General features: G+C 41.4%; 1 protein-coding gene across 1 annotated transcript; it reads left to right on the top strand.

The window, feature by feature from the left end:
* The first annotated feature begins 45,048 nt into the window (after positions 1-45,048).
* On the top strand, positions 45,049-63,610 carry LOC117554491. Its single transcript, XM_034228952.1, has 3 exons — positions 45,049-46,274; positions 57,200-57,397; positions 63,471-63,610. Exons 1-3 carry the CDS (start codon positions 45,446-45,448, stop codon positions 63,608-63,610), a joined length of 1,167 nt encoding a protein of 388 aa, XP_034084843.1. The 5' UTR covers positions 45,049-45,445.
* Positions 63,611-72,089: the final 8,479 nt, after the last annotated feature.

The following is a 72,089-nucleotide window of genomic DNA, read 5'->3' as shown; positions in this document are numbered from 1 at the left end:
CCGTATAAAGCATATTCATTACTCGTTATTCTCTAATCGTTCATTAAAGACTGTATATAATTGATATTTTGCACATCCCTTTCAAGATTTCAAGATTTTCAAAGGTTTATTGACATATCATATACACAACTACGGTGTAGTTATGCAATGAATGCAAAACTTGGGTCACAGGTTCCTCAACAGTGCATTACAAGACATCTATCAATATGTGTGTACCTCCACCATTAAACTGTCATATTCTGCACATGTATTATTCTATCTAACATCTTATAAGAGTATAATAAAGATGTATAATATCGGTTAAAATAAGTGCTTCAACATAGTTAACATTGCAGGAAAGTTGATTGTCAAGTTCCAAAACAAACCATACAATATATTAGACGTTAAGTACTTTGTCAGGCTTAATATGTATCTGTAGATAGATACCCCCAAAGCTTTTTTCTTATTTAAAAGAAGACCTTAGCCTAAAGTATTCTTTAATGTTTAAATAAAGCCTTATTAGTTAGCACATCCTCCTATCAGGCACTAAACTGTTTTATTGTAGATATTATTTACAGTATCTTCTTGATATTTTCTATTCTATATTTATATCATTGACCTTCTACTTTCCCACTATTTTGTATGTATTCTTAATATTTAAATGTTTTCATCAAACACATTCAAAAGTGCTTTACAAAAATGAAAGACATTAAGAAAAAGGCATTTTAAACAGTCCTTAAAAAGCAACATCATCTACCTGCATTGCAATTACTCTAAACGTGTAATAACGTGCTTTAACCAGTAGGTGGTTTGGGTTAAAAAGCTGTCAAGTTTACAGTGTTAACAAAATAAAATATACTGCTGTTTTTGGTTTAGTTGACAACGGATATATTTTGTTATTGTTTTGATATTTGTAACATAAAAGCGATGGAAAAAACCCACAGCAACACAGAAAAGATGGTCTTAACAGTCTGACCCAGCGGTCTAGTTAAAAAACAATAATATCAAAACAAATTATTACTACTAACTTTATTGTGAAATTAAAACAGAACGGTAAAATAATAGTTTCCGGTCTATTTTGAGGCCAGATCTCTGTAGATAAATAAAGAACTACGACAGATGTGTAATATTGAATGCAGCCAAACCATTTATTACAATGCATTCATGTGATGACTTTCAAAGAGTAAAGCAAGCACTGCTGAATAAAGTATGATTTGATCTTTTACGAAACGTGTTTTTTTCATATGGAATGCAGTTGGAGGTCAACCAATCACAGAGCTTGAGGACTGATCACGGGGTTTGTCAAGCTAAGCACATGGTGTAGTCCCAAACGATAGCTGAGGATTCTGGGTAGTGTAGTGTCTTCTGCCATCCAAAAACTCCGAACAAATATTCGTTTCTCCGAATCGAAGGGGAAAAATACAAAAGCATTGTACACAATTTAAACCAATCAATGTTGTGTAATTAACAAGGATAATCTGGTGTTTTTGAGTTGATGAGTAGTTCAGATATCACTGTAAAATCAATCGACAGTAAGGAGAATACTTACTTCCAGGTGTAAAATGCTCCGTTATCCAATGGGAATGGACGCTCGTAATACAATAAAGGGGACATGATCATTATCTTTTAAGTAACGTTAACTAAAGGGAACAATCTATTTGACACAGCTGAAGCTCTGGCCTTCCTTAAAAACTAACTAATTTAATAAAAATCACAGTTGTATTACACACAATGCACTGTTTTTTGAGAACAAAAATTCGTAACTAATGTAATTTTTACATTCTGACGAAAAATAAAGATGATTATGAATAAAAATAAAATAAAATAAGCCTCCCGTGAGTTACTACAAGCTATAAAGTAGATTTTAAAAACGTTTTATAGAATAAAAGCTCACTGTGGGACGTTGTAGAAATGCGTGTGTGCACCACGACAAAAGAGCCTCATTCACTTTACATTGGTTTTTTTTTGCGTGGTGCTGACACGCAAATGTAGCAGAATGCGTGACTCCACCACGCAATACGGTGTTAAGGAGTCGTGGTGGAGTCACGCATTCTGGTGAGATCAGGTTGCATAAGATTGTCCTGTGTGAACATTCAGCTGTTCTTGACGTAAAAAAGATTGTATGTCCAAAACATAATGTATGTGTTCCCTGTGTAGATCGCTGGTCCGCAAGACAAACCCAGCTGTTGGGAGATGGGCATGCGACAGCATGGATCATCCCAAACAGCAGGTGGTGTGTTGATTTGCAAGGTAACATTTATGAATGTGTGTATTGTAGAGTTATATTTGTATTTATTCATGTTAGCAAACTATGGATAAGCTTAAAATGAGAATAATTTGGGTAAAACTGTGAGCTGCATTTGGGGCCTGTTGACATGTGTTTTTGAGGACAAAGGAAGATGGGGGAAGGTGATAGCATGTCCTGATTTGCATTCAACTTAGATCTAGCTGCAGTGTTTGTGATGTTAAGAGAGGTCCCTTGGGTTTCTCTGGTGCTTATCAACAGTAGCAGTTAAGTGAATACTGTTCAAACAATACCTGTGTTTGTGTTTTATATTGATTTCTCTGTTTTATCCTTTCATAAATGTAAGGACTACAAATGGCTATAAACATTCTGGGCTGGTTGGAGTAAACAGGGTTTTATGGCTCTGTGGGGGAGGTGTAGGTATGCAGGCCTTGAGACCTTTTGTTGGAAAGTGAGCCTGTTTGGTTTCCTGCTGCGTTTCCTGCTGCGTTGCGTCTCCCAATGAGATGACCTGAAAAGATGACCAGCTGACCTAACACCAAACCCCTCCTTCTTACTCTGGTATATATCCGGTGGATCCCTGGCGTTCGGCCTCTTCTTCACATGCTGCGCTCGGGTGAAAGTAGCTCTGCAGTATGCGGACTAGAGCAGGAGTAAGCCGGCATTACTCCTTAAGCATTGCAATATAACTGTAATATATCATGTTGTATTGTAATGATTGTATTGCATTGTCATATTGCCATTAAAGTAGATTATTGTTAACGGTTACTTTGTAGATATGGATTCCTTCCTGTATTATAACCAGCTTCATAGGAACGCGCGGAGATTTGAAAAGCGGATCAGATATCCCTTCAAATCTCCAACAAAATGGTGACCCGACGTCTAGAGATAACGAAGCGGAGGAAGAATTCAGACGCTTTCAAACATCTCAGACAATCAGCAGGACTCTGCAACTTTGCAAATAAGGTAAGCAGACGATGAAAGTCGCCTGTCTGTAATTGGATACGCTAAAACTTTAGGATTGTCTGTAGGCGTTTCACAGTGTTTTTATAGTTTAAATGGAATATACAATGCATATTTTACTATGTTAGGAAAGTTATATACAAAACGTAAACGTGGATCGACAGGTAGACGAAAGTCCTGCGTGACGTGAAATAGAGCAGTTTGGCGCGGATCTGCAGGTGTTTATTCCTGAGTGGCGTAGAAATGGTGCAGTTTGTGTGAATGCGAGGTTTGAATCCTGCACGGCAAAACCTGAAAACTCGATATATCAGATCGAGTCGCCGTTTAAAAACTGGGGTTTAAATAACAGACCAATGCTAAAAGCTTAAAGCCAGAGGTCTGTTATATATTAAACCAAGGTAGAGCGTTTCCCTTTGTCTGGAAACTTCTGCTGCTGCCATCTAGTGGCTGAAAGGGGGTATCACACCCTTGAAACTTCTGCTGCTGCCATCTAGTGGCTGAAAGGGGGTATCACACCCTTGAAACTTATGCGAGCTTAGAGTTTAATCATTACATTGCTGGCCGGTATTGTTTGGTAAACTGGTACAAAACAATAAGGGATTGAACATTTTTTACAACGACAGCACCAGGAGATGAGTAAACTCAAGAATCTGTAGAGTGTAAATACATTGTGCAAAACACATTTTACACTCGAACTGTTTGCAAATGTAGACAATATAAATAAATGTTCAGAAAGAAGACATAGGCCTACACTTGATTCAAATTTCATTACTGTGATCCGATTGGTGTGCTCTGCAGGTTTACTATTGTTCGAAGTAACAGTGGGATTTAAAATGAGAGAAGATATGGAGATGTTCTTTCATAGTGTGTGGAATATGTGATGCTGGAAACATGTAAGTATTTCAGAGTTGTGTTGGGTAAATATGTAGCAATGGATGAAACAATTTTTGGAGTTAGTTTTTGTAATATCATAAGTAGACATTAATTATGTTGTTTAGATGGCATTTAACAACTAAGACAGATAGTATGATTAGAAAGAGACAGAGTGGAAAGGGTTGCATTTATTTAACATCAGTGTGCTAGACTTCTTATAGGTAATGTGTACCGGGACCTGGACTCCCCCTCTGAGTTAGAAAGGCTTTGATCCCGACCCTCCAAGCAGACAACGAGACCTAACCCAACAGGAGACTCCTCCTTCTCCATCGTACAGACAGAGAACCAGAGCTGAACCAACAACGACCTGAGGCATCCAGAACCAAACCAGTATGCTGACAAAGAGGCAAACTCTCATCGGTCCCTCAAACAGGACATGAAGTTCCAAACTGCGCCGCGAGATTTGGCACAATAGACATGAGAGCAGAATCCGCCCTCCATAAAAACAGCAGAGAGACTGTAAAGGAGGAGTGCAACAACAGTGGGATGATGGGGCTGCAGATGTGACTGGGCCAATGGCGGCCTACAAAAGTTACAGTGGATGGATTCAACAGCTGATGGACTGAAGAGAAGACAGAATCAGAGGAGTTGGCATGGTCGATTAGAAGTGCGGAGGCCGGGGTCACGGCTTGAGAAAACCAGGGGAGGAGGAAAGGAGAACGGGAATGAGTGAGTTTACACATAAACACACTTATTCACGAAACGCACATTTAAATAACTTGAATTAACTTCATAAAGACAGAAAGATTTATTAATCATTTGGTAAATTAAAAATAGCAGTAAAGAGGAAACTATTAAAGTAAAATGATAATCATCCTAAAACACACTGACAGAGTAGAACCATATTCTTCAATATTTTCATCATGTTAACAATTCATTCTTTAAGACATTTTTATTCACGAGTGAATAAAGTAGTGATCTCATTGGTTACAATATTGATCACCATTAAAAGGATAGTTTTAGGAACCACTCTATAGGACAAATCTTTGTTTGTATTAATGGCTAGTGCCAAGCCACATATTAAATTCCAATCTAAAGTGTTGATTTCACCATTGTGGCATAGTTATTACCAGACTTCGGTTTTAAATCCTTGATAAAGGAGGGAGTAATTGTTGCATGTTCGGACACCCAAGGTTCCACACACTGCTAAAGAGTTTATCATTGTTTTTTAAGTAGACCAGAATTATAATGAGCTATGAAATGCAGAGCGACACAGATCCTAGTAATGTTTTGACTCAAGATAATAGTTATTGTACAAAAGTTTCTGAAATAGATCATTAGACATTTTAATTAGTAGTGGTACTCGAAGGAAGTGAGTTTTGTACCAAGTTTCAGGAAAAGTGGGAGGCGGAAGTCCCAATGACAAGTGAGAATCATCTTGAAAATTATAGTTGAAATCGTGACATATTTTTGTAGACAAAGGATACTGGCCTATGCTGAAATGTCAAAGTCTCTGCAGAGCACGACACATGGCCAAAAAAGACGGAGACCAACTGACCTTTGACCCTGACCGACAGTGTAACTTGACAAGGCACTGTGGATGACTGACTCTGGGGTGAACCTGACCAAACCTGACATGACAACCAGACAGTGTGAGTGTGAATGTATGCCGACATGTGATCAGTGTAACTGCATGATTCTAAAACAATAACTAACCAAGCATGTTTTTGGACTAACATATTATTTTGGAGCTCCAAGGGAAACGAGAGGTTTCCTAAAAATTCCACAAAAAGGGGAAACCGCACATGTGATATTTTCCTCTCACATGAGTTGGCGGTTTGCAAATGTAAAATCTGAAGATTCTGTTTCTTTTAGGCCTGAAGGACGGAGAGGAACACTTCTTTTCACTGAAGTGTTCACTGTGGAAATAATGATAATAATGTTCGTTATGTCCCTAACCAATTACCTGACAGTTTTTGTTCCCCTCCCATTACAGGCTTTTGTTACACATGATTTCATGTGTAAAAGGGGGAGTGAGTATAATGTATAAATGTCAACATGGCTGTAAAATTCACAATTTACATTTTTCTTTTAAGGATTGAGCATTGAATGTAATTAACCTGCTCCATATCTGGGGATAAGATACTGTTTGATGAAGGTTGAGATGTTTCTAAATATTGATTTGAATTATAACAGGTAACAAAGAAGCAGTGGCCAAGGGGCTACTGTGAAACCGAAGAAGTTGACCTGTGATGGTGAAACAATTTTGTAATATTTTAACAGACATTAGAGTAACTGAGGTTTGAAATGTAGAAAGAACATATTACAGTTAAAGCTAAAACATAGTAGTGTATTGAGACAGAATTTAATTTAGACAACATCATGTAACTAGCCTGGTAAAGAAGTAAAAGCCATAGACTTTATTGCTTAGGTCATTATGGGGATATACATTTCATCTAAATTTATAATAGAAAGACATTTGATGACAGTTTGTTGGAATTCTGTATTCATTTTTTCAGCGTGATAATATCTAAGCACTGACAGGTAGAAGCAGTATCACCAGGAAATCATTCACTTTGTTAGCATCGTGATTTTGGTTGTTTTTGAATCCATAACATTAGTGTGTTTCTTTACCAGAAACATTAGCAGTTCATATTATATTTGGATTTTAAATAGGATTTCATTTAAAAATAAACACGGATGTTTGTCAGAAATTCAGAGCTATTGAAATATGTTATTTAGTTTACCTAAAGATGTTGAGGTTCTTATTTAGTTGGCACAATCCAAGTATTAAGATTCTGAAGCTGCACTGGCAGATAGGAGGTCTACAATTAATTTAGAAAACCTGTTCACAGACGGCTGTTGTTTCAAGACACCCCACCAAGAGGCTCCAAGTGGGGCAAAACAGCTGAGCGTAGGCTTGAGGGAGTTGTATCAGATTTCTCCACACAGGTCACTGGCGCCAAAAGGGGGACCCGAGAAGCACGAGGACAAAGTGGCTCAACCCCAGGCTCTCCGACCCCGACCGAGTGACCCAGCGGACCTCTTATGCCGTCTGCCTGGGAGAAAAGGGGGACAGCTCGTACCACGGGAGCCAGTGTGCGGCGGGGAAACCACCTACTAGGACCAGGGGACGACATCAGGACGGACGTGGCCCTGGCAGACGTGGACTACTCGGAAGCAGCAGACTGGAGCAGCAGGACCCTGGAGACATCCTTACAGCAGACGACCCGGGAGGCATCATCAGCGGGCCGGAGAAGGAGGACCCTGGAGACATCTCTACAGCATCGACCCGGAAGCCGCCATCAGCAGGCCGGAAGACGAGGAGGAGGAAGACATCTCTCTAGCAGGCAGCCCAGAAGCTGCTGTCAGCGGATTTGGGGGGACAAAGACACGGCAAGCCGGGACGGCGCAGCAGAGGAGTCTACTTTGCTCTGATCAGTTCTACCCGTGAAGGGAAAGCTGCATCTCCCCCTCCCTATTAGCTGTCCTTGTGGGCTATTCCTCCGAGGGGGGGGGGGGGTGATGATTCTAGCACTCAGCTACCCCCTCATGGTTCCTTCACTGCCATGGAAAGTGGTGTTCTGTCTCCATGAAGGTTTCAAGTACTCTGAATACCAGCTTCGGATGGATTTATGGACACAGTAGAAAAGAATGACCGTGGGTATATTTCAAAATGCCTTGTCTAAGTTTATCTCTGGAGAAGGAGATAAAAAGGGGGATTTGTAGAGTTATATTTGTATTTATTCATGTTAGCAAACTATGGATAAGCTTAAAATGAGAATAATTTGGGTAAAACTGTGAGCTGCATTTGGGGCCTGTTGACATGTGTTTTTGAGGACAAAGGAAGATGGGGGAAGGTGAGAGCATGTCCTGATTTGCATTCAACTTAGAACGAGCTACAGTGGTTGTGATGTTAAGAGAGGTCCCTTGGGTTTCTCTGGTGCTTATCAACAGTAGCAGTTAAGTGAATACTGTTCAAACAATACCTGTGTTTGTGTTTTATATTGATTTCTCTGTTTTATCCTTTCATAAATGTAAGGACTACAAATGGCTATAAACATTCTGGGCTGGTTGGAGTAAACAGGGTTTTATGGCTCTGTGGGGGAGGTGTAGGTATGCAGGCCTTGAGACCTTTTGTTGGAAAGTGAGCCTGTTTGGTTTCCTGCTGCGTTTCCTGCTGCGTTGCGTCTCCCAATGAGATGACCTGAAAAGATGACCAGCTGACCTAACACCAAACCCCTCCTTCTTACTCTGGTATATATCCGGTGGATCCCTGGCGTTCGGCCTCTTCTTCACATGCTGCCCTCGGGTGAAAGTAGCTCTGCAGTATGCGGACCAGGGCAGGAGTAAGCCGGCATTACTCCTTAAGCATTGCAATATAACTGTAATATATCATGTTGTATTGTAATGATTGTATTGCATTGTCATATTGCCATTAAAGTAGATTATTGTTAACGGTTACTTTGTAGATATGGATTCCTTCCTGTATTATAACCAGCTTCATAGGAACGCGCGGAGATTTGAAAAGCGGATCAGATATCCCTTCAAATCTCCAACAGTATATATAACCATCTGTCATCAAACCATAATACGAAGATACTTATCTCAGACTTTGTTAGCTTGCAGAGCAAATACTATTGGACCAGAAGGTCCAGTACCCTGTTGACCAGGCGGGTGTGGCCTCAATGAGGTTCGACATGGCAATGTCCCTGGTGAAAAATTCCGGTATACAGGACTAAACCAGAGAAACCGAAATATTCTGTATTTTTTCCATTTCACTACATTTATGCCGGTATTTGTTTTTTTACAGATGACCTATCCCAGCTGTGTCGGGCCTGTGGGGAACTTAGTTCAGAGTTCACCAAGGTTGACCAATGGGTAAGACGTTGTATTAATTTCCTGACCACCATTTGGCTGGAAGACTGGGATACACCCTGGATAGGTTACCTCAACATCACCGGGTGAACACTATAACAGATATTGAACATTTTTACTTTAATTCACCAAACTTGCATGTCTTTGCACTATGGGAGAACACTGGTGCAGTGGAAGGAACCTCTGAGCACGGACTCTACACAGAAAGGACCACAGATAAGATCCCAACCTATACATTGCTTATTTAGTTAAATGTTAACAGAGTGATTGTAAAGCGTACTCTGGATGAGTGATGTTAATCTAAAAAAAAATTGGCCATGTTCTAACATGTATTATTTCTGTTTCTTTTCAGATTGAGTGCACCGGCTGTACCAAATGGTACCACACAACATGTGTTGGGCAGCCCTCTATCTCACTGGACTATTACTGCAAAAGCTGCACTTTATAAACACAAAAACACACACACACATTCCTTGTTTATGTTCACATGTGGTCCAGGCTGTTGTCATTGCACACTTAAAGCTAAAGTATTACGTTTTTCAAAGGCAACTTAGAAATGTACATAGATTTTGCGGAAGTTTATGAAGAGTATTGTGCAGAAGATGTGATGCAGCATATTTTTGGTATATTCATTTTAATCTCACCAATATATAAGAGGTGTATTGCATCATGTTATCCCTAAATATATGTGTGGGTATATACATTCCTGTGTATTAATAGTTGAAGGAACAAAATACATTTTTCCTCTTAAATATAGAGAGGTTTTTTATAGATTCCTGAAACAATGTTCCCTTTTTCTTTAAAGTAGATTAGCGCAATAGTCTTTTTCTTTCACTTATACCCTTTTCATCAAAAGGCTATTTTTGAGGGGTAAAATGCAGAATTACTTGTGAGTTCTGTTTTGAGTGAAAAGATTACCCTTTTGAGTGTTTTTCTTGGTTAACCATTAGATATAGTGGCTAAATTCGTTCTAAGTTAATTATGCGCATCCTGCAGGCCTTGAGAATTTAGTCACACAGTTAAGAGAGACAATGGTCCTTTTAGACTAAGGGTGAGCTTACTTCGGGTGAATACAAGTTCAGAGATGATTACACATGATGAAGACAGTTAGGCGTTGTTGGGGAGCTAGTTCTGAGGATGTCATGGGATAGTGACTGTTATATTCCCAACAAGTATGGCTTTCATAAAGAAACACATGACTTGGGTGATAAGATGTGTTTTGTTGTAAAATAGGCCTGTTTGGTTTTCTGCTGGCCAGCGCTGGGTCATTGTGACAAAGCATATTTTGCGTCTGCCAATGAGAGGACCTGAAAAGATGACCAGCTGACCTCACCCCTTCCTTCTGTCTTCTGGTATATATTCTGTTGATTCCTGAGTTCGGCCTCTCTTCACATGCTGTCAGGACCGGAAGGATCTCCGCAGCACGCGAACCAGGGCAGAAGTGGCCGGCTACTTCTTAAAACATTACAATATGATTTTAGTATATTGTATTATATGGTGTTGTAATGTATTATAGTGCATTGTATTATTACCTTTGATAATTAAAACAGATTGTTTAAACTGGTATCTGGGTGTTCTCTGTCTGATTTCCTTCCTGTTATGATTTTAAGCAGGACTCGTCAAAACAACACGCGGAGCCGAGTGGGGTTGTAAAAACCTCAAAACTCCAACAAGTGGTGACCCCGACGTTTACGAGTGGGCGTTCAGCGGGAGTCACATCAGCAGCCAGCGGACGAAGCTGTCCAGGGGTGACACCTCGAAATACTTTCTGACAACTAAAAACAGAGCTCTATACAAAATATCAGGTAAGCACGGATACCCGTTACACTCAAAATCTGTGATTTGGCTATATTCAAATTTTTTAGAGTTGTCAGGAATATTTCTCAGTGTCTAGTCTTCACGCTAAAGATAATGCAATGCATATTTTAGCATAGGTAGGTAACTAACTAAGAATAATAAGATTAATAAAGCAACGGTTAGGAACCTCGTGGATTTTTCAGAATCGCACGACTAACTCGTTCGCTCCATGTGAAGCGATGAGGACTGTAAGAAGAAGGTGAAAGGCCCCGTGCGTTTTTTTCAGAACTCGACACGGCTAACTCGTCGGGGGCGTTCAGTGGTTTCTAATGATTCCATCCAGTGGTTTCTAATGATTCCATCCAGAACTAAATTGAATAATGTTTTCCAGTATCATAGGAACTGCAGTTGCATTATAAGTGAATCCAAGAAGAGTTACGCAAATTTCAAATAACCATTTTGAAAGGACCGGAATCTCGTTCTCTTGTTCTGTGGGGTTAATCTATCTAGCCAAAGGTGACGATAAAGAGATTATGTTATCTGTTGAAATAAACATCGCACCATAAAGCTGGATAGACTGTACGGGGAATAATTTTCTGTGAATAATTACTAATAGATAAGGGAGAAAAGTCAGATAAAGAAATGCGTGGTCACCAGGGGTTAAAGAAAGCCCCCCTTTTTCTTCACAGCTTTCCTCTAATTGCTGAAGCAGCAGCCCGAAGTGTGACTGCTTGTGCTTCTTCTCAAAATGCCTCAAAAATGGCTGCTGAGCGTTGAATTTAAAACAAGGAGTGAATAATCAACGACTGGTCTGAAGTTGGAGTGAATAACATTGAAAATGAATAGATCAATGTGTCATAGATATTTAAATAAATAAGAAACTATAATTTGTCGTTTTTAGCATAGTTTTTGTGGGATGCAGTTACGTCACATTGTGGTTTTCATGAGAAGTTTTGAGAACTGATTGTTACTATTGCATTGCATTGTGAATTTTGTGCTATTTGTCATTAGGTAGTTTTTGTAATATCATTAGTAGACATTAATTGTGTTTATGAAGAAAGAGTAAGTAAACAGGAGGGATCTGTTCATGTTTAAACATGACAGAGGTGCTGCACGAGGCTAAAAGCACACTGTTGGCTAAACACAGAGAGGTGATTGATGAGAGAAGCTTGTGCAGGAGCAGCTGCAGGGCACAGAGAGAGAGAGACAGGAGAAGTAGATGTTTTGAAGAGTTCAGAGAGAGTACAACTTATATAAAGTTAACTACTAGTCTGAAGAATGTTATATTGTTTTGTGAGTAAACATGAAGTAAAAATATAAGAACAACATGCTTATATAGGTTGACAGAAAGCTGCTATTAACCAGTTTCAGCAGCTACTGTCCTATCTGTGTTCCAAAGAGAACATACGTTGCATTTACAATTCATATTAAGAAAGTTCACAATTGATACCATTAAAGGCCGTTTTGGATTAATAGGGCGTGTCTGTCATAAACATTCGTGCTCGGATGGAATAAAGTGTTGAGATGTTCTCAAGAGTGGGAGTTTTCACAACGCTTTTTAGTTTGTATTGAAACAATTAAGTGGTAAGGACAGAAAACTGTTCCGTGATGATTTCTTTAGGTTTTAGCTGTAGTCATGGAGATTACATTTTGTGAGGAAACTTTTCCACCAATAATAACTGTTCAAAATATATATTCAGTAACTGTAATCAGATTACTTGTTTTTCAAATATAGCGCTAAATACAGTTAGTTTTGTGTTCTGTTACAAATCGAACCTGCTTGTAACACAACTTAGATAAACAATTTGAAAAATAATAGAATAGGCAAGTGGTTAAGGAGGTTTTCCTGTTTTGCTCATTTGATTTGGAAATCAAGTAAGGAAGAATAGTGTTTTATGAGAACTGTCATTCCTCATGGTTTTTAAAGATAAATCATCAGTTTGTTTGGACTTTGATGTAGAAATAGGATCGGGGTGGAGAAGGAAGACCTTTTTTGGTTTCAAATTAAAAAAAGATTTTAAAGATGAAGTTTATTTTATTTTTTTCTGACTAGAATTTTAGAAGCAGGACTTCAACTAGACAAGATATTTTACGATGTGGTTTTACTACTTTTAATGGAGTAAAGAATCTGGGTAGACTACTGCCATTGGTTTGTTTTAACATTCACATGTTTCAGCATTCCTGACCATATAGACACTCAGCCGTTTTATTTTGTAACCCTTTGGGGGAGAGATTTAAATTGAGTTTTTCTCCAGTTGCTGATTTGCTGTGATTATAGCAGCACTGGATAGTTGTGCGCCACCTTTGGGTTGTACTCTGAATCAGTGTGTTGGTGAAGAGTTGCTCACTACAGAAACAGAAGAACTGTGCAAAGAACGCATCTCTGAGGAGAGTTTGACATTTTGCTTGGGCCTTGTTGCCGAGGCAACAGTGGTGTGAAGAGGAACTGCAGTTTTTGGGGATTCCTGCTGTGCAGAGGACAACGTGTGTCTGCTGATTGTACCACATTGATCCAGAGGTTCCTTCCCCCTCAGGACATCCCAGTGCAAAACAAGAGTTTCATTGATCCAATTCACTACAGCTGCAGAAGACAACGCATCACTGACTGTTCACATTATGACCGGGCTTGTCTCAGATCGTTCAGACTCTGAAGAAATTATGCGATGATTTTACAGCATAACTGTGCAACAGTTTTCCAGAGGGTGGTGTACAACAATAGGTTTAGTGTTTGAGAAGGGAGGCTGATTGTTTAAACGATGGTCTGGAATGCTGAAAAGATTAAAGTTTAATATCCTTGTTTAGCAAACAACACATCTGATTATTAGGTCACACCTAATAATCTTGACATATAAACTAACTATGAGTAAAAAGATGAATGGATTTTATATCCTAGAGAGGGTTGGTTATGTTGCGAATACTTCACAAGGTATTTGCTAATGTATTTTGAAGAACAAATAACAAGGACACAAGTCCAATTTTGTTTTGTTTTTAGGTTAAATTGTCCATTACCAAAACTGTTCACCTTATGTCTAGATTTGGACTTTGATGGTAAGGGAGTATTTGGGCTTATTTTTATACATCTGACATTTTCAAATATGTTGGCTATTCACTAGATAGACTTTGGTTAAGAACTTTTCTGAAGATTGAATATTTGTTCCATTTCTAAATATTCCTATTTAAAAAGTAATTTTAGAGTAAAGAAGACTGATGCTGTAATTGGACATAATGTGAGGCCTTCAATCACCCATTGTAATGGTGCATATTATTGACGACTAATAGGGAGGAGGGGTCACTCGACCCACCCTGCAGTGGTTTTTTAAATCTTATGCAGCTTCACAGGAAGCGCACGGCACCAGATTATGAGTTTGGAAGACTAGCGTCACCACCTCCTAATGGACATTAATTTAGTTAGTAATTAACTGACATTTAGAGATGTTAAAGAGTAAAAACATACCTACCATAAGTGATAATTCCTGAATGTAGCTACAAACCATTGATGAAATGACTTCTGTTTTTAGAATCCTTGATAAAGGAAGGAGTGATTGTTACATATTCGGACACCCAAGGTTCCACGCACTGTTAAAGAGGTTAACATTGTTTTTAAGTGGACCAGATTTGAAGATAAATGAATATGAGTTATGAAATACATAGCAGAGCTTTACAGATCCTGGTAATGGTTTGACTCAAGATGATAATTATGTGCACAAGTTTCTGAAATAGATCTATTAGACATTTGAATATAGATTAGGTGTTGATAAACTGCTGTAGTAGTACAATAAGGAAGTGACATTTTTTGGCTAAACACTTTTCGGGGAATGTGGGAAGCAGCTGTCTCAATGAAAAGTTAGAGATATCTTGAACATTATAGTTGTAATTGTGAATTAATAAATGATGGCGCTCCATATATACATATTTGTGTAGACAAAGGATACTGGCCTATGCTGAAATGTCAAAGTCTCTGCAGAGCACGACACATGGCCAAAAAAGACTGAGACCAACTGACCTTTGACCCTGACCGACAGTGTAACTTGACAAGGCACTGTGAATGACTGACTCTGGGGTGTACCTGACCAAACTTGACTTTACAACCTGACAGTGTGAATGTGAGTGTATGTCTGCATGTGATCAGTGCAACTGCATGATTTAAAACAATGACTAATCAAGCATGTTTTTGGACTAACACATTTTTCTGGGCCTCAATAACATTCCACAGAATTGGAAAACCTCACTTGTGCACTCCCACAGGAGGTGGCAGTTTGCAGAATGAGGAACTCAAACTAAAACATGAAGATTCTGTTTCTTTTAGGACTGAAGGATGGAGAGAAACACTTAATTTCACTGGAGTGTTTACTGTGGAAATGATGGATGTACATTTGGGAAAAAATGTTTGATATTTTCTTATAATCCATTATTACCTGAAGGTTTTCTTCCCATACAGGATTTTGGTTACACATGAGTCATGTGTAAAAAGGGGGAGTGTACGGCTGCCCCAACTCGATTGTTCAATCTGACCATTGATTGACAGTTTTAGAATTGACCTGCTCCATATCTGGGGATAAGATACTGTTTGATGAATGTTGACATGTTTCTAATATTGGTTGAGTTATAACAGGTAACACAGATGCAGAATCAGTGGCCAAGGGGCTACTGTGAGAGATGTGACTCCAGAATGGAATACGGAAGAAGTTGACCTGTGAGTAATGTTTCAACAGGTATAAAAGTAACTGAGGTTTGAAATGTAGAAAGAACATATTACAGTTAAAGCTAAAACATAGTAATGTAATGACAGAATTTAATTTAGACAACATCATGTAACTAGCCTGGTAAAGAAGTAAAAGCCATAGACTTTATTGTTTAGGTCATTATGAGGATATACATTTCATCTAAATTTATAAGACATTTGATGACAGTTTGTTGGAATTCTGTATTCATTTTTTCAGCGTGATAATATCTAAGCACTGACAGGTAAAAGCAGTATCACCAGGAAATCATTCACTTTGTTAGTATCATGATTTTGGTTGTTTTTGAATCCATAACATTAGTGTGTTTCTTTACCAGAAACATTAGCAGTTCATATTATATTTGGATTTTAAATAGGATTTCATTTAAAAATAAACACAGATGCTTGTCAGAAATTCAGAGCTATTGAAATATGTTATTTAGTTTACCTAAAGATGTTGAGGTTCTTATTTAGTTGGCACAATCCAAGTACTAAGATTCTGAAGCTGTACTGGCAGATAGGAGGTCTACAATTAATTTAGAAAACCTGTTCACAGACGGCTGTTGTTTCAAGACACCTCACCAACAGGCTCCAAGTGGGTCAAAACAGCTGAGCGTAGGCTTGAGGGAGTTGTATCAGATTTCTCCACACAGGTCGCTGGCGCCAAAAGGGGGACCCGAGAAGCACGAGGCCGACACAGCGGTGTTCGTCTGGCTGAAAGTCATCAGGACAAAGTGGCTCAACCCCAGGCTCTCCGGCCCCGACCGAGTGACCCAGAGGACATCCCATGCCGTCCGCCTAGAAGGAAAGGGGGACAACTGGTACCACTGGAGCCAGTGTGCGGTCGGGAAAACACCTGCGAGGACCCTAGACGACATCAGGACAGACCTGGCCCTCGTCAAGGCAGTCGACCCGGGAGGCATCATCAGCGGGCCCGGAGAAGGAGAATCGGGAAGACATCTCTCCAGCATCGACCCGGAAGCCGCCATCAGCGGGCCGGAGGAGGAGGAGGAGGAAGACATCTCTCTAGCAGGCAGCCCAGAAGCTGCTGTCAGCGGATCAGGGGGACAAAGACACGGCAAGCCAGGACGGCACAGGGGACTTGTCGAGGCAGCAGAGGAGTCTACTTCTCTGATCAGTTCCACCCGTGAAGGGCTAGCCGCATCTCCCCCTCCCTATCAGCTGCCCCTTGTTGGCGTATTCCTCTGAGGGGGGGGGCTGATGATTCACCACACAAGGAGACTGCACTAGCACCCAGCTGCCCCCTCATGGTTCCTTCACTGCCATGGAAAGTGGTGTTCTGTCTCCATGAAGGTTTCAAGTACTCTAAATACCAGCTTCGGATGGATTTATACAATGTTTGGGAGACGAACACAGTAAAAAAGAATGACAGTGGGTATATGTTTCAAGTGCCTTGTGTAAATTGCACTCTTTTAAAAGAGTGCAAAAGGGGGAATTGCGGAAGTTTATGAAGAGTATTGTGCAGAAGATGTGATGCAGCATATTTTTGGTATATTCATTTTAATCTCACCAATATATAAGAGGTGTATTGCATCATGTTATCCCTAAATATATGTGTGGGTATATACATTCCTGTGTATTAATAGTTGAAGGAACAAAATACATTTTTCCTCTTAAATATAGAGAGGTTTTTTATAGATTCCTGAAACAATGTTCCCTTTTTCTTTAAAGTAGATTAGCGCAATAGTCTTTTTCTTTCACTTATACCCTTTTCATCAAAAGGCTATTTTTGAGGGGTAAAATGCAGAATTACTTGTGAGTTCTGTTTTGAGTGAAAAGATTACCCTTTTGAGTGTTTTTCTTGGTTAACCATTAGATATAGTGGCTAAATTCGTTCTAAGTTAATTATGCGCATCCTGCAGGCCTTGAGAATTTAGTCACACAGTTAAGAGAGACAATGGTCCTTTTAGACTAAGGGTGAGCTTACTTCGGGTGAATACAAGTTCAGAGATGATTACACATGATGAAGACAGTTAGGCGTTGTTGGGGAGCTAGTTCTGAGGATGTCATGGGATAGTGACTGTTATATTCCCAACAAGTATGGCTTCCATAAAGAAACACATGACTTGGGTGATAAGATGTGTTTTGTTGTAAAATAGGCCTGTTTGGTTTTCTGCTGGCCAGCGCTGGGTCATTGTGACAAAGCATATTTTGCGTCTGCCAATGAGAGGACCTGAAAAGATGACCAGCTGACCTCACCCCTTCCTTCTGTCTTCTGGTATATATTCTGTTGATTCCTGAGTTCGGCCTCTCTTCACATGCTGTCAGGACCGGAAGGATCTCCGCAGCACGCGAACCAGGGCAGAAGTGGCCGGCTACTTCTTAAAACATTACAATATGATTTTAGTATATTGTATTATATGGTGTTGTAATGTATTATAGTGCATTGTATTATTACCTTTGATAATTAAAACAGATTGTTTAAACTGGTATCTGGGTGTTCTCTGTCTGATTTCCTTCCTGTTATGATTTTAAGCAGGACTCGTCAAAACAACACGCGGAGCCGAGTGGGGTTGTAAAAACCTCAAAACTCCAACAATTTGTGTGTACATACACACCTGTACACCCACTGTTATATCATTTGGAATGGAATCTAACATACTGACATGACAAATGGTGGAATGTGCTCCCCATTGAAATCAGGACCGCATAAATCTCTTTCGACTCCACTTCGAGCATTAGAATTACTAACAAAGCACTTATACTAATAAAGGACTGGCTTACCTAAAGCCAGTTGAGTAGCACTTGAAATGTTTTAGCTCTATGAAACCTGAACTTATATGATTCTGTTTTCTTCACTTTGTATCTTCTTGGTCGAATGCACTTATTGTAAGTCGCTTTGGATAAAAGCGTCAGCTAAATGCAATGTCATGTAATGACAATAAATGTTTGAATGTTGAAAAAACGTTTCCAATAAAGTTGTTTCTGAAATATAACTTTCACTGTTGTTTTTCCTTCTACAACAGTAATGTAGGTTAAAACAAAAAGTGCATTTATGTAAACTAAACTGACATTTGGGAACCAAAAAGTGAATGTTGCAACCTATGCAGTTAAGCATTTCATATTATTGGGTCTTAATGCTGCAAGAGTGGGAAGGTAGACATAATTGCTTACACGTATAGGCTAGAAGTCATGATGGAACAACTGTATTCTATGGATTCAATTGGTTATTTTCACAGCAATAACATGTCAAGTCTGCAAACATCTTCGATGGTAGGCTACTGTTTCACAAACAACCCAATGTATAGTTGTTCGTTTTATGTTGCTATATTTTCAAATTGACAATTTACATTCAATTGTAATAAAGACACATATCTGATGCACAGTGTAGAGTTGTGTTGTGATGAGAGGGATACAGGTATTTAATAAAAACATTGATCGCTTGAGAATGGCTGGAGAAGTTGTATCACCATTTATTCGGAGCGGATCACAGCTTGCCATCTCCAGGCTGCTTTCGGGCTGTCAGTAAACAACTTGTGTTTCACATAGAGGCGGTCTGAAGGTATGGACAGCTATCAAAGCTACTATACATCACATTCAGAACGATGTACAACTGAAACTCTGACAAAAATATATTGTTAAAATGATTTATTAAAGTTCGCCATGTTTTGCACAGGCATCCCCACAGTCACCTACTTTGTCATGTTCTAGTCGTCACTGTAAGCTTCACGATATCAGCTTCTCACCCACAACCTCACATACGCGTACTGAACGTGCATCAAAGTCGTCCTATTCAGTCAGATATACCAAAAGATGAATTTGAACAACACGCGAAGCGATCGAGATGTTTCTTTCCCGGTGAGTCAACAATGGGTCCTCAAGGTACACGCCCCAATACATCTGTCAAAAATAATAGAATCTCACCAGTTGTTCGGGCCACAATTTGTTCGGTAACACCTTCACTGAGTTGATCTCTTTTCTATAGACGCCGGAGGCGGGCAGCGTAAGATGAAAAAAAAAAAGTTATTTAGCCTTCCCAAACCTGAGCCTCACACGCCACCTATGTGTAGGCCTACAGTATACATACAAAGGCCATTCAAGCTAGAGTTCTTCTGGAAATGTTCACATCAGGCACCTTCAAGTTAAACAATACTAAACAATTAACACAGTAGGCCTAAATTATGTGGATTAAACCACATTTATTTCGTTAAAAATAAACGAAATATGATTTAGTTTGAATGATTAAATGTCATTAGGCACCTTCAAGTTAAACAATCAGGTGCACACTTTAATGTGCCGCGACCTCCGGACTCGGCTTGACTCGGTTTAAAGATCGGTTTGTGTGTTTAGGGGCTGTAGATATAATTATTTTGTAATTGTAATGTTTTTTTTTATTTCAACAATGAGCTACAAAGACAACGAGATTATGAATGAACAGTATGAAGTTCATCAACATTGAAATATATGTTATTATCAAAATAATATTGAACTGTTATCAAAACGTAGTGCAACTGTAGAAGCTTGCTCTGTTGTCTCACTGAAAGAATCACTTTTACCACGTTTTTTACAGACAATATTGAGAGATAAATAGTAGCAGTTCTCACTAAGTGTTAAATATATTTGCCTTCAATACATTAAATTAGAAAGCTGACAGTCATATTGCTAAATATCTAAATGTAACTTTTTGCATGGAAAAAACCCTCAACTTAACTGATGTGTAGGTGATCTAGTATTTAGTATTGTTTAATGGAATGTATATCAGTGTATTCAAGTCAATACTTCATTTATTTAAACCAATATCTTTCGTGATTCTTTGTACAGTATGAAAAAAAGAGTCTTTGTACCTGTGCTGAAGTTCACTGCTGTGAGGAGTCCAGTTCTGTCTCTCACTCTCTGGTCCAGCCTGTCTGCATCACCTGGACACCTTAAACACACACATATATATATATATATATATATATATATATATATATATATATATATGTAAAGTACCATGTGTACAAACAATATAACTGATTCTCTTCTGTTGAACATGTTGGATTGTGTATTGTCCGAGTCAGGGTCCTTTTTATTTTACTGTAACTTTGGAAGTTGTGTTACCAATGCTTACTGTTTATTTGATACCCATTTGGTAATGCAATTAATAAAAACAACAAGGTTTGGGTTCGTTCTTCAGATGACTGTGACGTTAACGTGTAAGCTCAATAATGAACTCCAGCTCAACCAACCATATTGTAATATCTAAGTAATCATCTTGAAATATGACATTAATAATTGTAATATACACACATCTTATTGTGAGGTTGATTTCACATACACTACTTCGACATTAGCTTGTCTACATACTTGAGCATAGCCAATTTAAATTAACCTTAGATGCATACAGTTCTACCTACATAATAAAATATATCTAAGTTACAAGGATGTAACCTTATTTTATCAACCTCAAACAGAAGCCGTTTGTTCAACAGTATTATCCCACTTAACACTTGTCTATTTCGTTTTAACCTTTATATATACAGTCTATGATTTTAACTTGGAGGCTACGATTAGCATCGTTGGCACCGATGTAGCTACCACTAGCTTACATGCTAACCCAAGCCTTACCATTCATTACCTAGCTGATTAAAATCATTAACACATAAATAAAGCACTTGATTTTCACTTACCGCATTCATGCACCGTCTGTTTTAACCGCAGAGCGAGTCACAATAGTCCGATATATAAGCATGAAGAACAAACAACCACGGCCGGCTACAAGTTGTGTTTCCTGGATGAGCTGAGCAGGCAGAGTCCCTGTAGCTAGCTTCACGGAGCAGCTAGCAGAGAGACAAGAAGCTAACAGCGGCAGGCACTTCACAGAGCCGTCACTCAATGTGACCACGCCCTAATTTATGCACAAACTTTAAGACCTAATATAAATAAAAGGGTCGCGTTAGAAAACAATTCACTCACAGATCCATAATCATGAAGGTGGAATCTAACTATATCGATAATAAAATGTATGGAGCCAGGGGTAGAAACATGTTTTTTTCTGCTGTAAAATTGGGCATTTTAACATGGGGGTCTATGGAAATTGCTCCTTTGTGCAGCCATCGCCTATCGGCCAATATATGAACTGCAGTGTGTGGCACTTCCGTATTGGCTTCCCGGCTCTACCCCACAGTTTGCCGCTTGAACAGAACGTATAGTACAGAACAAATCACACATAAAGGAGCAATACTTACATATGTGTTCACTTTCAAAACGCTGCAAAGAAAGACGGTTCCAGCGAGCACCTTCCCGATCGCGAAAAGCTCATGGATGTATTATAAGAAGAACCGTAAAGCTTACGCATCCATTCAAAAACTGAGTAGCCAATGGGGACTGTTAGAAATTAAAATCAATGTTTTGATGGCATAATGTACCTTAAATGTACCTTTAGTTTAAATGCTGTTTTATACTGAAAAACCAGACGTTCTTGTGCACAACCAGTTAGACTTTTATTCTGAAAAACCTTCACCTCCGGTTAGCATGAGGCTAATATACCATTTCCTATAGAGGTGAATTTAGCAGCGATATGATATGATGTCGCACACCGAAACCTACTGATTTCAACACTACAACTATAGACATCGAGATATTATTATTGTTGGATATTAAATGAAGGTACAGTTTATTTGAGTACGTTATCGTTTACAGATGTGAGTAGCATGTCACAACATTCGGAACGACCGGAAATCAAATTGCTGTGAAGGATTTCCTGTATTTTTTTGGAGTATTGATTACAGCGTTTAGAATGTGTTAAATGAAAAGTCATGAAAGAGTTAAGGAGGAGAAAAGGCGTGTTTAGATATATATTGAATGTACAATGTCTGTATCATGTGATATGCGTAACAACGGACATTAAATACACGGAGAGCCGGCCCCCAGGGAGGAGCCAGGAGAGGCTATATAAACAACGAAACCTGAGGGGTTCGGCCTCTTTTCTCTGCTAACAAGGGCCAGATGCACAGCTGTATTTCTGTTGGAAAATATCCTGTTTGTGACTTTACCGCGCTTTTTTTATTAATTAAAGTACCAATTTGAAAACATCTCAGAGACTCCATTTAGTCTCCTTTTTAAGCTTCTCTTTCCTGGACGCGAGAATAACCATCACAGTTAACAATTGGAATGACCCCGACGTGATTCTCGTTGCACCGGGAGAGACTATACACGGAGCCGCTGGCAATCCCGTTCGACACACAGAGAGCTCAAACCACGGTAAGGAGAAACCTGTTAAATCAAAATTCTTCAATAGTTTATGCAGGACAATCTTAGGACTGTGTGTTGGACGGCTGCTTCCGGTTCCTGAAAATAGCTGGGAAATTAATGTTAAAACAACCAAATTTATAACAATAACACGTGGCGTTGCATTTTCACAAGCAGGGTGAGTTAAAATTACTTATTTTTCTTATATTTAACCCTGCATGCTATTTGTTTGTCTGTTATTACATGTCGGCGAGGCCAATCATTTCAATTGTTTCTTGTTACGTCTCAATTTAAACGTGAATGGTTTTAGGCCATTAATCAGTGGCGACTGGTTGAGACAAGAACAAAGTGGAGTGAGTGTTTGTGTTAAGGACAGTGTGAGGCTGTTTTTACTTTTTACAAGTTCTTTGTGTGATGATGGCAATCATTTAAAGTGTTTCTTGTTACGTCCTAATTTAAACGTGAATGGTTCTAGGCCATTAATCAGTGGAGACTGGTTGAGACAAGAACACAGTTGAGTGAGTGTTTTAATTACAGCAAGGGGCTTTCTTATTAAAAAAGTCCTTTTTGAGGAAAAGGCCTGAAAAGTTTGAAGCTTTCAGTGGTTGTTTTTTCTGTTTTCAAACAGACATTGCGCGTGGATTACGACAAGGAGTGCGACATTCGTGCGTTAGAGAGACGATATTCTGCTAATAGTGTTTGCTTGGCGCCTTACTTTGTCCCATGATAGCGTGTTTAAACAGAGGAGATAACCATACTGGCTCTTAAAGTCAAAACATTACGTACACAGGTTGAAGGCTGTGACGTAAGGGTATAAGGCCCATTTATAATTGTAAATTACTTAGAAATGTTATTTTAAACTGCAGTGTTGTTTTGTGTTGAGAATTAAAAGATCACCCTCATTATTTCAACTCCGCTCTGAGAGCCACGAGGTGTTTTCAAATCCCTTTGTTCTTCAGGTCAAAGGTTGGAAAATCAGTTGCCGTCTTGTCCTCGTGTTTACAATGAGCAATGGCAGTCGCCATTTCGTGAAATGCTCATTTGAAAGTACTCAGTCCTACTCACATGAGCCTAGGCACTCCATCTTGAGAAGGACAAATCATATTTCTTGGCAGAGTTGGAACTATAAAATAGACAGGTTATCTTACCGTGGGAAGTTTGGTATTTGTAGGAGTCTGTATTTGAGATATTCTTGTTTGCAAGTGCGTATTGGCGGTTTATTTGAGATATTCTTGTTTGCAAATGTGTTTTGGCGGTTATGTGCTCTGTTGTTTAACCATATTCTAATTTTCTTCCCATTTTTAAGGAAATAAGCTTCTTCTTGTTAAAAAGAGGTCAGTTTTGCAACAGCTATCCCTAGTGGATTGAGCTGGAAATTACAACAGCGCACTCTGCTGGTAATACAGAATTATTACAAAGATACTATAACATTTTGAAGCTTGATTTTGAGTATTATGAATAAACACATGCTTGATCGCCAGGATATAATTGCAAGTGGTTTCTGATTATAAGATAGGAAACTTTAAACAATACTCTTTCAAATAAGCCTATAGAATATTAAAAAAGCCAACACAAAGTATGACATTTACATAATTCCAAACACTTCGGAAAGTGGACCACAGTGGATTTTGAAATTTGCATAATTTTCATATTTCAAAGTCAAAACTATACACTGTACAATTTTTATTTTTTAACAGTTCTGATTTTGAAAATTTGCATAATTTTCATAGTTCAAAGTCAAAACTATACACTACCATTTTTATTTAAAAAATAAAAATAAAAAATTATATTTTATAAACCAATTTATATAAAAACAATAATTATAAAAAACAAATAAAAGTTCAGAAGAACAGCAACGAAGGTGCTAGTCAGAGGATTAGTGCTTAATCTTTGATAACTTCATAAATAGTTAGAAAACATGTCACCAAAACAAACTAAGCTGGGACTAGACGCAGAGCCAGGCTCAACTGCAGATATCAAGGGAAGGATACAAATCAGATCAGATGCTATAACAGCTCCACATCTTAGAAAAAAGACATGGAGCCAAATGGAGAAACTGTTGGTACAATGGCAAACGAGAGGACTGTATCCAGCTGATGATCAACCAGCACCAACGAAAGCCCATAGAAAAGCTGTAATTGACCATGAAAATGGAGAATATATGCGAAAGCAACAAGCATGGATTAAAGCCGGACAACCCTCTTGGTATGGACTTGAAAAAATTGCTATGAACAAAGCCGAGATAAGGAAAGCACAAGTTACAAGTCTGATGCTCCATTTAAAGTATTCCGTTAGTGGGATGGCAAACATATGCGTCGCCCAAGAAGCAAATTCACGAGCAACAGAAGACGCAACTGAAAAATTGGAAGACACTCCAGTAATCAAAACTACAAAGCGCTATCCAGACTTGATTGAAAAACCTCCTCCCTATGTGTCAGAAACCAAACCTCTCCTTCAACCCTCAATACAAGCCCCAACGTTCGGTATTTTGGGAGGAGTCTTGGAATTGGATGGAGTCCCCACAGCAAGACGTCTTCAAGAATTGGAATACGGAGTAAGAATGCTCACGACTCAATCCAACCAGCTGCGGGAGGAACACAAATGTCTAGCCGAAATGTACGCATTAAGAACGATGACCAAAGACAGCCAACTTCAGCGGGACATATTACAAACACCCATGTCATTCCAGTCAACCAACAGATCAACAGGTGCAGATACAGGAAAAATAGGCGCTTATGCGAGAGAAGCTGGGCCTATCTTCTCTCTTCAACCACAAACAGAAGAGGAAGATCAAAAGAAACACAGACAAGAAATGGAAGACAGACATGCTGAAGAAAGACGAGAAGCAGAAGAGACCAATAATGACATTATTGCAGAAGGACAAAGGGAGGAAGATAAACACCAACAACATCTGGCGGAAAGACGACGAGAAGATGTGACATTCCGGGACATGATGGAAGACAGACACCACAACCAAAATAGAGAAGAACAAGGAACTCGGGGATGGGAAGACTCTCAAAGAACACGCCGAACAAATTACTCTCCTGAGGAACAAAATTACAGAGGACATGGAGATGACAACGACAGTGCACATTCTGTAACCAGCAGACACTCAGGATACTCAGAACACACACGGCAACAACAGGGTTTTCCAACACCCTCAAGGAAAAACAGAGGCGACGAAATCAACCAACAAACTTGGACAGCTGAAAAACTTCGGAGTACCGCACATAGCGCCATGCCATTGATGGCAGCCGGAAAAGGAGGATTTCAATATCAATCATGGAATCACAGGGACATGGAAGCATTAGTGGGAAAACTACCTCCACTCATAAAAGGAGGTCAGAAGTGGGTGAATGATGTGGAGAGATTCACAGCCCAAGACCACCTGTGCTTGGGAGACATAAGGGCCCTGCTCGGACGGATTGAAGGACGACTTGAAGCAAGAGCGATAGACTCCGAGGCCAATTGCACAAATGACCCAGATGACACTCCATTCAACTACATCAGGTCGAATTATTGGGCTGCTATTCGTCACATCTACCCGACAACGCGCAGTTTACATGCTCTCAGCAGCTTGAAGAAGGAGCCGGGGGAAGACATGCATGTATTCTTGAAGAAATGTGAAGAAGTGTGGGAGGCTTGCACGGGTGAAAGACATGATCTTTCTCCAGCTATTGAAATGGTGTGGAAGAACTCTGTCATTAAAGCCCTTCCCCTAGCAGTGCAGGCACGTCTGGAAGAAGTGGTGGGATTGGACAATAAACCCGCTGAACAATGGAGACAACATCTCATTCACCACGATATCAGACACCTGGCAGCAAAAACGGGACTTGATGAGGACGATAAAATCCAAGCAAGGAGACTCGTGAAGATACAAATAGCTGAAAAAGATACCGAAGCTAATAAAAACAAGAAAGCGGCAAGGCAGATGGCAGCTACAGCAGAGAAAACCATAGAAACGGAGACAGTGATGCAGACACCGCTAACAGTTCAAGCTCAGGCGGTGCCAGAAACTCAAATGCAGTACCAACAAAGAGGCGGAGGAAGTTTCAGAGGAAAAGGCAGAGGAAGAGGTTTCCAGAAAGTGGGATGTTACACATGCGGTCAGATGGACCATCAGGCCAGAAACTGTCCGCATCAACAAATACAAAACCCACCACAAGTATTACCATATAATCCTACACAATTCCAAACACAACAGTATTATCCTCAAGTACAGCAACCGCCTGCACTCCTGTCCAACTACAGCCACAAGCACCCATGTACATGCCTACACAGTATCAACAGAGGGGAGGACCCAGTGGAGGCAGATGATTCCAGGGACAACCAGGAGGAGGAGCGGTGCCAAACATGAACCAAATGCCTCTGACAGCTTGGAGTGGTCCATATGTATGAGGAGGCCCAGAGGATCCAATCACAGGTGAAGCAATCCCAGCCCAAGACGAACCAATGGTCACCTGTGAGATTGAGGGAGAAAAGGTGGAAATGATGGTGGATACAGGAGCCACAGCTTCCTGTTTGACAAGATTAAAGGGAAAACCACCACCACTCTCAAATCACACCCTGAAAACAGTTGGATACTCGGGAAAAATTGATGTACAGAGATATACATTACCATTGGTCACAAAAATTGGGAAGCAACTCCTGCAACATCCTTTCCTCTATGCCCCAAACTGTCCCATAAATCTGATGGGAAGAGACCTACTCGTAAAATCAGGAGCAAGAATTCTATGCACACCAGATGGGCTGATTATCCAATTTCCAGGCCAGATACCACTCTACCAGACGTATGACGGACAACAGAGAATCATGATGATGGCAGCAAATCCAGAAAACGACGAAGAAAATGACACAACCACTGTGTACTGGAGCCGCTTAATCACCACTGAAATCGATACTCCTCATGTCCAAAGAACGTACATGGCCTGGAAGCCATGGATAAATACACTGGGACCCTATGGGCCCCCGCAAGATCCTCTACATTGTACGTACAATTATCTAAGGCGGCCAGATGAAGAATATCAAGATGCGTGGATGGAAGATAAAGAGGGAAAGATGGAAGATTTGACTGTAGCAGACATCTACGTAGGACCGCAGGGGTGTAGCAGCAGCGGTAACACTCACACCAGAACAAAAACAATGGTACAATTTATCTGAGGAAGCTGTTCCTCATGTCACACTCGCCATGACCATAGGAGCTGAGTCCAGATCATTTGGTCCAATGATAAAGACTGCAATGAACACAGAATGGTTGGCAACAGAATCACCTTTTCTGTGGCGATCAACAGACCAGACGATGTGGAGGATTGGAAACAATAGCCAGGAACAAGGACTATTGGAGAAGCAAGAATTGGACAGAGATCATGGACGAGAACACACAAACCATCCGGACACAGAAGAAATGCTGATGCAGGTGCCTACACATCTTTGGACCACTGGAGACTATGATGTTGGATTAGTGAAACATGAAGTCTCAGTGGAGCTGGTGGAAAATTACAGACCATGTTGGCGCCCGCAATACAAATTGAAGCAAGAACAAATAGATGGAATAGGAAACACCATTCAAGGATTGTTACAAGCTGGAGTAATCAGACACACCGGTTCAAATTGGAATACTCCCATCTTGCCGGTGCCAAAAGCTGGAAACAAGGGATGGAGAATGGTCCATGATCTAAGAGAAGTCAACAATCTCACTAAAACTGCTAATATTCCTGTTCCCGATCCACATGTAGCATTACAAAATCTTAATCCAGGTCACAAATATTTCACAGTGATAGATTTAGCCAATGCATTATTTTGCTTACCATTGGATCCAAAAGTCCAGGATATATTTGCTTTCACCTACCAAAGACAGCGATACACTTACAATCGGATGCCACAGGGTTACAAAGATAGTCCAGGATTATTTAACCGTGCATTGAAACAAGACCTCAGTGCATTGCAACTACCGGAGGGAGTGACTCTGATACAGTATGTTGATGATTTACTTCTAGCCGGCCCAGATGCAGCAACATGTCTGGCCGTGACACAAAAGTTGCTAATCCTACTGGCCAATGTGGGCTACAAAGTGAAGAAAGAAAAAACACAGATCGCAAGGAGAACAGTTACATTCCTGGGAAGGATGATTTCCTCGAACAGTCTAACTCTGACACCAGCACAACGGTCCTCCATTCTCTCTCAACCAAAACCCAAAACAGTGCAACAAATGCTTGCGTTCCTGGGCCTGACAGGTTACAGCAGGACGTACATACCTGACTATGTGGATTTGACACAACCACTGAGACACATAATTGCAGAAGCAGGAAACAGAAATCTTAAAGCTACTCTTGAATGGACAACGTTGGCTGAAGAAGCTTTCACGAAGACGAAGCAAGCCCTGAGTCAAGCGGCACACCTTTCCACTCCGGATTATGACGATGATTTTTGTCTTGATGTTTCTGAATCAGGTGGAATAGTCAATGGAGTCCTGTTTCAGAAAAAAGGGGGAGTGAGACAGGTACTGATGTACCATAGCTCAAAGTTAGACAATATAGAACTAGGCCAGACAGGGTGTGCAAGACACCTAGCTGCACTAGCAAAAGTCATTGAGAAAACTGCACATGTGGTAATGTGCCACCCATTGAAAGTCAACACAGCCCATGGAGTAGTAGCATTTATAAATTCCCAGGCATTCACATTTTCCCCAATCAGGAAAATCAAGATTCAGACCAGTCTGTTGAAACCACATATAACATACCAAGGTGGTTTAACAAACATGTCTACAGGGCTTAGCACTGAAGAGCACACACCCCATGACTGTCAGTTCATCTCTCAAAAGGATCTCAAGATAAGATCTGATTTAGAAACAGAACCTCTGGACCAGGGGTGCCCACACTTTTTGGGCTGGTGAGCTACTTTTGAAATGACCAGCTCACCGAGGTCTACCAACCAAAAATAAAATCCCAAATTGCAAGGGTTGCTCAATAACACGTTTTATTTATACATGGATAATAGGGCTGCAACAAACGACTAATTTGATAATCGATTAATCTATCGATTAATGAAACGACTAATCGACTATTCAGACTATTACTGTATGCCTTGCACAATTTCTCAAACCCTCTTGTTTAGCCATGAACTTTTAGATTTAGCTTGAGGTTGTTTTAGGCATGTGGAAACTAACAATGAAGACAATAAAGATGAATACTTGATTCAAAAATACATATATTATTAAATTAACAAATTGTGAACAAAACTAACATTGCTTTTTATTTAAATTAAATAAATAATATTTCACATCAAAATAAACAACAATGTTTTAACAAATCGTATTAAATAATGTGATGACAGAACTGTGAACAGAATAGCTGAAACTTTAACAAAATAAATAACTCAGTTTCCTCTAATCATTAACCCATGTTTGAATCATTGAGTTAACTGCGTGTGTTGCTGCTAGCATACATAACACCTGACGTGGAAACGTTACTCGTGGATGGGGCTACAGAGCTGCTAGAGAGACAGTGGAACCTGGTGCATTCCTCCGTCTGAATGTGGAGCACTTTTGCTAAATGTTTAGACACATTGCTCGTGTTACCGCCCTGACATGCTAAACTCTCTTGGCAAGGAGCATTGTCCTCCTCAAGACGGGTAACATGTAACCACACCTTGGAGCGCTTCTCTCCGCCATCCCCGCCGTGTGTTGCTGCTTGTAGCAGCCGCGTGTGTGTAAACTGCCCCGCCCCCTCGCGCACAGACGGGGGAGAGAGATCTCGTCTCGATTGGAAAGATCGAAAATACACCGACATTTGTTTGTCTTTTTGCATGTTAGACACGAGTTGGCGACACTAAGACTGCGAGATAATATTTGTGTAGCAATAATACATGACCTTTCTCTTTCTCAACTCGCTACTCGGAGGGAAGTCGCTGTCATATGCCTTGTGAACACTCCGATAATGCCTCTCCACGTTACCTTTCTTTGGCAGAGCGACGCTTGCTTTACAAATAAGGCAAATAACCTTTGAATGTGACATCACAAACAAATATTCTTCCTCCCATTCTGGGTGGAAGTGGTATGTCTTTAGCTTCTTGCTCGGTCCCGCACTCATTTGGTTGTTTGTCTCTTGTTTGTCTCTTTAACTTAATTTGAGTTTTCCCGGCACTTGACTGATTTTGTATCGCTTTGCATTCTGGGTTAACAGACTGCAAAGCGATAGGTCGCTTTTTCTGTCAATCAAGTAAACTCCTGAATTAAGTGGCAGGGAGGCCAAGGGAGGAGGGATCAAAACCTGTTTTGTCTATTTTAACGGAACAGGATTTTTTTTTTATGAATGACTCGCGATCTACCAGCATTGCCCCCGCAGTCGACCGGTCGCCCGCGGTCGACGTACTGGGCACCTCTGCTCTGGACCAACCAGACTTCACTCTCTACAGTGACGGCTGTTGTTACAAGGGAGACGACGGGAATGTGGCCTCCTATGCAGTAGTCCGGCAGGAGGGAGAAAATATAAAGACATTAGAAGCAGAAATCATCTCCAAACCTGCTTCGGCCCAACTGGCAGAAGTAGTGGCACTCACCAAGGCCTTGGAGCATGCAGAGGGACAACGAGTCAACATCTATACAGATTCAGCGTATGCCTATGGAGCAGTGCATATAGACGGACCACAGTGGATCAGAAGAGGGTTCCTAACATCTGCTAAGACACCAGTAAAACATGCCGAAGCGCTAAAACTCCTGCTAACATCTTTGCTGATGCCAGCACAAGTGGCAGTAATGAAATGCAAAGGACATCAAATATTGAACAATGCAATATCCCGAGGAAATGATGCAGCGGACAAGGCAGCAAAGAAAGCAGGAGGGTACAGCAAGCAAATTATATGTACAAAGGCCAATACTCAAGAGGAGTTAACCACCGAACACATCAAAGACATGCAGAAATATGCTGGAGTGTATGAACAGAATCAATGGAGTCAGAAGGGAGCAAAGGAAGTAGATGGCCTGTGGAGAGCCCACGACGGCCGTTTAGTCGCACCTGCAAAGTTATGCTATCTGCTAATAGAACAATCACATGGTCCCACTCATGTAGGCAAAGCAAGAACAACAAAAGACATTGAACAACAGTGGTGGCATCCTTACATGAAGGACATGGTTGAGAACTTCGTAAACGACTGTGACACGTGCAATGCATTAAATGTAAAAAAGCCATACAAGTGCCCAATGGGAAGATATCCAGTCCCAGAAGCCCCATTCAAAGACATTTGTATTGATTATACAGACATGGGAGCAGACAATGTAGTCAGAGGGTTTAGATATATGTTAGTAATGATTGATCGTTATACGAGATGGATTGAAGCCATTCCTTGTAAGAAAGAAGATGCAAAGACAGTCATTAAATGGCTCAAAACAGAACTTGTACCCTGTTATGGAGTGCCAAGGATAATAAGATCAGACAATGGTTCACATTTTACAAGCAAACACTTGGAGGAAGTTGAGTTATATTTTGGTATAATTCATAAGTTTGGGTCAGCATACCACCCACAATCTCAGGGTATAGTAGAAAGAGCAAATCGAACATTAAAAGGGAAAATAGCAAAAGTAATTTTTGGCACAAACATGAAATGGGTAGATGCTTTGCCTCTGGCACTCATGTCAATGAGATCTTCTGAGGGTGCTAAAACACATCTTTCACCCCATGAGTTGTTAACCAGTTAAGCCCGAAGGTCCCCCCAGTGGACCCCTCCCACAGTTTTTTTTTTCTCACATGTCTCAGGGCTTCTTAACATTTATGAAACTATTAATGTTTCATACCCTTTTAAAGGTAAGAAACTCCGCTAACTGACAATAAGAACAATTGTTAGCTAAGAAAAACACAAGAGTAATACCAAGCCTTTGAATTAGCATTGAGCGAAAAAATGCTAACTAATGCTAACGCTTTTTTACACACAACACATGGTAGAAATGCCCTTATTACTATCTTAACTGCACAAACAAGATATACGATTTAAAGCTGAGACTCCACAGATTCCACACATGTAATGTCATCACTGTCCGACCTCGAATTCCTGGAGCTATCAGCCAGAAAAGAGAAAGTAAACAACATCCGGTTTCAAAAATATTACAATAATTACGTCTTACCTTTTTTGATTTGTTATCAAAAGTTGTGTTCAACGGAATAAAAACGCATCTCAAGGTTAATCCAATGTCTTTGTGTCACGTATAATTTTTTACTGATAATCAATCATCATATTTATGGCAATATACTCGGTATAAAGTATTGCCGTCCAGGCTTGCACTTTCAGATATGCTTCGTTTGCTTCTCTATTACGTCCGCTATAGAGAGGCGAAGTCCCTCCCCTTCCGAAAGCCTCCATGGGACCCCGGAAGCGGAAAATTATACATTGAAGTCAATGGAGAGAGAAAGGTTATCTTTTGATCCCGTTTGAATTGTGCCACGAATGACACATATGATGTTTGTCAATTTAAAAGAACATTTTGCAAGTCAAAAAAATAAAAATGTGTCGTAAAACTGTGAAGTTACACATTTTTTCGTGTGAAACCGCTCAGTGAACTACAGGTCTCTCGTCTCGCACAATACGCGTCACCAACATAAAGATGGCCGTCACGTTAGCACATTTCACCACATTCTTTCAGAATGAGAATAAAAGTATTTTACGAGGTGAAAATCACTACAAGTCTGGGCACGTTGAGAGCTGTACCTATATGAAAGGGGAGTTAGTCGGTTCTGTAAGAGCCAGCATGCGGGACCGGCTTTACAAGGTTTCGGTGAGTAATATGAGTGCAATGTGTAACGTTAATGTCAGCTAGCTAACATTAGCTAACAAGGTACACTAACGTGTTTTGTTTTAGCAACTAGTTTTCTCCTTAAAAACTTCGTGGTCTCTGTGTATGCTGTGGATAACATTAGTGTTCACAAGAACAAGGTACACTCCCGTGTTTTGTTTTAGTTGCTCTTCAGATTGAAGCGGCCAGTTTTATATCGACTATACTGTATGTGTGATCTCCTTTTTCTCGTTGTCATTTGACTTTATTTGCTGTGTGTAGATTCAATGATTTTGGTTATCTAGGCACAGCTGTGTGTGACTCCCTCTGGTACACCGGTATGTGTTTTCCTAATGTAGAGAGCATTGATTAATTAATAAACTACACACTGAGTCTAGATCCTGACCAAATCCTTTTTTATTGTTGATCAAATGTTTTTCAAAAACGTATTCATACACATTTAGAAAAATACAATGTACAATCACAACCAATACAACACAAATTACAAAAAATACAGAAAAACAAACAATAACAACAGACAAGAGGACAAAACTATGGAAAAATAAACCCTCCCACCCCCAGATCCGGACCATCCTTGTATTATTGCTCATTCAATCTATTATAGCATGCTAACAAATGGTACTTACTTTATTTTTACAGATCTGCATGGGAGACGATGGCGCGATGCAGAGCGCTGTCTGTGATTGTGCACAGGAGATGTACAAATGCAGCCACGCTGCAGCATTGGCAATATTTGCCATGTGGCAGATCAGCTCCACAGATGTTGAGTGCCAGTGGAGGAAGCCTGGCACTTCCAAAGTAGTCCAGCCGGTGTCTCAACTTTACCATCAGCGAGAGGAGACATACAACCCACTGGCCAGAGACATCGCCAACTGTCAACTGGGGGGTTGTAAACGAGGCCGAAGGGGTGAAGGCTTTTGTGGAGGCCTATCAAGTGACAGTGTTCGAATCGAGTCTGGTCTCTTTGTGAGTGAGTCGGGTGTTCTGGGAGCATCACCCGATGGACTTGTGCAGCCATCTGCCCTGCTGGAGGTGAAGTGTCCACACAGCCAGAGGAACATGACCATCACGGAGGCAGTCCAGTTACCATCCTTCTGTCTCCGTGAGGAGGGTGGGTCATATATTCTCAAGGAGAATCACCCATACTGGCACCAGGTCCAAGGGCAGCTGCACATCACAGACCGGAGTCTCTGCTACTTTGTTGTGTGGACCACGAAGGAGGCGATCATCATCCCCATCCCCAAAGACCCTGCATGGCATGGAAATCTCCTCCTCCTGGAACAATTCTACACCCAGCATATGCTCCCTGTGTTGGCCAGTAGAGAGGAGGACATTTCAATAAACATACTCTTAACACCCTCGGACTCTGCGTTGTGTTTCGTATGTGTGATGGGGTGTTATGCAGAGGGGAGGAAAACAGGACACAGCAGATTGGGATTGTGGTGGAGATGCTGAGCAGTTATTTAATTGTTGCATGTAATTATTATTATACTGCGTGCTTCTTAGTTATTCCATCTTTTGCTGTAACATGGATCTGTATGTAACTCTATATTTACTTGTTATCTACCACACTTCCTTCTACATCATACACCATCATTATACATGATGGTGTATATAGGATATATATATTTGTATACATATCTGTAAATTGTATAATTGTATTTAAACGTCTTTTTGATCTCTCAAACTGAGTAAGATTGACAATAAAGTTGACTTTGAAAAATATATATATTCTTTATGAAAATAGTTGACTGTTGTCAAATGAATCCAAATGAAACGTTGGACTGAACTACAACTACGCCTTTAAATCTCTACGGACTGTTTTTCAGTGGGATGGCAAGTTCCTATCTTTAAACATTTATTAGTTTTTTCTCAGAACAGATTTAATTTTCTGAAGTTAATTTAACTTTGCCGACCATGTAAGGTCATCATTAAAAGGTACAATCAATTTGTTTAGGGTTGACTAAAATAATGAAAAACATTCATTTGGATAATTTACTGACAGAATAAGAAACTCAATGATGCTCTACTCACCTGTTCCCTTTTTATAAAGTGAAACAGTTGAAACGATAGATTTTAGTAAACTTAAAAACAACCTTCTCCAAAAGCTATCAAGGAATATACCGAATACTTGTTTTAGAACTTTATTACATATTTTTATATAAATAGTTTGAATGATCCATAATTGACAGAAGCTTGTGTTTACACTGACCTGTTACTCATATATTAATGTCTTTGTAACTTCAGTAAACCACTACCTCACTAATTTCTTTCATTCATCACGGTTCAGTAAACTAAGTGATACATGAACCAGTTTAATCATTATAATAACGTAGGATTGCAACTCTTTGAAAATGTATGTGGCTCTTAAAAGAGCTGTTGTGTTTGGGTGTGCTGGTCTCAGGTCAGTCTAAGCCCTCTCTCCGCGGATGCGGCGGGCCAGCTGGATGTCCTTGGGCATGATGGGGACCCTCTTTGCTTGGTTCATCTTACTGGGGGGCAGCTACATGGATGTCGGTGCAGTCCACAATCATTGCGCAGTTGAAGGCAGAATGAATTTATTATTGACTCCGAATGAAGCACAACTTCATGTCATACAATACAATGACTTTATTTGTAATTGTGTAAAAAAATATGAGCATTGATTAGCAAGCAGGACCTGCAGGAACAGAGAATGGTGATGGAGCTGGGAAGAGAGAAGAATAAAGAAAACAGATCAACTTTATTATCGGATATTAAAAATTCAATTTCAAAACAAGTTGCCGCTCCTAGTTTTCTAGTATGTAAAGATGATTTCACATGACCTATGCACAATATCACACTCAATACATGTGTGTCTCTGGGGGGTGCATTGTGCCTTTGATGTATATAAATAATATATCATAACCAAATACTATTACGTACAGTGGAAATCAGGTTGCCAGAGCAGGTCAGTGTGCATGTTCCTCAACGTCTCAGCAGTTACAGGTGAGGTAAAGAAAATAAAAGAGAAAAAGGTCAGTAACAGCACATTTTAAAGTAACAACACTTTGAATAATTATCTCTTCTAACAATTTTCTCTCAATAAGCACACAACGACTGTCTTTCCAACAAACAGATTGTCATCACAATGAAACACGTCCAGAAGAATGTCATGCAAAGCTCCATGCCTGCCTTCGACTCTCCCTGAACTGCTTCCTTAGCACCCGGTGGAGGGCGCAGTAGGCTACTCTTCAAAAGTTTCACGAAATACTTACCATCATGTTTGGTTACTGTTTAACATTTTGGTTTACTTCATGTAATAAAATAATAACTTCATGGTAAGGCTACTAAAAATGACAAGGCTAAGTAATGTAATGCTAACTAACGTGCTCGCTACTCGTCGCTACTAGCTAGGTAGCTAACTTGACTATGTTCCATGCACAACATGTATATTACCTATGATATTACCTGATATGTCTGATCCAGCGACTCCTGGTCCTTTCATCAGACGGGAATCGATAGAAGGAGCAAGTGGTATGATCACTTTTATGACTACAACCTGGTACAAAGCACACAGGCATCTTGTAAAAGTGAATTTATTTTTAGCGATCTATAATTTATTGGAGGGAATAAATCAGTTATGAGATCTTCTTCTTCTTCGCTTTAATTACGAGTCTTATTATAAATCACCGAGCATGCCTGTGACATCACTTACGCGACCCAGAATGGGATTTGGGATTTGTAGTCTTTGTAGTAGCGTATTTTTCATAGTCTTATATTTCAGCAGTTTTACGACAAAATGTGACTTTTTTGACATGGAAATGATTGTTTAAGATTGACAAACATCATATGTGTAGTTCGTGGCACAATTCAAACGGGATCAAAAGATACGTGTTCTCTCTCCATTGAATTCAATGTAAATTTTTCGCTTCCGGGGTCCCATGGTCCGGAAGTAGATGGGCGTGACTTCGCCTCTCCATGGTAATGTTTACGTAGATTTGGGAACTGCCCATCGATTCTATTGGTTCTGATGGTTAAGAAAAAGGTGTAAATCACACAAATCGACCAATGGGTTCCAGAGATATGGTCCTGCGCAAATTATAAAGAATGGCAGCCAACTTAAGTACATTACGCAGCAGACTTCATTTATTGTTTACAGCGTAACGAAGCAGGAAATGCAGCAGGACCCAGAGCGCACGGAGCACAGAGCGGACAGCAGATAACGGAATTGCAGTCTTATTGCTTATAGATTATCAGAACATTTCAAAGGGGACACAGCCCCATTGGATATTAATCTATGGATTAAATACATCATCGTTTTTATCGTTTTAATGCCATTGAAGACCAGTTTAGACCAGACAACGAGGAAGGTAAGTCATTGTTAGCCTAGCGCATTAGCGCTAGCGCCATTTGTTTTGATGTACGTTTTTGTTGATAACGTCGCGAGTTTGTATCTTTCAGTGTTGGGCTGTTCAGATGGGCACCGTTAGATTCTGTGTCTCCTTGCGATCATAAACAATGTGTTGGATGTGCAGCTAGGATAAGTAATAAGGGAGCGAGGAGTGATTTTCGGTGCTGTAATAGGTTAGCATTTTTCGCTCGGGGCTAATTCAGAGGCTAAGAGTAAGCCTATGTTTTATTTTATTTTATTTATTTTTTCACAACAGTTGTATTTGGATGGAATGAATACCTATAGTGATAATTCAAAGTAATAAAATGATTTTTACTGTGAAAAAGTTCAAATGGAACCGATGGTTCCCAAATTACCCAGAGGTGAGTCCGCTTAGACTTTATTTTTCTAAATCTCTCTAAAAAGGTCAAATTTCACTTGTTTTGCATCAATCTTGATACAGGGTACTTATTATATGTTATAGTTTGGATTCCTAAAGCTTTTAGTCTACTAACCCATCATGCAAGGGTGGTTTTCACGATAAGTAAAGGTTTTTTTTTAGGTGGACATTAGAATTTACATGTTTTTACTATGTTCCATCTGAATTTACTTTAAAATAAAAAAAAATCTATATTGATTCTGACACTTCTACATCCAACTCACAGATGCAACCTTGCTTTGAGAAAAATAATTATTAATTTACCCCTTTTAGAAGTGAAGATATATCATTTGTTGTGTTCGTGGCATTTTCGAGCCTGAAACCTGAAAAACAGGCTCAGGGCTTAACTGGTTAACTGGTCGGCCAATGCCTGGGCCTCCTAGAGAAGGAGGGACTGGCCCAGTTTTAGACATCAGACAAATAGAAGTGGATGAATATGTCAGGGCTCTGAGTAATATTATCCAAGTCTTGTCTACACAGGTTCAGAGAACTGCAGAAACACCAGACGAGACACCAGAAGAGACTCCTGTCCTGTGGGTGATTGGGTGAGGTTGAAAGTTCACAAAAGAAAGTGGGCTGAACCCAGGTGGACGGGTCCGTGGGAAGTTGTTGAAAGAACTTCACACGCTCTCCGGATAAAAGGTAAAAAAGGAGCAAATTGGCACCACCTGACACATTGTCGCCCTGCACCGGCACCTTCCAGAAAGCTCTTGGAAGTTAGGACTAATTTGGCAGAGCTGGAACAAAACGATGAATAAAAAATCAAAACAAGAGATATTAAGATAGAAACAGCTCAAAAGACGAATTGTCTTTAGGTTTTAGAGATTGGATACTAAAACGGAATACCCATTCTTGTTTTACATCTGAAACCTATTTATTCTATCAGTCCAATATTTTTGTTTTATTATTTTTATTCTATCAAACCAATATTTTTGTTTTATTATTTTTATTCTATCAGTCCAATATTTTAGTTTTATTATTTTATTCTATCACCAATATTTTGTTTTATTATTTCTTATATACTTTATTTTTTGTATTCATTCATTTTAAAACTCTCAAACTGATATAACCATGGGTAAAATTGATGAAACGCCATTGAAGAAGTCAGAACATTTAAGGGGCCCCCTGGGAATTCAATTCAATTCAATTCAAAACCTTTATTTATACAGATAAAACCCATTGAGATCATAGACCTCTTTTACAATGGTGACCTGCTTCAATTAGTTCCAAACATTAATACAAACATGACAGAAAACAAAGGACATTATATGATACTACAGTTTGTATACTAGTAGCATTTACAGACACCAATATTTTCTGATTGTATAGCGTCTATCCTAGCTTTAAAAACATGAAATGGAATCAAACTGCTTAGCTTCCATTCCTTTTGTAGACTGTTCCATGCTAGCGGCGCTGCGCATCTAAAAGCTGTATTTCCTAATACAGTCCTAGCAGTTGGCACATGTAATACAACCACAGCTTTAGATCTCAGGCAGTAGCCATTTACAATACGCTGTGAGATCAGGGAACAGATGTAAGACGGAAGTTTCCCTAACATTGCTTTATAAATAAAAAGATACCAGTGATTTAGCCGCCGTACAGTAAGTGAAAGCAACCCTGCCCTTGTATACAGGGTACAATGATGAGTCAAAGTCTTACAGTCTATCACAAACCTTAGTGCACTATGATAGGCGGCATCTATCTTGGTGAGGTAATTGGCCGGCGCATTCATATAAAATAGATCACCATAGTCCAGCACAGGTAAAAAGGTCACAGTGACTAGCCTTTTCCTGGCCTCAAGAGAGAAACAGGACTTGTTTCTATAAAAAAAACCTAGCCTAACCCTCAGTTTTTTAAGCAGGTTATTTACATGCAGTTTAAAAGAAAGACAGTCATCAAGCCAGATACCAAGGTATTTGTAAGAGGTAACCACTTCAAGTTTTTTTCCTTGCATGGTTACAATATCTAAAACAGGCTCTGGTGACTTTTTAGCTTTTGAAAAGAGCATTAACTTGGTTTTATCAACATTTAAAAGAAGCTTAAGCGCTGAGAGCTGAGTCTGAACAGTGTTAAAAACAGTCTGTAATTTAACAACAGCCTCCTTAACTGAGGTACCTGCACAATACATCACAGTATCATCCGCATAAAAATGTAAGGTAGCTTCCTCCACATTATCACCCAAGCTATTAATATAAATAGAGAATAAAAGTGGACCTAGAACAGAACCCTGAGGTACACCATTAGAAATGCTCAACCACTCAGAAGTGAGCCCATCAAAGTGTACACATTGGGACCTTTCAGAGAGGTAGTTCACAAACCACCCCACTGCAAGGCTGGACAAGCCAATGCTGAGTAGCCTCTGTTTTAAAATGCGATGATCAACGGTGTCAAACGCTTTAGAGAGATCAATAAACAGAGCTGCACAACTCTGCTTATTATCTAAAAAACTAGTGATGTCATTTACAACTTTCATTGTGGCAGTGATGGTGCTATGTTTTTTCCTGAAGCCCGACTGATGTTTCATTACATTACATTACATTACATTGCATTTAGCTGACGCTTTTGTCCAAAGCGACTTACAATAAGTACATTCGACCAGGAAGACACAACCTTGAAGAAAACAGAATCATATAAGTATATCAGGTTTCATAGAGCCAAACATTTCAAGTGCTACTCAACTGGCTTTAGGTAATCCAGTCCTTTATTAGTATAAAAGTGCTTCGTTAATCGTTCTAACGCTCGAAGTGGAGTCGAAAGAGATGAGTTTTCAGTTTGCGCCGGAAGATGTGCAAGCTATCTGCCGTCCTGATGTCAATGGGGAGCTCATTCCACCATCTTGGAGCCAGGATAGCAAACCCACGTGTTTTCGCCGATGGGAACTTGGGTCCCCCTCGCAGCGAGGGCGCAACGAGTCGTTTGGCTGATGCAGAGCGTAGTGCACGCGCTGGGGTGTACGGTTTAACCATGTCCTGGATGTAGGAAGGGCCAGATCCATTCGCAGCACGGTAAGCAAGTACCAGTGTCTTGAAGAGGATTCTAGCAGTTACCGGAAGCCAGTGAAGGGAGCGGAGGAGCGGAGTGGTGTGGGAGAATTTAGGAAGGTTGAAAACCAGACGAGCCGCTGCATTCTGGATGAGCTGCAGAGGTCGGATGGCACATGCAGGTAGACCAGCCAGGAGGGAGTTGCAGTAGTCTAGGCGTGAGATGACGAGAGCCTGGACCAGAACCTTAGTCGCTTTCTGAGTCAGCTGGGGACGTATCTTCCTGATGTTGTAAAGCGTGTATCTGCAGCAGCGGGTTGTAGCAGCGATGTTTGCAGTGAAGGACAGGTTGTTATCTAGGGTCACACCCAGATTCCTTGCAGTCTGAGTCGGGGAAACAACTGAGGTGCCGATGTTGATTGTCAGGTCAAGAGTTGGACAATCTTTTCCCGGGAGGAAGAGCAGCTCAGTCTTGTCAAGGTTGAGCTTGAGGTGGTGAGCAGACATCCACTGAGAGATGTCAGCTAGACAAGCAGAGATGCGTGCGACGACCTGGGTCTCTGAGCGGGGAAAGGACAGAATTAATTGGGTGTCGTCAGCGTAGCAGTGGTAAGAAAAACCATGCGGGCTAATGACTGATCCGAGCGAGTTTGTGTACAAGGAGAAGAGGAGGGGACCAAGAACAGAGCCCTGAGGGACCCCCGTAGTTAATTGACAAGGGTCGGACTCAGACCCTCTCCAAGTCACCCTGTAGGTACGGTCTTTCAGGTATGAGGTGAGGAGGGAAAGTGCAGAGCCTGAAACTCCAAGTTTTTGGAGAGTGCGAAGGAGGATCTGATGATTCACCGTGTCGAATGCAGCAGACAGGTCCAACAGGATGATGACAGAGGAGAGGGATGCAGTTTTGGCAGTGTGCAGTTCCTCCGTGACAGCAATGAGAGCAGTTTCTGTGGAGTGACCTGCCTTGAAACCAGACTGGTGCGGATCCAGAAGGTTGTTCTCATGGAGATAACAGGAGAGTTGTTTAAAGACAGCGCGTTCAAGTGATTTAGACAGGAACGGGAGGAGAGAGACAGGCCTGTAGTTTATAACATCAGACGGGTTGAGAGTGGGTTTCTTTAGGAGAGGGTTTACTCTTGCCTCCTTGAGACTGTTTGGAAAGTGACCAGAAGTTAGAGAAGTGTTGATGAAATGGGTGAGAAACGGTAGAATATCAGGAGCGATAGTCTGAAGGAGGTTTGAAGGGATAGGGTCCAGAGGACAGGTGGTAGGGCGGGCAGAGGTAATGAGGGTAAGAACCTCACTTGGAGAGAGAGGGGAAAAGGAGGTTAGTGTGTTGGTGGAAGGAAGGTCTGGTGACCCAGCGGTGACTAAAGGTGAGTCAGAAAAGGATGACAGGATATCATTTATACATAAAAAGTCCTTTACTTGCTCACTCACTAGTCGTTCAAGCACTTTAGCCAGAACTGACAATTTCGAGATTGGCCTATAGTTATTTAAAATAGTTGCCTCCCCTCCTTTTAGTAAAGGCAAGACATAAGCAGACTTCCATACTTTAGGAATTGTATTTGTGCTAAGGGAGAGGTTAAAAAGAGAAGTAAGCGGTGGAGCAATAAAATCTACAGCTATCTTTAAAAAGAAAGGTTCTAGGTTGTCCGGGCCAGCCGGTTTCCTAGGATCTAACTTGGATAAAACATCATGGACAACACCAACAGTAAAAGGGGTAAAATTGAAAGGGTTTTCCAGACCACATTGTTCAAGGATTGGAGCGTTCACAGAAGCAGAAGCACAGTCAGTGACAGAATCAAACAGCGAGCCACAAGACACAAAATGCTTATTAAAACAATTGAGCATAGTAGCCCTGTCTGATATAGAGCCAGATGCTGTGGTAAGGCATGGAGGTAGCTCATTTGGAATATCACCAGTGGAAATCGATTTTATGGCTTTCCAAAATTTCCTAGGATTATTCAGATTTTCTGTGGTAACTGACAAATAGAACTTTGATTTAGCACTTTTTATTTGTGATGTGAAGCTATTTCTTAGCTGCCTAAAGCGTAGCCATTCTACCTCTGAGCCTGATTTCCTAGCCTTAGCCCAGGCATTGTTTCTCTCATGAAGGAGACTGGACAGTTCAGCGGAAAACCAGGGATTGTCTCGACCCTTCACTCTGAAATTACGCAGAGGTGCATGTTTATCTATAATTTTCATAAAACCAAGATAAAAATAAGACCATGCAGTTTCTACATCCGCACACAGATTGATCTTACCCCAATCAAAATCAAACAGATCGTGTAAAAAACCCTGCTCCACAAAGTGTTTTTTATCTCTCCTTGTGATAATGCGTGGTTTCACTTTTTGGATCTTAGTGTCCCTAATTGTGGCTACAACACAGTGGTCACTCACATCATTAGCAAATACTCCCACAGATGAGTATTTATGTGGCACATTTGTTAAAATGAGATCAATTAAGGAGGATTTATTTGGGGACTTAATGTTTGGGCGAGTAGGACTATCTACAATCTGAGTAATGTTCAAAGAGGTACACAGGTTTTTAAAGTCCTCTGACACAGAAGTTAACCAGTCCCAATTAAAATCACCAAGCAGCACTATTTCCTTGTAGGAAAGTTGAGATAACAGTTTTGCCAGTGAAGATAAGGAGTCCTTGACAGCTGAGGACAGCTGAGGGGGGTCTGTAGCAACCCACCACCATGACCTGTTGACCCTTTGTGACTTCGACATTCACAGCTAAAAATTCCAGTTGTTTACTAACCGATTTGGAAACCATATTTGTTACACAAAACTTATTTTTCACATAAATGGTAACGCCACCACCTTTTTTAGGACGATCAGTGCGATATACATTGTAACCATTTATGTAAATGTATGGAATAAGAATCGTAGTAACATTGTTAGCTGTGTTCATCTCAATTGGCATTTTCCTGGTTGGGTGGGGGGTACAGCATCGTGAAGAACCCGAATCCATTCGAGCCCTCGTAGAAAATGCCAATATCACTAACAAAACTTCAGCTGTGTTTAGGACATTTCCATTTACCCCCAGAGCCAAAAGATCAGCTGAGAGACTGAAGGAGGGGTTGGAAATACTCATCCCCACAGGTGAAGCGGTTACGGTCAGTCTTGATGTGTGTGATGTGGTTGTATGTGGAGAACTGCAAGATAAAACAGGCCATGACGTTTATGGGTGCATTCATGCTTGGGGACGGCCAGATGATAATTCATGGTGTCCCGGTTCAGAGAAGGTATACTGTGTTATGGAAATAATTGTCATAGACGCCAAGATGTAACATACAGGACAAACCTTGATGTCTGTTTACCTTCTTTAAGGACACAGGCTGCTTAGCCAATAATGTTATTATTCCCATTCTGTGACCGGTCAATACTGGGTCACAGATGGTCTGTGTTGTGGGTACACTGGGACACTTCCTTCTCTGTATTTGTGGACTCCAAGGTGAAATCTTCGAGGTCATAGGTGTCCGAGGCAAGTAGCTCAGTGTTCCCACATTGTTTAGGCTATCTTCTCAAATATGTTGTTTACTCTCTGCGAAACCAGTTAGATGGGTTGGCAAGAGAGAGGCTCTCCAGAATTGACGTGGCAACTCTACCGTGAAGTCAGAACCTCTGACTCTTGGACTTGTGATGTGAATCCTCCGGCCGTTAACTCCAAATAAACCATCATGTGTTTGACATCAAAGCTACTGCTCTTCCCGTGTCTCCTTCCTGAGTCGGTGACTCCCACTGCATAGCTACACAGAAGTTTCCTCTACATACTGGAGTGCAAGGGCAGAAGGTAATAACAATCCCCCTGGTTTGGCGTTTAGGTCTCAGCTATCTTTTTCCAAAGGTCGCCATAGTGGAGATATGAGCAAACACAATCCAATAATAATTGGATTGTGAGTGCAATTTGTGATTGCACTCACTCCCCATTTCAAGAAACAGGGAGACGTCACTGCATTCCATTTACTGATGGGGATAGAAGTTCCTGGAAAAGACCCAATGGGATAAATTTTAGTGAAGATAATTGACCCACCAGCTGATCCCTGATCTCGCCCAAAATATACTGAATCCCTCCTTCAGCCAGAACCAAAAATACCCCCTGCTAAATCTGTGAACAATCCACTGGTCACCTATCTGAGTACGACCTCTATACAGAAAGTCATAGCAGTGGAAACAGAATACGAGGACACGAATTATTGGTTAGACTGGGTTGTTTATTCTGTTAAGCAGAGCAAGATGGCGGACTGTCTGGCCTGTGCGGCTGCCCGACCAAGTTTGGGAACAGTGCCATTTCCATTTAACGCCCACAATAACCCAAGAGGACAACTCTGTATGTACAAACTCTATGGACAAAAATCCCCAGCAGATTGTGTCGACATTGCACAAAAGTATCCAGTGGTAAAAATAAATGACATTCCACCTGACTTCACGTCTTACGAGGGACTGTATGACTGCATCACAAGGGACTACCTAAAAGGTACAGAAGTAGGAACTCTTAGGTGGTGCAATTCTACAACGATTTTAAGTAACCAGGATTTTCTCCCAGGTATAACTATGCCCATTAGACAGTATCCCAGAACAGATGTGTGGTGGTATTGTGGCACTAAAACCCTGTATTCAGTTTTACCACAGGATTGGACAGGGACCTGTGCACTGGTACAGCTAGTGATGCCTTTTTATGCAGTACCGATGACGGCCGAGCAACTGATAAACATGGCAGTCCAACCCAAAGCAACTAGAGCCAAAAGGTCAGTCTTTCCAGGGAGTTTTGATTCCACTGTGTACATAGACAGCATAGGGGTGCCCAGGGGAGTTCCAGACGAGTTTAAAGCTAGAAACCAGATCTTAGCAGGGTTGGAATCCATTTTCCTTTGGCCTACGATAAATAAGAATGTGGACTGGATTAACTATATCTACTACAATCAGCAGAGGTTCATAAATCCCTCCAAGGACGCAATGAAGGGACTAAGCGAGCAACTGGACAAGACCAGCCAGATGTCTTTGCAGAACAGAGTGGCCCTAGATATGTTGCTGGCAGAAAAAGGGGGTGTATGCAAAATGTTTGGTGTAAGAGAATATTTTAATCTGATCTGTTTATAGAGTTTCTTATAGTTTCTTAGAATCTGTGATACTGCAAACATCTGCTTGTAGTATCAGTCAAAAACTCCTCTGTAAGTTGAGGTCACAGGTCAAACGCTTCTCCCATATCCTGTGGGGGGAAGGTTTCAGGCTTGTCTGCGTTTCCTTGAGACAAGTAGATTATTGTCTCCCATTTGCTATTGATTAGGTAAACGCGGGCTTCTGTGGGCCCGCCTCTCCTCGTGTTGCTGGGTGCTTTGGGGCTTTTGGGCCAGAGATGATTTTGGGTGGACCACAGGAGGGTGGGAAACTAAAGTGATCTCCCCGGCCGTATTTGTCTGTACTGTGTTCAATAAAACTCTCAGTGCTTTGGCTAATGACGTTCCAGACTCCTTCATTCTACCTCAACATTGCAACAACAGAAGTTTATCTTCACAATTGGCGTCTACGAACAGTACCGACATTTCTTCAGAAGACTGGTAGGTGCTTTTTTCAAATCTATTTGAACAACTGCCTTACCAGACTCTGTGATTGACGGTATCAAAATTACCTGTGAAACTGCGTGAGTGCAATTTGTTTTGGTCTCTCCACTATGTACATTTGAAGGCTTAATCATAACCTGAGAAATCGGTGTCTAGGGGATTCTATCCTGGCCGGTTTTTCCTGTGATTGCTGCTGGGGCAAGTGCCAACAAAAGCAAGCACAGCTCATGTATAAAACAATAAGAATATTTGGGGCTAATAAATAACCTCGGAACATCGACTTTTAACGATTTCCGCTGTGAGGGCGAATTCCCCTCCCCCCTGTGGTGAACGGCACACGAGTAATGTTTAAGAACACAGACTTGTATTTTTGCTAATCACACCATGAGCTCAAGAACTAAATTTAGCTATTAAATGGGAAGGGTGGTGGCAGAATATTACATTCACACTGTGTTTAATAAACTAACGGATTATTGAATTGGCTGTTGTTTAAAAAAAAAAAAAAAAAGTACTGAATTAATTAAAAATCTCTGCTCTCGGTTGGTTGAGCAGTTTTACCACTACATTTGCATAGTGGTTTTGATTGAGAATAAGGTAGTTTATTGCTCATCAATAGATTGAATATGGCTGAGAAGAGCCCATATTAAACAGATATTTCAGTGCTCCCGTTGAGGTTTCCGTAATTTCGGACTAAATTAAACTGGATGATTTTTTGGCCAGGGCGCTGATTTTGTTGCGAGTACATGCTTGCTTGTCTAATTGCAGTGTTTGTTTTATTGTACTAACCGTTAAACATGGGTAATACTGCCTCCACAAACGATTCAGTTGGTAAGAGAAAAGCGATTTCACGCACAAAGACACTTAAAAAAAACCCAATTGCAGAAAACCAGTACACGCATTTGTTTTCTCCAAACATGCCGTCTGGAATTGTCGGAAGAACTTTGGATTGGTCTAAAGTTATGCCGTTTACATCGTTACTTTGCGAACACTCACAACAGATTAATCAGAAAGGATTGATTCAATTTGATTGGCCTCTTACAGGTAGTTTTGATATGGCCGTGTTGTGGCAGGCATTTAAACTGGTGGAAGATAATTCAAATTGTTCATGGGATCAAGGATACATGACAGAATGTGTGAAAGCTTGGATGACTATAGCAGAGAAAAGGGGTTATGAGGAGCGGAAGAATGCAAAATCTGTTGGCAGCGAGCGAGGCTCCATTGAGCTCAAGGCGCTGATTGATAAAGTTTCTCAATGTGCAAAAAGTTGTCATTTGCTTAGCCTAGAGGCTGCTTTTGATGTAAGATCAGAAAACATGTCCAGATTCAGGGAAAGACACGGTGAGAATGTTCCAGACATTGCAAAATCAGTAATTTATGATTGGATTAAAAGAAGTGGCAAAACTCCAACCCCATCTCAGCTCATTTGTATTTTGACAGACGCAGGGCTGTTGGACGGAAAGCAGGCTGTATCTCTCTGTACGAAAATAATTCCCGCGACAGAACTCTCAAATCCCGTTGCGAGAAACTCCGATGATGATCTGTTAATGACAGCTGCAGCTATCATGAATAAAAATGGTTTGAGATATCAGACAGGACAATATAGAGAATTAGAATCGGCACACGCCGAGCAGAGGGCAGCAGCGGGGGAGGGGAATGTTTCACATGGCAGTCCGCTATTGACCCCCACTCCTCGCACTCCGCCACTCCTCTTACAAGATTACACAGGTTCGCCGTACGGCACCAGTTTTCCAAAACATGTCCAGCGTAAAATGTACACGACAATGCAAACTTCTCAGGATAATAATTCTGAAGAAAGTGTGACCGCCCCGAAAATTCTGATAGGAGATGTTCCAGTTTGCAAACCCTGGACACCCGCTGAGGTCATTGATGTCACTAACCACGCTCCCAGTCCCACTAAAAGTCCAGATGAGTATCTGTCATGGTTGACTAATGTTTGTTCAGTTTATAACTGTTTGGTTCATGATGTTAAACAGCTGATAATCTTAACATACAAAGCAGATTGGCCCACGTGCAGAGACGAGTTTAAATTTCCTGAGTGTACGGCCGCAGGGGACTGGCCCACGACACAGACGCGAGACATGTGGATACAAAACGTTGCTGCATTGGCTATCAGAGCATGCGCTAAAACTCACACAGATTTCTCCCAAGTGACGGCTTGTGTACAAGACCCAGCAGAAAATGTCCCAGAATTTATCCAGCGTTTCATGACAGTATGGGACAATAATGCGGGAATTAAAAGAGAGGGTAATGATTTGTTTGCCATACAGACCTTGTTACATAATTTAATCCCAGAGACAGCTCAGGCGTACATGATGTCGACCCCCGATTGGCAAATTAAATCTTGGAAAATGACTATCGCCACAATGCGTGCCCTGCATAGGAGCCACATTTTCCTTACCCCCAGAATTTCACAACTGCTTCAACAATTTCCTCAAAACACCCAGGCTTATCAAACTCAGGGACAAAACCACACCCAGCAGTATCAAAATCAGGGGAGATCACAGGATTATCATAATAAGAGCAGACAGCAGTAGAACAAAAATCCTAAAAAATTGATGCCATGTCATGTTTGCGGAGCAACGGATCACTGGGCAGGACAGTGTGATAAGCGGTGGGGGGTCCAGCAGTACACACAGCCCCCCCTTACACAGCCCCCCCTCACCCAGCCCCCCTTTTCCCAGCCCGCCCTTCCACCTACCCTTCCCCAGCAGTCCGGACATCTGGCATTAATGCAGTCTCCACGTTATGACAGACAGAACCAGGGGCAGAACGCTCAACAAAGTGGATTTAATAGAAGATAGGGGTGCCAGGAAGATATAGGATCAGATTCACAGCATTTCCCCATTCAAGCAGCAACAATTCGCCTTTCCAATAACCCGCGTGAAGATCCAATTATGCCCGTTGATTTTAGTGGTACGGCTGTAGATATTTTGATTGACAGCGGAGCCACCTTGTCTGCCGTGCGTACTAAGGAGAAAGTGTGTGAAGCAACCAATAAATTTGTCACAACCATCGGTGTTGCTGGAATTTCTATGTCCGAACCCATTTCAGAGACCACTAATGTTTCAATTAATGGATCAAACGTGGAACACTCTTTCATTATTTCAGATGGAAGTCCTATTAATTTAATGGGCAGGGACTTACTATGTAAATTACAGGCAACAATACATTGCACTTCAGACGGATTGTTTTTGACAATTCCTGACAGTAAGGTCTATCAGGCAGTCCAATTCATTCAATCATCGCGAGACAACCTGTATTGTTGGTCATTTCCAGATTTCAACATGATTTCTGTTTTCTCCACAACAGGGATTCAGAAGATTGCTAGCATTTCTCTGGTTTGTGCGTCTTTAATGTCTCTTATGCGACCTGTGTTGAATTGTCATTGCACAGCAGCCTTTAATCCGTCAGATGACTACGCGCAATCAGTAAGAGGTTTTTGCAACAAATCAGATCGGTTGACAAGTGAACAATATTTGTTCATTGCCCGACAAGGATGTGCTTTACCCATCAGACTCACAACACCCCAGCAGGTTCTCCATGTTGAAGAAACCCTCCCCTACATAACGGTGGCTGTTACGCCAGGCAGTAACCCAAAGGAGGTGGGGGCCATGGCAGCCCGCTGCCAGGCCCAGCTGGAAGCCTCACTTTCCCCTCTCTCACACACACACGCACCTAACGTAATTAACTTTGGAGGGGAGCATTTCCTGCTGCGTCTCGCGGAGCCAATTGCTCTTCCCCAAAGCACCTTCCTTCATTTACAACCAAACCCCCCCACAGAGTATGGCCCCCCCTCAGATTTTTCAGAAGTCCCGGCTACATTATGGGCAAAACACAAGAATCATGTGGGTTTTGTTGCCTCAGCGCCTCCACATCGAGTAACACTTAAAGCCAACGCCAGATTGCCAGCTATCAGACAGTACAATTTTCCCCATAGAGCCATTTTGGGGATTGAAGGAGTCATCCAATCTTTGCTTGATCAGGGCGTGTTAATTTACACAACTAGTCCCTGTAATACTCCAATTCTACCCATACCTAAACACAATCGCCCTGATGAGTGGCGCTTTGTCCAGGATTTGCAAGCTATTAATGCTATTGTCATTCCGACAGCTCCAATTGTGCCGGACACCAATTCGATTTTAGCTTCTCTGCCCCCGGACTCTAAGTACTACACAGTGATTGATTTATGTTCAGCATTTTTCTCTGTTCCTCTGCATCCAGACAGCCAGTATCTGTTTGCATTTACTTTTAAAGGTAAACAAATCACATACACGCGCCTCCCACAGGGGTTTGTTGAATCTCCGACAGTGTATGCAGCAGCTGTGAGGAGAGATCTGGACACTTTGGTCCTGACAGGAGGTAGTACCTTGCTTCAGTACGCAGATGACCTGTTGTTAGCTTCTCCCAATAGAGACGCCTGTCGCATCGACTCCATTCTGCTCATGAAAAGACTTTCTGAATGCGGACACAGAGCATCCCTGGCCAAGTTGCAATACTGCCAGACTGAGGTCACGTATTTGGGTCACATTCTGAGGGATGGACACCGTCTCCTCTCGCCAGCATGGATTTGTCTGTTGAACAAAGTACCACCACCTCGGAAAAAGAAGGACATGCTTTCCTTCTTGGGCATGGCAAATTATTGCAGACACTGGATTTTTGAGTATGCTGCGATGGATTCTGTCCTGCGTGCTGCCACTCTGCAGGCTGCCCCTAGCATTGTTCAATGGTCTGAGGACATGCACACTGCCTTTCAGTACTTAAAGCGAGCCCTCACATCGGCTCCCGCCCTGGGTCTACCTGATTACCATCAGCCGTTTCACCTGCACGTCCATGAGAAGGGGGGCTTTGCAACGGGCATCTTGGTGCAGAAGCATGGCTCTAATTTCCGGCCTGTTGCATACTACTCATCTCGACTCTCCCCTGTGGTGCTTGGTATGCCTTCATGCCTGCGTGCTGTGGCCGCAGTTGCGATAGTTGTAAAACAATCCTCTCCCATTGTACTGGCCAGTGACTGTGTAGTACATGTCCCACATGCAGTTTTGCATATTCTGAACACCTCTGCTACTCAGCATATGACGGCAGCAAGGCGATCTGGTTATGAAGCGGTAATTCTTTCAAGTCCACACATCACTCTTAAACGTTCCCCCCCCCCTAAACCCAGCAACACTGGTGCCAATTCCAGATTTTGAAATAACACATGACTGCGTCACAACGATTGACATGTCTTCCTCCCCCAGAGCTGATATGTTGCAAACTCCTATCCCTAATTCAGATATGATTCTATACACAGACGGGTCTGCGAGCAGGCCGTCTGACACAGTACACTTAGCAGGCTACGCTGTTGTGAATGACTGGGAAGTTTTAGAAAGCCGGGCCTTGCCAAATGGCACGTCAGCTCAGGCTGCAGAGTTGTACGCTCTGCTTAGGGCGTGTATTTTGGCTGAAGGTAGAGTTGCAACCATTTTCACAGACTCCAGGTATGCATTTGGTGTGTGCCATGATTTTGGTGTCTTGTGGAAAATGCGCGGTTTCTTAACATCGGCTGGTAAGCCTATTCAACATCATGCGTTAGTAGCTGAGCTATTAGACGCTATCCTGCTCCCTGCACAGCTAGCAGTAGTTAAATGTGCTGCTCACACAAATTCTAATGATCCTATTTCGCGTGGAAATGCGTTAGCCGACACCGCGGCTAAACAAGCAGCAGTTTCCTCCTCTTCTATGGTGCTCCAATGCCCCTCGACACAACCCGCAGAAACAATTTGTTTGCCTTCCTGTAATGATGTCGCGGACATGCAAGCCCACGCTGATGTTAGGGAGAAAGATTTATGGCTAAGACGAGGTTGTACACTTGACGCTGAGTCCAGCTTGTGGCTCCACCCAGACGGCCGGATGGTCTGTCCCCGTTCATTCCTCCATGTTTTGGCACATGTTGCACATGGCAAATCACATGTAGGAAAAGGAGGGATGAATGGGATTATAAAGTCACAATGGTTTGCTCCAGGCATTACACTAGCTACACAGACCCTTGTAGATAGATGCATGATATGCCAGCAGACAAGAAGAAGAAAAGGTCCAGTTCAGCATGAACATTTACCGCCCCCCTCGGGGCCCTTTGTAAATATGCAAATTGACTTTTCGCACATTACACCATGCCAAGGATTCAAATATCTTTTAGTAATAGTGTGCCAGTTCTCCAAATGGGTAGAGGCCTACCCTACCAGAAAAGAAGACGCCAGAACAGTTGTAAAGTGTCTTCTCAAAGATGTTATCCCTAGATTTGGTGTTCCAGCAGGGATTAACAGTGACAGAGGTCCAGCATTCATTTCTAAGATAACCCAGAGTCTAGCTACAGTGTTAGGGTTCAAATGGCAATTGCATGTTCCCTATCATCCACAGAGCTCAGGTCAGGTTGAGAGAATGAACTTGACTATAAAGGAGAAACTCACTAAAACAATGTTGACCACAGGACTAAAATGGGTAGACGCGCTGCCGCTAGTTCTGTGCTCAATCAGAAACTCACCAAATGCAACGACAGGGCTCAGCCCACACGAAGTATTGATGGGAAGGCCAATGTTTACAGGATCTAGCCCCCCAGTAATGCCCCACAGACTCACTCTTTTGTGGACAGAGGATTACATGACTAACTATGTCAAATATCTAACTGACATGTTGAGAAAGTTTCACAGGCAGGTGGCTGACAGGCTCCCTCAGCCTGGTGAGGAGCCCACCCACCCTTTTCAGATTGGTGATAATGTACTAATCAAATCGCTTGAAAAAGATTATTTGTCTCCCAGGTATAAAGGTCCTTTCCAGGTATTAATAGTGACCAGAACAGCCCTGAGAGTACAAGGTAGAGCGGAGTGGATTCACGCTTCAAGATGTCGTCTCTCTCCTCTACCGGATGCTGGCGTGTGAAGGCAGTCATCATCATCGTCATTCTGGGTTTACTGTACCTGGCCAAGAACGCCCTGCTAGATGAAGCTGTGAAAATCCCAACGACAGGTGGCGAGGGACCTCGCCCGTCTGAGGGAGAAAATAAGGTGCTCTTATCTAAGAGCGCAGACGACTTGACCACTCAGGGTCCAGACCCTGAGGGCAAAACAACACCAACGGGCAAAGAAGTGCCTAGCGACAAGGACAGGTTGTATCCAAACACCACACAGACATTCAGTATGGTGCAAGAGACACAAAGAGAGAGAAAAGGAGGGAGAATAAGGAGGATTGTCTCCCTCCCTGATCATAAGTCAGAGACTATTGCCTTTAACTGCCCAATTTCAATATGTGACTCATCTAACTGTATTATTGTGTTTCCTGTGTCCTCAGTTTACCCAACATGGGAGTTATATCCAAAAAACCAGTACGCTTGGTTCAGAGTCGCACCAGAGGGGGTAAGGATGGCTCTTAACACCATCGAAGAAATGCCCCCAGAACTGTGGTGTAGCACTGTAGAACAGTTCGAGACACTGATAAGGAATGAGGTAAAATGTACAGTGCGGAAGCCAGATTACCGCGTTCCCAATCTAGGTGATACTGCATGCACATTTACTGGACCAAATAGCAAAACAAATGTTCCATCTACTCCACTTAAACAATCAGGAGGCGAGGTAGATTCTTCAAAAAAGGCCTTAATTACTCCTTTTAAACAAACTAAAACTAATTCTGCAGTAAGTTTAATGTTAGACTACGCACATGAACGTAATGTTAGCAACTGTTGGTTGTGCCAAAATATGCCAGAATCAATGCATTCTCCTATGTTTAGCCCAATTCCTTTCACAAAAGCTGATTACGGTTTAGTAAACTGGAATGACATAGCATCCAGAATTAGCGACGAGGCGGAGGATTGTTATACTCCTTCCTACCCCATAGACTCTGAAAAACCTTTACAGTACAAGGGCTTAGTCTCTCTCATTATTGATACAGTAAATAAAGATTACCTGCCTGACGGTTTCAAACGTTTGATGTTTTTAAAACTAATATATATGAAGAAATACGTTAACCTAGCTTTTGAATATAGATTCCAGTTAGCTCTAGCTCAGACTAATTGTTCGGCTAACGTCACCAGTCCAACATGTACAATGCAACCACACACACCCGCTTTGTTAGTTGAAGCTTTGGTAACAGTTGTGCCCTGGTTTGGCTCTAGAACAGTGGACTCCGTTGAGGTTAAAATACATGACTGTACGCATCCAATACCCTTAGGCAAGCCCCCTACACGTGACTGCTCAGTATATGTTCCCCCAATTGTTGTGCATGAATGGAAGAATGTGTCCATCTGCTTCCAGAATGCAGTAGGATCTCACACCTCTCCTGATGTGGGACACAGCGACTGTAACGCCATAGTGAGAGTACATTTAGCCAGAATTCCCCTCCCACAGAGAGTTTACTTAGTTTGTGGGGACCGGGCCTATGGCTGTGTGCCATATGACGTTTTTTATGGTACCTGTTATCTAGCCTACCTAATCCCTTTAATCCGTAAAGTAGAGGCTACTGAGATTGCAGCAATACTTCCCTCTCTACACAGGAACAGCAGGTCTATTACACAAGGACAACAGATAGCTAGCCTATTCTTGCCTTGGTACGGTATTTATGTTACTCAGCAGGAAATTGTCGCATTGTCCAAAGTTGTGGAACACCATTTAAATGTATCCAACATAGCGATGTTAGCTGAACACAAAGAATTGCAGGAAGTTCGGACAGTAGCACTACAGAATCGTATGGCGCTTGACCTCCTCTTAGCTGCCCAAGGAGGAACATGCAAGGTGATAGGAAGTGAATGCTGTTCTTTCATATCTGATGCCACACCTGACGTTATGGACATGGCTCATGATACTGCCAGGGGAATAAAATAATTGCATGAAACTCATGGGTTTACATTTGGGGAATTAAGTGGAACTTTTGGATCTTGGGGAGCGGGGCTGGTTACATTTGTTGTTACTGTTTATCTTGGTTGTGCTAATCCTAGTGATCTGTTTGATCACTGTAGTTAAATTAGCCATACGAAGGGTTGCCAAGACCGCCCTCCAGGCCCCACAAAGACTAGTTGGGCATTCGACTGTAAAGGACACAATATTAATGTACAATGCCGAGCTTCCGGACCCCTGGGTCTCCATCGTGATCTCTGACCCGTGGGTACCTCCATTCAGCGATTGAGATGTTGTTTAAAGTTGATATTCTGAATAAAGAACAGATGTTTTGATAATTGATTACAGTTGATACACTGGATTAAAGGACAAATGTCTGATTTTTCCTTTTCAGGTTGTTATACAAATAAAATGTTTGATTTTCCTTTTCAGATTTTGAACAAATGTATTTGAATGAAATAAATGTATTACTAAGTACCTTACTCTTGAATAAAGCATAATGAAGTAAACTTAAAGTAATGTTAAAGATTGAGGACACTGTAACTTTACAGTTTACAGATTGATCGATTCATCACTGTGAATTTATACCTTAAACTAGGAACCTTAGCTGGATCTCTCATGATTCTGATTTATACCTCAATTGGATTTCTCATAATCCTAAATTATACCTCAATTGATTTCTTATAATCCTAAATTCTAATTGTGTTTTAATAAGTAATTGCCTTAAAGTAAATCTTTGAGATGTAAGCTGATTTAGAATTTGTGTTTGATGAATGAGATTAACTGAGTGATAAATGATAAAAGATCTTATTTTTGAAACATATATTTTGCTATAATATTGTTGTATCCCATGTGTTTATTATTGTGCCTTTTGACAAAAAATGCCAAGCACTGAAGAGAGATGATTTTTTATTATGATTGACTGTGTTCAATCAGGGTGATTGAAGTGTTTTCAATCTTGTTCTACTTTTTGATGTAATGAATGTATCTGAGCCCACCCAACTCTGAAGACGCTTATTGATTTAAGTATTGACTGAAATATTCTTAGACTAATGTTAATTGGTTATCAATAGATTGATAAAAAGAGTGAATCTGTAAGAGAATATTTTCATCTGATCTGTTTATAGAGTTTCTTATAGTTTCTTAGAATCTGTGATACCGCAAACATCTGCTTGTGGTATCAGTCAAAAACTCCTCTGTAAGTTGAGGTCACAGGTCAAACGCTTCTCCCATATCCTGTGGGGGGAAGGTTTCAGGCTTGTCTGCGTTTCCTTGAGACAAATAGATTATTGTCTCCCATTTGCTATTGATTAGGTAAACGCGGGCTTCTGTGGGCCCGCCTCTCCTCGTGTTGCTGGGTGCTTTGGGGCTTTTGGGCCAGAGATGATTTTGGGTGGACCACAGGAGGGTGGGAAACTAAAGTGATCTCCCCGGCCGTATTTGTCTGTACTGTGTTCAATACAACTCTCAGTGCTTTGGCTAACGACGTTCCAGACTCCTTCATTCTACCTCAACATTACAACAACAGAAGTTTATCTTCACATTTGGAACATTATGTTGTACTTTCATTCCAAACAACACCTCACCTGATGGATCAGTAACCAAGGCTCTGAAGGGACTCACTACTCTAAGCATGGAGTTAGCAGACAACAGTAGGATAGAGAAGAACTCCCTGGGGGGTTTTTTAGATGGTTGGCTGGGAAAGTACAAGGATTTCCTAGTGAGTGGACTGATGTCAGTGACAGGTGTGATCGTGATATTGGCACTGGGTTGTTGTTGTTTCTCAACCTGCATCCGCGCTTTTGCAAACCGACTGATTAATGGGGCCCTCAACCAAGAATATGCTAGGGGTCAATATCACATGGGGGGACAGTTTCCAATGCTAGTAGAACAGGACGATCCACCCCCATATACAGATGTAGATGAAAATGATGAGTTAGTTTGAATGAGTTTAAATAATATGGATGTTCAGAGATGAGAATGTTCAATGAATGTCCAGCCGAGGTGATTCTTTAAATGATGAAATCATGTGAAGAAGAAAAATGCTAAAATGGAGTGAATCCATTTCAATTTACTTATGCTATTCCAAGATAGTTTATTTTATTCATTATTATACTATACTATTCCAAGATAGTGTATTTTCATTTTTTATTATTACATTACACTGGTACAAGATATTTTATTCTATACTGTTCTAATATGATGGATCCCATGTTTTATAAATCATTGCTATTTTAAAATGGGTCGTTTCTTTTCACTTTGTAAAAACAAGTGCCTTAACACTGAGCGTGGTATGAGAACGGTTTCTGTGAAAGGAGGGAGGAAGAAATGTTCTGATACCAAGCCATTGCTGCTATTTTAAAGAGCCATATTGAATGTTAACACTAGAAGTTATGCACAAGGGAAAACTTTTATGTTTGAACACAGTCAAAGTATTTTTGTAAAATTGAGGCTATTTGAACCATTCCATTTTGATTGTATGTTTTTGATATGAGTTATGTAATATGCAGAGTTCAGATGAAGAACTCATTGATTTCAGTATTATACACACTTTTTAGGTGTGTAAGGAGGGACTGTTAGAAATTAAAATCAATGTTTTGATGGCATAATGTACCTTAAATGTACCTTTAGTTTAAATGCTGTTTTATACTGAAAAACCAGACGTTCTTGTGCACAACCAGTTAGACTTTTATTCTGAAAAACCTTCACCTCCGGTTAGCATGAGGCTAATATACCATTTCCTATAGAGGTGAATTTAGCAGCGATATGATATGATGTTGCACACCGAAACCTACTGATTTCAACACTACAACTATAGACATCGAGATATTATTATTGTTGGATATTAAATGAAGATACAGTTTATTTGAGTACGTTATCGTTTACAGATGTGAGTAGCATGTCACAACATTCGGAACGACCGGAAATCAAATTGCTGTGAAGGATTTCCTGTATTTTTTTGGAGTATTGATTACAGCGTTTAGAATGTGTTAAATGAAAAGTCATGAAAGAGTTAAGGAGGAGAAAAGGCGTGTTTAGATATATATTGAATGTACAATGTCTGTATCATGTGATATGCGTAACAACGGACATTAAATACACGGAGAGCCGGCCCCCAGGGAGGAGCCAGGAGAGGCTATATAAACAACGAAACCTGAGGGGTTCGGCCTCTTTTCTCTGCTAACAAGGGCCAGATGCACAGCTGTATTTCTGTTGGAAAATATCCTGTTTGTGACTTTACCGCGCCTTTTTTATTAATTAAAGTACCAATTTGAAAACATCTCAGAGACTCCATTTAGTCTCCTTTTTAAGCTTCTCTTTCCTGGACGCGAGAATAACCATCACAGTTAACAGGACGCACCCCTGAAATTCCCACCCACCTGGGAGGTTTGTGTCAAAATCTCAAACAAAAAATGAAGGAGCGCAAAAGAGAGAGATGCAGCGAGAGCAAAAGTCTGATCATTGAGAAAGAAGAAAGAAGAACTGCAAACAAAAACCTATATTAAAACAAAGAAAAAATACTTATAGTTTACATGATTACACAAATGATTTGTTTGCAACTTATAGTTTTATTTTTGAAAAGTATTTTATTTTGCTTGACTCAGTTTTTTTTTCTTTTAAACTCATAGTTTTGCTTTATTCTGAAAAACTGTTGCTTTATCTTTATGATACAAAACTAATCCCATAGGCATCCACCATAGCCTTATTAACAGCCTAAAAGAGGGGAAATCACTGGTTAATTGTCAAATGCCATGAAAAAATAAACAATGAGGTCTTGCACACCTGCCGTGTGTGGGGATGACATAGTGTTGGAGATCTGAGTGGTCTGAAACCCACCTCGGTTCTGCGTGTCCTTTTGATGAGCTGGTTTAAATCATAAAAGGAAGGAATTTAAAAGCACCAGGATACAATTTTGAACAATAATCTGTTTTAATGGTAAAAGACACAATACAATTTACAGAGTACTCTGGGCTCAATTCCACTACCGTGCTACACCGAGACGGTCAGTCAGAAGGGGCGCCGAGCATCAAAATATCATATTATGTATACACACAAGTGGGGAGGAGTTGTGTTGGTTGCTCCTCCCCAGCTATTTGTTATTGGCGATTTCACTTCTGGGCGAGCCCTAGACCGTGAGCTGGTAGTTCTCCATTGGCCAGTTCCACTTCTGGGCGGGACCCTAGGCAATGAGTCAGCAGCCGTGATTCCGTCTGATTCGCTCCCTCTCCTTACAGTGGTGTGTGTGTGTGTGTGTGTGTGTGTGTGTGTGTGTGTGTGTGTGTGGTGTGTGTGTGTGTGTGTGTGTGTGTGTGTGTGTGTGTGTGTGTGTGTGTGTGTGTGTGTGTGTGTGTGTGTGTGTGTGTGTAAATAAGGATGTTTCCTGCCATGCAAACTGCTCCTACTTCATACAGAGTAATTAAGCACACACATATATTTAAGCCAATTACTCCAAAATGTTGTGGCAATTTAGCACGCACGACATCCTTTGAACTTCCTCTAACCTCGAAGTCAGCTCACTTAACATGAATACATATATTGATAATTCAGAAATCAATATTAGAAACATGTCAACATTCATCAAACAGTATCTTATCCCCAGATATGGAGCAGGTCAATTCTAAAACTGTCAATCAATGGTCAGATTGAACAATCGAGTTGGGGCATGTTGAGGAATTGAGGGAAAATTGAAGTAACTTGAAAGTTTGAAGTGAAAGTTTGATACAGCGTATTTTTGGTATATTCATCTTAATGTCCCCTGATATATAAGAAGTGTGTTTTTATATATTCATGTGTGTATTTAATTACTTTGTATTCAATAATAGCAGTATGTTCAAGAGAAGCTGGAAATATGATAAGTGAAAATGAGTGTGCGTTAGAAGTGGAGATGTGAGCAGGGGAATGTCCTTATTTGAAGATAGGTCAGATCTCTGGAATGAGTGTGCGTTCTCTGTATATGTTATGCAGGGTCCGTGCAGGACACCCAATGTGTCTGTGTTACCTTAAATCAGGGGTGGGGAACCTCCGGCCCCCGGGCCGTATACGGCCCGCGAGAGCATTTGGTATGGCCCTCGAGGTAATTTATAAACACACGCAAAAAAGAAAAAAATTAAAGAAATCTAGACCGCAAAATAATTAAACAAGCGAGTGCCTGTTTTTCCTGGCAACGGTCATGGTCCTTGAACACAACACGAGCCTAACGTGTCATCACGTGGTATATGTCTCGTCTGACGGGGGTGCAATTCTGACGGAGAGCACCAGAACGTCGCTCCGGGACTTCAAAAAATGGCAGTACCCATAAATCCGTACCGGTCCGTACACATGCTGCAGTTTTTGCGTGTCTGTGTCTTTAGTTGAAAGCCCAGTGGCGATCTGCTCATCTGTCATCCTGATCATAACTTTGTTGTTATTAGCATCTGGTTAGCTCGCTATGCTAACGAATATAAGAAGCTTTCTCTCCAACCAGTGTGGTAAAGGCACATCTTTATATGATCATTATAGTTATACAAAAATAAGAGAATAAAGTAAACAGGTATAAAATACTATGACAGTAAAAAAAAAGTTGTTATTAATAAACAAGAATACAGTTTGAAAGGAGAGTGATTTGTAAAATATCCATAAAGAAAAAGTAAATCTGCTTACAGTTCTGTTTCATATGGGTGTTGAGAGATGTTTCCATAGATCTCTTCATGTTGCTCTCAAAGTGCACCAGATTGATGCTTTCAACTTCAATATTTAAAAAAAATCTTCCCGGGGGAGCATGTCCCCGGACTCCCCTAGAGGAGGTTAGGTCCCCCCCCACTTAAATCATGTCCACATGAATAGGAAACTAAATACATTTGCACACATCTTGTGTCCATATCTTTCTGTTTGGTGGTCATGCCACAACCGTGCACGTGCATGCATGCGCGAGTCATGGTGAGATATCTGGATTAAGAGGTTGCTTTTTCTTTGCACAGAATGAAAGAAAGGTGAAATGAGTGGGCTGTGATTTTTAAGCAGAGGTCAATAATTTGTGCGGCCCTCGGAGGATGTTGAAAAAATTGAAATGGCCCTTGAGAAGAAAAAGGTTCCCCACCCCTGCCTTACATGGTAAAAGAAGGGAAATGAGTGTGCGTGAAACCTGCTGAAATACCAAATGTTTTTGCTTCAAACTGAGACTGTTTTTGGGTCCTCTGCTGGCACGCGCTGATTCGCTGTGACACAGCATCTTTTGCATCTCCCAATGAGATGACCTGAAAAGATGACCAGCTGACCCAACCCCTCCTGTTTGTTTCTTGCATGAAAGCCTGTTGAGGCCTGGTGTCCGTCCTCTTCCCTCCTGCTGCCAAGACGAGTTACGGCCCGTACACACAGCAGCTTTTGGCGATTTGTCCACCGCTTCCAGCGCGTCTCCGCCCATTGACTTTGAATGGGGATGACGTCACTTTCCCTCGCTTGTCGCCGAACTGCATTGTGGGGGGGCGAGGCGAAGATTTCCAGGATTTCCAGGATGTTCAGGATTCCAAAGTTGAACAATGTTCAACTTTTGAGGCTGAGCTGGAAGCGACAGCCAATCAGATCCGTTTATGCAAATCTGACAGTTCAAGCGCTAGCCAATCAAACCGCGTGCAAGCTGGGAGAACCAGACCCGCAGTTCATTTCTATATTCCACAAAAATGGAGGAGAAGTTAGTTATTGCGGTAGCAAATCACCCGGTTCTTTATGACCAGTCCCTATTTACTTACCGGGATACAAACCGGAGGAACCAGGCATGGAGGGAGGTGGCAGAGGCAGTGGGTGAAACTGGTAGGTTTTCGCTTGTTTGGGGATTTTATATCCAGTTTACTTCGTTGCTAGTTTACTTTGTTGCTAGCAAGCATAGACAGTATCATTAGCCAGCATGGAATGTAGCATAAAATAGCACCATAGACATTAATCTCATAAATGTTCAAAATGTTCAAAAAATAAATGTTCATCATAGCCCTTCCCACACTTTACCTCTGCCACATCATAGACTATATCTGCATCACATTAATGCACACTGTCATATTCCTTTATGCACATATTCTGATTTCACATTTCTTAGTTTATATGCAAAAATGCATTCATAGCATTCTATTTCCATGTAAATTACTGCTTTATGTAATTGTTATCTTATTGCAATTTAACTGTATTTTATATTAGATTTCTTGTTTTTTATATATGCACCATGACATCAAGTCAAATTCCTAGTATGTGCAACCTACCTGGCAATAAACCTGTTTCTGATTTTGATTCTGATAAAGTGTGACAAAACCTTTTATGCAATTGACAGTGATAAAGGGATTAGGTTTTCATTAATGGAGGAATAATTTTCATAAATTAAAGAAATTAACTGTATTCTTTCATTTCATTTTATTAGACGAAGTGTGCAGAAAGAAATGGAAGACACTGAGGGACAAGTACAGGAAGGAGAAACAAATTGAAAAGGAGGGGAAAAGAAGCGGTGCAGGGTCTTCGGGGGGACATAAGCCCTGGCATCTCGCGGCAGTCATGACTTTTTTAAACCCATTCATGATTGACCGTGAGACGTCCAGCAATGTCCCCCGGCAAACCCTTCCTCCATCCACCCTGGTGCCAGATGAAGAGAGCCAGGAAAGCCAGCCAGCCAGTCCAGCCAGTCAGCCAGCCAGTCAATCAGTCAGTCAGCTAGTCAGCCAGCTAACAGCCAGCAAGCAGAGCAGACAGGACAGGAGGAGGCGAGTGTTGCGGGGAAAAAGGAAAAGGAGAAGTGAGATGTCCTCCTTTCAGCAAAGTTTGCTGTCTGCCGTCGGTCCTATTCCCATTCACCCCCACCAGTGGTGGTGGAGGAGGACGAGGACCTGTCATTCTTCAAGAGTCTCTTGCCCACCATGAGAGTGATGTCAAGACAGAAGAAGTTAAGAGTCAGATTTGACATTCACAAGGTGGTTTTAGAGGCAGACCAGGAGGAAAATTGATTACTGATACTGATCCACATTACATGTTTTTACACTCATCACACACTTCACTGACAACATTACATAAATAAAAGTTATTTAAAGTATGTTATGGCTCTACTGTGTCTTCACTTGTTCATGTGGTTTGTCAGTTGCAACATACCAGAAGCTTCATGTATGTCGATATATAATGTGCCGTCTTCTGTAATTGTTCAGGTGAAAACCTTTTGTAATCATGGGTGGTTTATCAGTAAAAACAGGGCTGAAGGAAAAAGGTTGTTAGTCATATCATAATATAATAATATCAATTCAAGAAACATGTTTATTAGGAATGTTTGATTTTCAAATGGCTCATTTGGAATATTTGCTTTTTAAAGAAAATATGGGTAGCTCTTAAAAGAGCTTTTGGTTTGTAGACAATGGTGACCCTCACCCTACACCACATTCTTCTGCCATCGCACTGCACCCTCCTCATTGAAGTAGGAGCTGAAGGTCTCCCTCAGTTGGATGGATCTGCGTGTGGCATTGTTGGAGCCCATCCTCGGTGCATCACGCAGGGTTGAAGGAGCTGGAGCTTCATCTGTGGACTCTGCAATAGGTGTGCATGATGGCCTTCCCATCGTCTTCCTGCGGAGGAAGTTGTGCAACACACAGGTGGCCTTCACACACAACTCTACTACCTCCGGGCTGGTGGTGATGACACGCCTGAACATTCTCCACTGGGATGAGAGGATGCCAAACGCACATTCAACCACCAACCTGGCACGGCTGAGGCGGTAGTTGTACATCCTCCTCTCGCGTGTGATCTGGCATCCAGGGAACGGACGCAGCAGGTTGTCCAGCAGCGGAAAAGCCTCATCTCCTACAAACACATGGGGAAGAAGGCCGAGCCGCTCTGCTCCTGGGATGACGGTATCAGGTGGTAGCTGCAGACTGCCATCTCGGAGGCTCTCTCCAAAAGCGGAATTCCGCAGGCTCCCACCGTCGCTGCTCCTTCCAAAACCTCCGACATCCACTACCCTGAAGAGGTACTGGGCATCCATGACAGCCAGCAGTACCAAGGAGTGGGTGGACTTGTAGTTAAAAAAACAGGGACCCAGAATTTGCTGAAGCCTGGATCACCACGTGCTTCCCATCAATGGCACCAACGCAATTCGGAAAGTTCCAGCGCTCCTGGAACCCAGCAGCGATGGCTCTCCAGTCCTCGGTCTGTGGTACCGGCATGGTCTCCTCAACCAGGGCGGTCCAGATGGCACCCGCAACCTCCCTGACGATGACAGCCACTGTTGAATGCCCGACCCGATAGCTGAATGCTATTGTCCTGTATGAGTCACCGGTTGCCAGGTACCTGAGAAAAAAACAAAAACATGATTAAAATAAATATGTCAGACCCCACATACACACACACACAGATCCCCCCACACACAGACCACAGAGATCCCCCCCACACACAGACCACAGATACACACACAGAGATCCCCCACACACGGACCACAGACACACAGAGATCCCCCCCACACACAGACCACAGACACACACACAGAGATCCCCCCACACACAGACCACAGACACACACACAGAGATCCCCCACACACAGACCACAGACACACACACAGAGATCCCCCACACACAGACCAGACACACACACAGAGATCCCCCCCCCACACACCCAGACCACACACGCCATGTACACAGGGGAGCAAGACTGTGTTTACCTAGCTATCTAAATTAATGTTATCCATCTGAACTAAATCAAAGACTTCAGTCATCATTCATCCATGGCATGCATTATCTCTCTTTATATACAGAGTCATATTAAAGAAGTAGAAATACACAAAACTTACCGTAGGCAGATGGCGAGTCGCTCGGCGGGTCCAATTGAAAAACGCATATGGGTGTCAGCCTTTGTAATCAGTGGACCCACTTTCTGGAGCAACTCGTCGAAAACATGTTTGCTCATCCAAAAGTACTGCTGAAACAGCAGGTCATCCATACGGAGTTCTTGGACCAGAACGTGGTATTCCCCCCGTTGCAGACGTTTTCGGAGTATTGGATGTACCCAACAGTGACGAAAACTACATGGCCTCCAGCGAGACATTGCATCCACTAAATTCACCCTTGCTACTACACTTGCTACCCTTGCTACATAACCGGCATCCATTTTGACAATAGTGTAGAAGAACCGTTTTTTTTTGCTTTGTATGTCGGGGGCGGGATATTCATGTGATTGGTTGTTGGTCGCGAAATCCCCAAGCTGTCAGACACGCCCAGCTCCAGGATTTTCAAGATTTGGTCAAAGCTGCTGTGTGGACACACCGTAAGTAAGAGTTCCCAGCGGGAGGACAGGGCCGGAGTAATCCGGATTACTTCGTGATGTGTTATTGTGTCTTTTACCATTAAATCAGCATATTTGTTATAACTTTACCAATGGTTGCTGTGAATTCTTCCTCTGTTAATCTGACCCATTCACAAAAGGACGCGTGGAGGCAGGGGGGGGGGCCTTAGAACCCCCGCCAAAGAATGACTCTGCCACAACAAGTGCCACAGGGCTCAGTGCTCGGACCTATTTTGTTCACATTATATATGCTTCCGTTAGGCAATATTATAAGGAATCATTCTGTAAATTGTCATTGTTATGCGGATGATACTCAACTATATTTATCAATCAACTAAATAAAATTCAAGACTGCCTTAAGGACTTAAAAACGTGGATGACCTTGAACTTTTTGATGTTAAACACGACCAAAACTGAAGTTATTGTACTTGGCCCGAATAATCTACGAAACAAATTATCTAAGGATATACTAACTATGGATGGCATTCATTTGGCCTCCAGTGAGACTGTAAGGAATCTTGGTGTTATATTTGATCAGGATTTATCCTTTAACGCCCACATAAAATCAACTTCAAGGACCGCCTACTTCCATCTACGTAACATTGCAAAAATCAGGCATATCTTGCCTCAAAACGATGCAGAGAAACTAGTCCATGCATTTGTTACTTCAAGGCTGGATTATTGTAACTCCTTATTATCAGGGTGTACCAAGAAGTCAGTCAAGTCGCTTCAGCTGATTCAAAATGCTGCAGCTCGTGTACTAACCAGAGTTAGGAAAAGGGACCACATTACTCCTGTTCTGGCTGCCTTACACTGGCTCCCTATAGAACACAGGATAGAATTTAAAATTCTTCTTCTCGCCTACAAAGCCCTTAATGGGCAGGCGCCATTTTACCTTAAAGAACTCATTATACCCTACTGTCCTACTAGGGCATTGCGTTCCAAGAATGCAGGGCTGTCGGTTGTTCCTAGAGTCTCTAAAAGTACAATGGGAGCCAGAGCCTTTTCTTATCAAGCTCCACATTTGTGGACTCAGCTTCCAGTTTGTGTTCGGGCGGCAGACACCCTATCCGTTTTTAAGAGTGCGCTTAAGACCTTCCTTTTTGATAAAGCTTATAGTTAGGGCTGATTAGATTCAGCCCCTAGTTTTGCTGATATAGGCTTAGTTTGTCGGGGGACATCTTACTTCTTCCTTCTCTCTGTCTATACCTGTGTACTCTCATGTTCCGATTAACCCAGCTTCCCCAAATGTCTTTATTTTTGGTGTCTATATACGCCGGGATCCGGAGTCATGGATGATCCTGCATCGCGAGCCCTGGATCTTGAATCGTGGCTGTGGTCCTGGATCATAGGTCCTGGATGGATATCCTCGTGGATTCATCTTCCTATTATACACACATGCATTTCCAAACATTTGGACTACCTATGTTGCAAATGTATTATCTTTTCAATTTACACACGGCATCTATTGCACGTCTGTCCGTCCTGGGAGAGGGATCCCTCCTCTGTTGCTCTCCCTGAGGTTTCTCCCATTTTTCTCTTTAAACTGTGGGTTTTCTTCGGAAGTTTTTCCTTGTACGATGTGAGGGTCTAAGGACAGAGGGTGTCGTATTGTCATACTGATATTTTGTACACACTGTAAAGTCCACTGAGACAAATGTAACATTTGTGATATTGGGCTATATAAATAAACATTGATTGATTGATTGATTGATTATGACTGCCTGAACGTGCAGTTGGCGGTAGTCACTGATTTTATGTTAAATCGGCAAAACAAAACTTCAGCCGTTGGCAGCACACGGAGCCCAACATTATCTCATATTTGTTCAGAAAATGAATAATAATCCTTGTCACAGACAAGGAAAACATGCGGAAAACAGTCGCTGTTTTTTAAAAGTTTATATGATGTTATTTTAAGTGTGGAAAGGGTACCAACAACGATAGCTTAGCCCGATCCGATCTCCATTCAGAAAATGGCTGCTTTAAAGTGTTTTGCCTGCAGTTTTGCAACTACACTTCCCACAGTAGTCAATCATCGTTTAAATTAATCGGTGTCAGTATGTTGTTGATTCGGCCTCATTGTTATACGTTTATTACAATGAAATCACAGCAAATAAGCTAACTAAATGTACTTACTTGGACCGAGACCGACTCACATACACACGCGCGAGCACACTAACACAGCCACACGTGCGCCATGCCCAACACTAGCGCTGACCTAATGTCAGCGCTAGCTTGATAGCTAACATTAGCAATACATGGTGTCATGTACATACACACGTCCCCGTAATTGTAAGATACCGAGCGAACACAGCACTATATTGGAAAGGGGTACAAACATTTATTGAGCAGAAACATTTCATTTAATTAACTTACTTTTGGAGACTCTCACAGAGGTTGGCTTTGTGTAACCAACTGTTACTTTTCGCGGTTGTCGACACCTCTTCTTCTGTACTTTTTTCCGGCAGATCCTGAGGACCAATCACAGCTCCGGACGCCACTTGAATATATACTTCATTTCCGGTTCTAACCCCATTCGATTACATTGATTAAAATGTTTCAATGAAATCACGTTCAGTCAAAGCAATTTAAATACAGAGATTTAACAAATAAATGTAATAAATGAAGTCTGCTTAATTAAATCACATTCAGAGGCAGAACATGAACTAATTCCGTTGCATTTACTGTTTTTATTTGTGTAAATTCAAAGAACCTCTGTCCTTTTTTTTCAGTGCAGGTGTTGCTACATGGAGTTGGTTCTCTGCTTCATACAAGCAGGATTTCAACGTCATGTACACCATTGACACCTGCCGTGATTGCTTGGAGCCTTACAAAAACTGCAAACCAGGTAGACTTCTTATTCTGGATAATAATGTTTATGTGTCATTACATATTTAGTGTGTTGTGGTCCTAGTGTGATTCAATTACAATATTTTCTTTTTCTATTCATAGGATATGTTGGGAAAGGTAAAAGAGGAGAATTGCAGGGCATCTACTCTGATGACCAACATCCAGGCTATTGCAGTCCCTTCTGCAACCAGATATCATAGGTAAAGATTAACTCACACAAACAAATGTCAGAATAGACTAAATTGTCACTGCAATTAATGAAGAAGGAGGCCTTGATGGTGGCACTGGAGAGAGAAGACCTTGACACTCAGGAGCCTTTCATGTTTGTTTTCAGGGACATGTAGGATATGGAGGTTTTCCCCTCCGAAAGTTCAGATCAGCAGGATTGCATGCTGTCTGTATGAACTGCCACACTCACACTCCCTTGTGGCTGGACGCTGGCCTTAGTGCCACACACACACACCCTTGTGGCTGGACGCTGACCTTAGTGCCTGTGATGCATCCAGCCGCCTTGATTGCAGAAACTCAGGGCCAGAGGTTGCGCTAGACTTTTTCGCTGCCCGTCATTTTGACGGGCAGGATCGTAAAACTTCCGTCAAAATCCAGAATTACCCGTCGGCCTTTACACAACTCTGGGGGGGGGGGGGAAGCATGCTCGTGAACTGTCAACGGGGGGGGGGGCAGTTCACATGCGCCGCGTTATGCATGGCTGCTGTACCTCGCGGGAGCGCGCACAGCGTAAAGCCAAAACTCAGACATTTCAATGATTTGTACGGCACAGTTAGGTTTGGAAACGGTATAATTTCCTTTTTGGTGGGCATGCATAACACGGCATAACACCGGAGCCTCGCTGCGGGGAAACTTTGGCGCTGTTCCGAGTTTGTTCTAATCAGTCAAAATGACGGAGTGCTTTCAGATTTGTCCGTCATTGTTAAAAAAAAATCTGTCATAGACGGAAAATATTCGGTTAAAGTGACCTCTGCTCAGGGCACCTGGGTCTGGTGCCCTGCAGCTATTTAAAGCCTCTCTGCTCCTTGTAGAGTTATATTTGTATTTATTCATGTTAGCAAACTATGGATAAGCTTAAAATGGGAATAATTTGGGTAAAACTGTGAGCTGCATTTGGGGCCTGTTGACATGTGTTTTTGAGGACAAAGGAAGATGGGGGAAGGTGAGAGCATGTCCTGATTTGCATTCAACTTAGAACGAGCTACAGTGGTTGTGATGTTAAGAGAGGTCCCTTGGGTTTCTCTGGTGCTTATCAATAGTAGCAGTTAAGTGAATACTGTTCAAACAATACCTGTGTTTGTGTTTTATATTGATTTCTCTGTTTTATCCTTTCATAAATGTAAGGACTACAAATGGCTATAAACATTCTGGGCTGGTTGGAGTAAACAGGGTTTTATGGCTCTGTGGGGGAGGTGTAGGTATGCAGGCCTTGAGACCTTTTGTTGGAAAGTGAGCCTGTTTGGTTTCCTGCTGCGTTTCCTGCTGCGTTGCGTCTCCCAATGAGATGACCTGAAAAGATGACCAGCTGACCTAACACCAAACCCCTCCTTCTTACTCTGGTATATATCCGGTGGATCCCGGGCGTTCGGCCTCTTCTTCACATGCTGCCCTCGGGTGAAAGTAGCTCTGCAGTATGCGGACTAGAGCAGGAGTAAGCCGGCATTACTCCTTAAGCATTGCAATATAACTGTAATATATCATGTTGTATTGTAATGATTGTATTGCATTGTCATATTGCCATTAAAGTAGATTATTGTTAACGGTTACTTTGTAGATATGGATTCCTTCCTGTATTATAACCAGCTTCATAGGAACGCGCGGAGATTTGAAAAGCGGACCAGATATCCCTCCAAATCTCCAACAAAATGGTGACCCGACGTCTATAACGAAGCTGAGGAAGAATTCAGACGCTTTCAAACATCTCAGACAATCAGCAGGACTCTGCAACTTTGCAAATAAGGTAAGCAGACGATGAAAGTCGCCTGTCTGTAATTGGATACGCTAAAACTTTAGGATTGTCTGTAGGCGTTTCACAGTGTTTTTATAGTTTAAATGGAATATACAATGCATATTTTACTATGTTAGGAAAGTTATATACAAAACGTAAACGTTGATCGACAGGTAGACGAAAGTCCTGCGTGACGTAAAATAGAGCAGTTTGGCGTGGATCTGCAGGTAGTTTATTCCTGAGTGGCGTAGAGATGGTGCAGTTTGTTATGCGAGGTTTGATTCCTGCACGACAAAACCTGGAAACTCGATATATCAGATCGAGTCGCCGTTTAAAACTGGGGTTTAAATAACAGACCAATGCTAAAAGCTTAAAGCCAGAGGTCTGTTATATATTAAACCAAGGTAGAGCGTTTCCCTTTGTCTGGAAACTTCTGCTGCTGCCATCTAGTGGCTGAAAGGGGGTATCACACCCTTGAAACTTCTGCTGCTGCCATCTAGTGGATGAAAGGGGGTATCACACCCTTGAAACTTCTGCTGCTGCCATCTAGTGGCTGAAAGGGGGTATCACACCCTTGAAACTTATGTGAGCTTAGAGTTTAATCATTACATTGCTGGCCGGTATTGTTTGGTAAACTGGTACAAAACAATAAGGGATTGAACATTTTTTACAACGACAGCACCAGGAGATGAGTAAACTCAAGAATCTGTAGAGTGTAAATACATTGTGCAAAACACATTTTACACTCGAACTGTTTGCAAATGTAGACAATATAAATAAATGTTCAGAAAGAAGACATAGGCCTACACTTGATTCAAATTTCATTACTGTGATCCGATTGGTGTGCTCTGCAGGTTTACTATTGTTCGAAGTAACAGTGGGATTTAAAATGAGAGAAGATATGGAGATGTTCTTTCATAGTGTGTGGAATATGTGATGCTGGAAACATGTAAGTATTTCAGAGTTGTGTTGGGTAAATATGTAACAATGGATGAAACAATTTTTGGAGTTAGTTTTTGTAATATCATAAGTAGACATTAATTATGTTGTTTAGATGGCATTTAACAACTAAGACAGATAGTATGATTAGAAAGAGACAGAGTGGAAAGGGTTGGATTTATTTAACATCAGTGTGCTAGACTTCTTATAGGTAATGTGTACCGGGACCTGGACTCCCCCTCTGAGTTAGAAAGGCTTTGATCCCGACCCTCCAAGCAGACAACGAGACCTAACCCAACAGGAGACTCCTCCTTCTCCATCGTACAGACAGAGAACCAGAGCTGAACCAACAACAACAACAAGACTACATCAAGACTGCAGCCAGAACTATCTCCACCTGTGGCATCCAGAACCAAACC

The sequence above is a fragment of the Gymnodraco acuticeps genome, unplaced genomic scaffold (genome assembly GCF_902827175.1).
Source record: "Gymnodraco acuticeps unplaced genomic scaffold, fGymAcu1.1, whole genome shotgun sequence".
Classification (NCBI taxonomy): domain Eukaryota; kingdom Metazoa; phylum Chordata; class Actinopteri; order Perciformes; family Bathydraconidae; genus Gymnodraco; species Gymnodraco acuticeps.
This window is presented reverse-complemented; position numbering and strand designations above follow the sequence as displayed.

Coding starts and splice junctions, on each gene's coding strand:
- LOC117554491 (XM_034228952.1), top strand. CDS start 45,446: ATGGCGGACTGTCTGGCCTGTGCGGCTGCCCGACCAAGTTTGGGAACA. Junction 46,275..57,199: donor GGGTGTATGCAAAATGTTTG/GTGTAAGAGAAT, acceptor TCTTCACATTTG/GAACATTATGTTGTACTTTC. Junction 57,398..63,470: donor TGGACTGATGTCAGTGACAG/GTGTGATCGTGA, acceptor CACCCCCACCAG/TGGTGGTGGAGGAGGACGAG.